The sequence below is a fragment of the Platalea leucorodia genome, assembly GCF_965183815.1.
Source record: "Platalea leucorodia genome assembly, chromosome: 4".
NCBI lineage: Eukaryota > Metazoa > Chordata > Aves > Pelecaniformes > Threskiornithidae > Platalea > Platalea leucorodia.
Genome location: NC_138826.1, coordinates 99753566 through 99825654, shown reverse-complemented (window position 1 = coordinate 99825654; position 72089 = coordinate 99753566). Strand labels below are relative to the sequence as shown.

At 40.5% G+C, this 72089-nt stretch overlaps 1 protein-coding gene across 1 annotated transcript; it reads right to left on the bottom strand.

The window, feature by feature from the left end:
* Positions 1-33983: 33983 nt before the first annotated feature.
* TES (testin LIM domain protein) lies at positions 33984-63197 on the bottom strand. Its single transcript, XM_082311076.1, has 7 exons — positions 63146-63197; positions 51023-51108; positions 42467-42719; positions 40991-41326; positions 37349-37564; positions 36621-36779; positions 33984-35425 (listed from the first exon to the last, which is right to left on the bottom strand). The coding sequence occupies exons 1-7, from the start codon at positions 63170-63172 to the stop codon at positions 35234-35236; spliced, it is 1269 nt and encodes a 422-aa protein (XP_082167202.1). The 5' UTR covers positions 63173-63197; the 3' UTR covers positions 33984-35233.
* Positions 63198-72089: the final 8892 nt, after the last annotated feature.

Genomic DNA, 72089 nt, shown 5'->3' with positions numbered 1-72089 from the left:
CACTGAAGCACTGATGTCAGGAGCAATCACCCATTTCCAGTTTGTTAGGACTCAGTTTGGATTGACTTTCCCAGCGGCAAGCTATGATGGAGAACAAATTACTACTTCTGTACTGCCACTCCTGCAGCAAGGGGATAGAATCCTTTCTATTTGAAGTTGCAACCTGCAGAAATCAAGTGGAAAGAGATAATTGCCACTTACTACAACAAGTAAAAGTCAAACGATAAAGGAAAAACTGTGTGAAAGTTAGGGGATAAGAAAAATGCTTTTTTGTCACATATATCTGCCATATTACCAATCCTAAGAATCACAAGCATGAAGCAAATAAATTACTCTATTCATAAAGTCAAAAGAGGTGAGACGTTAGTTTATATTTTTACGTGGTTACATTTAAGTGGGGTGTTCTATTTATTTCTTGTGCAATATTGTTTATAAGTGATGGCTGGTACCTGAAGTTTCGGATAAGCACCTTTTTGATTAAAAATTCACAATATGAAAATAAAAGAGTAAATAGATTTAAAAAAAAATATACCCACATGGTTTTTTGGGACAGAAGAGACCCTCAGATTACCCTACCTCTCCTCTATAACACAAGCCAAAATGTTTCATCTGATTGATTATTTTGTAACTGATCCAACAACTTGCCTTTGGTTGAAGTATGTATTCCAGAAAGGCATCTGAGCAGACTGATAATCCACCAGTTTATGTGACAATTTGTTTAGATAATTACGTATCCTGATTTTTCTTTAAAGTTATATTTTTGTTTGAATTTGTCTGTCCTTCTGCTGGTTCTTGTTATGTTTGTTTGGCATCTTAGTACCTGGGAATGTCTTCCAGTAAGATGTTTATACTCATGTGTGGCAAAAACACACAATGATTTTTCAAGGCTAGTGTTTTTCTTGGGGAAAAAATAGAAAATAAGTAATTTTGTATTAGATTGAACTCACCTGCTATGAGGAGCCTTCTGTGTCATGGGTATGAATTATCCATGGGACCCACATCTTTCTGCTGCTTTCAGTTCTAGAAAATCTAAGCCCTAAATCAATATGTCACAGAAGATGTGAATGGTTATCATTTAAGTCAGTGGCTGTATCATTCAGAACCTGTGTCACCATGGAGTGAAAATTTAGGAATAGGGCAAAACAGATTAAATGCTTTCTTGAGGATACAGAGATCAGTTGACCAAACTGCCTGGTTGTCAGATATACAGAGAGCAGAAGCATGGCATGGCAGTGGAAGGGATCTCCAGGATCCCTCCCCAGGCAGGCTGAGGAGGTCCTGCTCCAGCAGCTCCTGGGCAGGCTCCCTGCAGCCTCCTCCTTTTCAGGGCAGAGAAGGAGTTTGAGGGATGCCAGTTTGGGTTTGGCCAGACCCCTTGAAGGTATTCAGCCCCACTGAAGAAGCACGTGAGGCAGATAGCAAGCGGCTACATCGGGCTGCTCTTACACAGGCTATGCTCGGTGGTGTTACCAAAATGCAAGGCCCTCACAAATAAATGCAATTAGTCACTGAAAAAATGTAAGGGGATACCCAGAGAGGCTTAAGGAGAAGCATGACCTTTCTCCTTATGGATGTCTTTATTCAATATTTGAAAAGGCTTAGGTCATTATTCTGGTGAATTATAATTTTACAAAATCTGTTGTGTTTAAGTAGACAGGTTTTTCATACTGTTTCTGTGATTCAACCAAGGTTCTCAAATTGAATGTTGCATGGACCCTTGTTATTCTGTGTGTAGGTGTTTAACAACCCAGTGTCAAGTAGTCCTGCAGATCTGAAAAGGTGTTAGAAGTCAGCTAAAAGGAGTGAAATAATGTTTCTTTGTATCAACAATTGCAATGAGGATGTCACGTGAACTTAAAGAGAAACAGTCCATGTCACGGCACAGAGAAGCTTCAGTGAGCTTTAAGACAGACCTGCTGCTTAGCACCATAAGATGCAGCAGTACAAGTACAAACTTTACGTATAGGTTAAGTTTAAGTATTGTAGAAGAAAGGCTGAGAAAATGGTGATTTGATTATATCCTGTTGCCCTTGCACTTACAAAAATGCTATCATCTGACACAAGACAACTGTAATACAGATCCAGAGGTTAGAAACTGATTCCAACAAAATTCAGCAACAAGGAATACTTATCAGCCAAAAAATTGTGATAATCTGGTAAGATACATATGTCAAATGGTTAGAGTTTTTTTGTGAAAGTCAATTGTAATTGTAGTGTTATGGACTGGAGGAGTCATTTCAACGCATATGTTTCAACAGCACTTTCACCTCCCAGCTTCAAGTGCTTGGATTAGGTCAGAAAGCCAGGGTGCCGGGCTTGTGGGAAATGATGTGAGAAGCCTCCAAAGTCAAACTGAATAAATGAGAGTGGTGGCAGTAGGCTTTGCAGCTATGTCCCTGTTCTAGCTGTGCCTTGCAGCTCTGTGCCAGGGCTACTCTGGCAGTATTTGTGCGTAACACCATGCGTCCATAAGATGCGATGTTCAGAGAAGGTGCTGGAGTCATACAACAACGTGAGGACCATCACTAAACCAGCTCCAGGACCCTGTGCTGAGGCACCACACTTCTGGAGTGAAGTAGCCTTCTAACTGATACTTTGAGAATTCAGAATTCAGAATTTGCATCAGCCAAACACTGACTTCCCAATAAACATATTTGCAACTAAGCAGGCTTTTGCTCTGTCAGCAGAGTATCACAGGTTCAAGGTCCCAGAGCACACATACCTGAAATGCAAGTTTTTAGAATGGGGCATGAACTCTAAGCATTTTCTGCTTTCAAATAGGACGTTAAAGTGTTGAGACAATGAGCACCATAAAAAAATTCACAAAACATATTTTACAAAAGGAAAAAACTGAACTGCCAAAAAACAGGAAGTTCTTGAAAATGCTTGAATTTGTAGCTGCTATTCAAATTTAACAATAGACTCTGTGAGAAAGACGTGCCCAGTATAATAGTTATTAGGAGTATCAGATACAGAAAGGAAAATCCGCTGCTGAATGAGAGATCTATCGTAATAATTTTCAGCATGTCAGAGAATTTATTTTAGTGTTCAGTTTTGATCACCATCTGCAAAAATCACCTCCTATCTTCCAGCCTAAAAACCAATGAACATAGTTTTCTTGTTGCTCACAACTGTGTCGTATAGGAATATGCCCACTCGAAGTCATTTGAGAGACACCAGTGTCAAGAAAGGACAAACAAGGCCAGTATGTTTGTGGCTGTAACCAGAATGTATTTATTGGCTTAATGCTGAGAACTCTTATAGTCTCACTGTCATAATTTGTAATCTGCTTGCTTTCTGTGTGTTTAAGCTGTGAATGCTTTTGCTATGGTACTTTCACTTATTGTGTTTTCACAGCACTTTGCAAAATCTTCAGTTTCTTGATGTTTTACTACCACAGAAAGAAGAAAAATAAATATTGCATAAAGCTGCAGAAAACTCCACATTGCTTAAAATTTATTTAGTTTGGTATTTGTAGAAGTTAATTTTCCAATTTTGAGCCTGTGTTCCTGGATTCACAGGTTCCGCATGTCATTCTGCTGTTGCATCCTGTGTTATCATGGGCACTTGGACCCGGACCCATCCTCCCTGTGCTAGCCACTGGGCAGAGATGGGGAGTAGACTTGCCCTGAGATCCTTGTACAATGGAGAGGGGTGAAGAGATCTCATGCCTGTCTCAAGTCATGGACTAAATGAACTCAACAAACATTTTAGAGGGATAGCCTATAGACTAAGGAAATTATATCTATGTGTGTGTGTGTGTGTATATATATATATATATATATATGAAAAGACTGGAAAAGTGGTAGTGATTAATTGGAATGTATTGGAAAGTGTAAGACCTTGGCATGACATATATGGTATGGAATAAGGGGTGGATACTGTCCTGGTTTCAGCTGGGATAGAGTTGATTTTTTCTTCCTGGTAGCTGGTATAGTGCTGTGGTTTGGATTTAGGATGAGAATAATGCTGGTAACACACTGATGTTTTGGTTTTTGCTAAGTAGTGCTTACACTAGCAAGGACTTTCCAGCTTCCCATGCTCTGCCTGGTGCACAAGAAGCTGGGAGGGGGCACAGCCAGGACAGCTGACCCAGACTGGCCAAAGGGCTATGCCATACCATGTGGTGTCATGGCCAGTATATAAACTGGGGAGAGTTGGCCAAGGGGCAGCGACTGCTGCTCGGGGATGTGCTGGGCATTGGCCAGCGGGTGGTGAGCAATTTATAGTGTATCAATCACTTGCTTTGTATATTATTATTGTATTATATTATTATTATTATTGTTACTACTGCTACTATTCTATTTCATTTTACTTCAATTATTAAATTGTTCTTATCTCAACCCACGAGTTTTTCTGACTTTCACACTTCCAATTCTCTCCCCCAACCCAATGGGGTGGGGGAAGTGAGCGAGCGGCTGTGTGGTGCTTAGTTGCCGGCTGGGGTTAAACCACGACAGCCTGTTCCATCTAGAAGATTATGGTTTATGCTATAAGCAGGGAAGAAAACCATGTCAGAGCCACTCTGATAAATTCATGCTACTGTACCTAAATTTCAATCCATGGGAAAGATAATATGTTGGGAAAGGATGTAAAGGAATCCAAAACCACAACTCTAATATCAACACTTCAGTGTCTGTATGTTACACTGTTTTGCTAGGTCAAACTAGTCTGTGTAGCTCGGACTGTATATCACCAGGGCCTCTCTGGCTTGCCTTCTATCTGTTGACAGAAGGATATCAAACACTTCTCCAGAAAGCTAAGAGATTGCATCTACGAGCCTATAACCTTCTGCCAGATTAATTTATTTTGGGTGGTTTATTTGAAAGCAACGGATGTGTTTCCTGGGGCCAAAGCCATATTTCCAAACCTAGGAGGCACAAATGGGCTTGGTGGCACTTGTAAGTAGGACCACAGGCCTGAGAGAAATCATAGGGTTTTGCCAGTATTTGGGCTCATGCACCTGATGAGGATGGGGTTCCCAGCTCAGTGAGTCTGAAAATGACTGGTCCGGCTAAGGCATCATGAGAGGCATTGCCACTGCCTAGCTTTACACATTTACTATTAGGAAGCTACTTCTCCAGTTGTCCTGATATTCAAGGTAACAGGAACATCCACAAAGCAAACTAGAAAAAAAAGTCTAATGTTTTGAGGGATATGCTACTTTCTGTTACTTTTTTTCTTTTCTGAAAGTAAAACAGTGAGATAAAGCTCAAGGACTACACTCCTTTGATAATACCCACATTTCTTCAGTGCAAAATATTTCATTGAAAAAATCCTAATCAGCCCTAGTGAAAATTCACAAAAGGTCAGGATAAATAAACTGTAGAACAAATTTCTGGGGCAGGCTTCTCATCATTTGTTGCCTTTAAATCAAGAAAACATTTCTTGCTAAAAGATATATGATCTTTTGTCTTCAGTTTATGGGATTCGGTGCAAGAATTACTGGGTAAAATTTGATGGCCTGTGCTATGCAGGTCAGATTAAATGATCACAATGGCCCTTGACCTTTGCAGCTATGAATCTTTCATGAGAGCAAAGCCATAAAAGACAGATGAACTGTAATAAAAAGGAACTGCAGTCTCTAGAGGACTATTTAAAGGATCTCTTGAATTAGCTAATGCAAGAAAAAGACCTTTTCTGATAGAAAAGCTTTAAAACCCCTGAAGTTACACAGATTATTTTTCATTTTGACAAGAGGAGAAATTGCATTTTGGTTAAAAAAAATTGTTTGTTAATATCCTTCTTGTTTCCCTCCACCTGGGGTGTGGTCAGAAAGGGGAGGAGTTGTAATGAAAAATGGGAACATGAAAATGTTGCAGGATTTGCCCTTTCACAGGTTTAGAAAATATTTATCACTCAAAAAGCCAATTCCTTTGGGGAGAAAAGCAGAAACATAGTGTCACCCTGGTGTGATCAGGATTTATAGCCCCGATTAGGCCAGAGACAGTCCCTTTGGCTTCCCTACCTCCATCCAGCATGCTCAAGGTGGAGCTTGGGCAGGAGGTGCTCAGGGAAGGCTCAGTCAGGAGGCGGTCAGGTCTTTTGTCCTGATCACAGTGAGCTGAAGGGGCTGATGGAAACCTGAGGTGTCCCAGAGCCCTGTAAGCCGTTTTCTGAGGAAGAAAGGGGCCTGACCTCAGGGACTGGGCCCAGGAAGTGGAAAGACTTTCTAGAGATGCCTATGACTTACTATGGGAGGAATCTGGGTGTGGGAGGACTAAAGAAGCTTCCTTCTATTTAAGCAAAGTCTCAGCCAGCAGGGCCGTGTACCCATATCCAAGATGGACTGAGGAAGGCGATGATGGCACTGAGGCAAATAGGAGACGTGTGAGATGTCTTTCTAACAGGCCAGAAGTGCTTAGAAAGTGCTGGGAGTCAAAACTGCTAAGGACTGAAGTATCAGAAAATGAAAGGTGTGTGCAACTCGGAGACCCTCTGGGGAAGCAACACTGCTTGTAAATACTCTGCTGTATATGAGCTCCAGGGAAACCCACCCGGGAAACTGATACGGGGCTTGCAGTGCAACTGTAATATGGTTGGGATAAGTCCGGCAAGAGAGTAAGGATGTGCAGAATGCAAAAATGAGACCCTGAAATCATTCACTCTCATGCGATGGGGAGGGCTGGTGGAACAGAAAATGAGAAGAGAGCACAGGGAAAATCAACACTTGCAATTTCATGTATTTTAAGAGTACAGGGAAATAATATGAAAAAGTAATTCCGTTTCTCCACCAAATGAAAGCAACTCAAAAAGATTGAAAGGTAATGTGATAGTCTCTTCTTGTGATTGTTTTCACAGAAAAGATATAGCATTATGTGTATTTAACAACATACATTAGTGCTGACAGAATGAATTGCTGCTTAGGGCTGAGAAAAGTTGGGAAGATGAAAATGAATTAATCAGGGAAAGCTAGACCAATGGAGAAAGGAAAAATGGAAATAAATCAAACCGTTTAGTTGCCAGAATACACAGGATATCTATCACTAACTGTTAGGAAGTTTCAGCTCTCAAAAATTTTCCTGGTACCTGCAATTAGGGTCTTACTAATTCAGTTGCTGCCGTTACTACTTGTCCCTCTTAATTGTTTTTCTCTACCATGAACTACCATATAATTTTAATACATATATTGCAATCTAGTAGAGGGCGTAGTATGCTATGGCACCTGGAGAGAAACAATACATCTCTCCCTAAAAAGTATCTAATAACACCTGGCTCTTGAGATTAATTTCCATCATTTCATGGAACTTTTATAACTCTATTGAAACTCCTTCTGGGGCGATAATTAAAAATCCTGGATGTACTGGTACCTTGCAAATGAGTGCTATATCCCGAGGTGGTGCAAGTGGCAGCAGTGAAACTGCAGCAGCTGGTTCTCACTGAGGATCTGATCTGACTAATACACAATTTGCCAAATAACCATGGTCAGAGATGAGTGCCGGGAATGCAGGTCACCAGCTCTGAGCTCTCTTTCTGACAGCTGAGATAGAGCTGGAAGGAATTTTCTTTCTCACCGTCCCACCACTGGCCAGAGAGCAGAAGGGGCCAGCTCATGATGCAGTCCCACCGCCGGCAGCTCAGGCCCTGACAAATCCCACGGCTGGATCTGCCAGCTCCTGGCTTGTAACCCATACATTGGTTAGGAGAACACAACCGTTCTTCCTCTTCCAGCCCTTCTTGTGGTCCCCAACCACATAATTCCCACCGTCATTCTTATTATATACATGAAGGGATCTGATGGTTTTTCTAATATCTGTGTGTATTTTTCAGTTATTACATAAATAGAGCTTCTCCAGTTGACTGTGGTTAAGGTGTTCTGCTGGCTCACTGGTTGAGCTTTTCCCGCAGGGGTGTTTAAATCAGGTGAAATTAGAAGATGATGTTGGGTGAACAGCTTTTCTTTTCTGCCTGGTTTCAGTTCAGCCCTGGCTACCAGTGCACTCTGGTAAGTGCTCAGCTTCTCACTGGGCTTGCATTCCTGCTCGTTGGGTCGCTGACTCACACTCACCAGCTGAGTCAAGGTGTAGGAACGGTTAGTGAAGGCTGCCAGCTGGACTAGTAGGAAAAACACTTGGGCTTGAGTTTTACAACAAATGGCAAAGCAGTTGAGCTCAGATGGCCTGGTTTATTTCTTGTCCTCGAATAAAAGTTTTCATTGTAGTCTCAGCTGCTGCACTTTCCTTTTGTATGTATATTTGTCGGGGTTTGAGTCGCTGTTGTTTTGAAACAGGACTTGGGCAAGCACACAGTAGACTGGTGAAAGTCTCCCTCCACCAAAAATCAAATAATAACTTGAGGGTGAAGGGAAAGAAGAAAAACTATTGCTGGGATTGTAGTGCCCTTTCCTGGCAGAATATTTTCTTCCACTGTCCATGTTGCCTCCTTTTGATCAGCACCTCATTCTGCTCTTCCCCACAAAATATGCAGGGATGAGGATGGGACTGTATGCCTCAGACTGCCTGTCCGTGGTTTTATTCCCATTTAGATGTTATTGAAATAAAGCACATAAAGAAAAAAGTTGTTCAAAGAGTGGCAAAAGATTGTCAGTGTCATTTTTCAGCTGGGCGGGATTTTCTATGAAGCACTTGTGACAGGGCTCATTCCTCAGAATACTCTTCATAACAGGGTGAAGGCTCTGGCATTTCATACATAATCCAGCTCCAGTGATTAGTCTTTCTCCTCTGCGAAGAGAACAATTCTTTCAGACAGGCCTGTATGAATCTTATCTTGGTTAGCATCAGCAAATAAACCCATGGCTTTTTCAGCTAAAACACAGAAGTCTTTATCCCTTATGCTGAAGAGCTGATGAATTCATAATTTTTCCAGGCTCACATCCTCTGTTCTTTGGGAGCAGGTACACGCACATATACTAGTGGCTTACACAAATGAAACAAAATTGTTGAACCATGATTCCCGTTCATCAGAAATTCTAGATTATTTCCCTGATTTTGGTGTAGGAGCATGGTTTATAGTGGGCAGAGGCTGAGTACTCATAACAGAATTTATAAACTGTACATTAATCTTCAAGACTGGCATGATGCTGTTAAAACTAGACACATAATACAGCCAAAAGATGTTCCTTTACCTTGCAGAGTATAAACTACACGTAGATGGTCTTCTCGTGTTTATACAATGTTTTGCATATGGAGCATTTGGGCCGATAAATTATATTGCTCCAAAGCTGACACAAGTATTTAGAGATCTTGCTGGGTTACTGCCTTTGGAAAGTCAGGTACTTCCCAATGGCAATCTGGTTTGGTTGCAAAGAATGTGTGAAAAATCCTGTTATCCTGAAGTCAGTAAGGAACAAGAGGGGCCAGCTTTCACTCTTTACAGAGAACAGCTGCTCTAAAAGAAGCCTCTTCTGGCCTTTTCCTCCATGCCACACTCTCATTCCTTGTCTGCCGTTCTGATCCTGGCTATTTCTACTGTATAGACATGGTGTTTGAACATACACAGCTCCAGCAGCCGATGCCAATGCTTGCCCTGCAGAAGCCTATAAGCAAGCTGCTTCCCCCAGCAGTAGTTTGCACTTGTTGTGAGCTTGTTTTCATTCTGACAGGTGCTTCTCAGAGTGAAAAGCAGAAATATGCTCAGGATCTGATCGATGTCATCAGATAGTAAAAAAAATATTGTTGGATAAGTAAAGTAGCTCTTTTATCCATGCTGTTATAATCTGTAGATGGATACATATGCTTGAAAATTATATTAAGGATCAAATCTGCAGGAAAACAATATCAAGTAGAAAAATCATTTGGCACGAGTCAGCCCAACAATAAATAGCAATAACAACAGTAATAAATAACCTTATCTTATTCTATTAGTAATTGACATTGTCATCATATTATTCAAAGTTGGCTTTAATTAGCTGCACTTTCTCTTCTCTTGCATATTGCTCAAGGCAAATTGGTAGTATTTCATATCTGCTGTTGCTGCTCCTTCTGTTTGCTTTATGATTTCCTTTTTCTTTCTGTGCCACTGCCTTCTCTTTGTGCCAGGCCCTAATCTGAACTTTATTAATAATTTTTTTTCCTGCCATATAATACAACAGTATTGAACTTGGAAAATTCAGCTTGTAAACCTCTGCTGCTTTTTTCAATGTGGTCAGTTCTCTCCTTTGCTTTTTAGCATTAGGTCTTTGGTAGTGTCCTTTCAAACAAACCCCTGAGATACATTTCCTGTTTTCCTATTTCCTCACACGTAGACTTTCCTTTGAATTCTTCATATTCCTTTCCACTGGCTTTGTCTAAATCTACAGCTCTATTACTCCAAATGTACTTCAACTCTGATCCCACTACTGTTATGGTACAACAAAATTAATCACATATGATGGTTGCATAAATCAGTAGTTTGATTCAGTTTGGCATCATGCTGATCTCTAGGTTCTTTGCAACATTTGTAAAAACCTGCTTTTCTGATAAAACATTCTTTGTAGTTAATTTTTTTAAGAACACCTTAAGGACATACGGCTTTCCTCTGCTGCTGGAGCCTGCAGTGAAGATGTGACAACACTTTATTCTGTTACCTTTCTTTTCAATTTCATTGCAATGTCACATTTTTGTGATCTAGAGCATATTCAGAAAGCTAATGTTACCCTGTTTCCATTTAATTTGCTCAAGCCGGGAATCTGATATGCCACGCTGTATTTTTCCCTTTCTGTCCTATTTTCATTTGCCAAGCATCCCAAAGGGGTTAAACCAGCTTGTCTCGACATACTGCTCAAAAGCAAGTAAGAAACAAAAGCACCAAGAGTAAGAAACTTCAAGGCTTTATGCTGGCTTTATCCTTCTCCTAAGTGAGGCCAGACCGTAGGAAGAGCTGGTAACTTTGTGGGAGATAATCATGCAACACTAAGACAGCACTTTGCTCATTGACTTAGGCTGTTACATCCACAATAGCAGTACTGTTGCTGCCTCTGTGCACCTTGCCCTCTCTCAAAGAACACATCTTGAAGGTAGTTCTCAAGGTCTCTACACCAGCACTGCATAAAGCTTGAAGAACATAAAAGCTTGTCACCTTTACAACCTCTCTTGGCTTGGAGAAAACCATGCACCATCAAGCAATCATTTCACTGCTAGCAGTAGATTTTATACTGTTACCACTTCCATTGTGAACGATACTCCAAACTCTCCTCTCTGATCAATCTGTTTTATTAAGGTTTCTGGGGCTTTGCTACGTCTCATACACAGAGATGCAATTTACAGTTCTGCAGAAAGAAGACTGCTAAATTTTGTTTAGCAGAATTACAGCTTTTTTTTTTTTTTTCTTTTATATCTTTTGCAGTAACCTTCTTAAGCTTGTTGGAAAGAAACCATCAGGCTGCTTGTATTAACCTTTACGCTGCTTGTCTTTGGGCCTCGTAAACTGAGCTCACTCTTCGGTTTCCCTTGATCCACAGTGCTCTCCTGCTCTTTTCATTTAGAGACTGGTTGTGTGCATTGCTTTGAGTTTGCTTCTTCTTGGTGGAAGCTGGAGGCCTTTCAACCACAGAAACCCAACAGTAATAAGGTGCCAAATTCATGCATATGGCTTGAAGCCCTCCGGCCTTGTGTGTTATCTGGGTTTACAGTGCACCTCTTTAGAGGCTTACAATAGCTGAAACAAATAGTAGCCTAAAAATTTCTAAACCCTATACTTTATTCCTCACTCTAGATATAACATAAAAGTATGTCACCATTCACACAAAGTTATAAGACTGGACACAACTTTCTCTGTTACTGGCATTTTGGGTTCTGTCTCTTCACACTCCTAGGTCTTTTCTAAGTTCAAGTCAGATTCCTCTACATGTTGATCATCTTTCCTCTGCAAACATATCCCTCTGCCAGGCCCTGGGTCTCTCTGTCTCTCACAGACCTGTCTCTGTTGATTGAGTTTGGGGCACGGCCCCACTCCTTCAAAGGCTCACAGCCTTGTCATAGAATCATAAAATCATCATAGAATCATAGAATCATCAAGGTTGGAAAAGACCCTTAAGATCATCGAGTCCAACCGTTAACCTGTCACTGCCAAGTCCATCTATACCATGTCTTCGAGCACCGTATCTATCCATTCTTTAAATACCTCCAGGGATGGAGACTCAACCACTTCCCTGGGCAGCCTCTTCCAGTGCCTGACTACCCTTTTGGTGAAGAAGTTTTTCCTAATATCCAACCTAAACCTCCCCTGGCGCAGCTTGAGGCCGTTTCCTCTCATCCTGTCACTCGTTACTAGGGAGAAGAGGCCGACCCTCACCTCGCTACAACCTCCTTTCAGGTAGTTGTAGAGTGTGATAAGGTCTCCCCTCAGCCTCCTCTTCTCCAGGCTAGACAATCCCAGCTCCCTCAGCCGCTCCTCATAAGACTTGTGCTCTAGACCCTTCACCAACTACGTTGCCCTCCTCTGGACACGCTCCAGCACCTCGATGTCCTTCTTGTAGTGAGGGGCCCAAAACTGAACACAGTATTCGAGGTGCGGCCTCACCAGTGCCGAGTACAGGGGCACTATCACCTCCCTGGTCCTGCTGGCCACACTATTCCTGATACAAGCCAGGATGCCATTGGCCCTCTTGGCCACCCGAGCACACTGCTGGCTCATGTTCAGGTGGCTGTCGACCAACACCCCCAGGTCCTTTTCTGCCAGGCAGCTCTCCAGCCACTCCTCCCCCAGCCTGTAGTGTTGCATGGGGTTGTTGTGACCCAAGTGCAGGACTTGGCACTCGGCCTTGTTGAATCTCATGCAGTTGGCCCCGGCCCATTGATCCAGCCTGTCCAGGTCCCTCTGCGGGGCCTTCCTACCCTCCAGCAGATCAACACTTCCACCCAACTTGGTGTCATCTGCAAACTTACTGAGGGTGCACTCGATCCCCTCATCCAGATCATCAATGAAGATATTGAACAGGACTGGCCCCAACACTGAGCCCTGGGGAACACCACTCGTGACCGGCCGCCAACTGGATTTGACTCCATTCACCACCACTCTCTGGGCTCGGCCGTCCAGCCAGTTTTTAACCCAGCGTAGAGTGCACCCATCCAAGCCGTGTGCAGCCAGCTTCTCCAGGAGAATGCTGTGGGAGACAGTGTCAAAGGCGTTACTAAAGTCCAAGTAGACAACATCCACAGCCTTCCCCTCATTCACTAAGCGTCATGCACTAAGTCATGCTCCAGCCTGCTCTGTCAACGAGCTCTCCTGAGCAGCCCAAGCCCACACTTGTGTCCAGACATTTAGTTTGGGAGGGGTGGATGGGGTGGAAACAATTCTGAAATTTCCAAAGAGACATGGAAAAATTGAGTGCAAGAGGTTGAAATATAGAAAGAAAGAAGAACAAAATAATGAAAACCAGAAGAAGATTTCAGTTATTTCTCTGCAGGTCAGCTCCTCAGCCGTAAAGCCATGGTTTATTTCCCATGCCAAAGGTCTCTATATACAGCCAAGAAGATGAAATTTGAAATTAATTTAACTAGCATCATTTTATTTCAGCCAGTGAATCACTTTTATCTGCCTACTTATTTTTATGGTTCCCTTCACCATTGTATATGTAAACCTCTCAAGTAATTATGGGTTTATCATCGCAACAATTCTCCAAGGTAGAGAATTATTATGAGCTTATTGTAACTGGAAAACTGAGGTGCAGAAAAATTAGCTACTTGCTCAAGGCCAGGTAAGGAGTTTCAAACAGAGACTCAGTCCCAGTTCACTGGCTTCCCTCCCCCATTTGTGCAGGTTTTTATATATATATATGCTTTTGTGCTTTTGAGAGTTTTATAACTGTTAAATGACTGATTAATAGCATTTGATTAATTTATTAAAAAAAATTAGAACATTTAGCACTGCTGACAGACACATTGAATTGAGATTCTTGGCATATGAGTCACAAATTACATGTATTATTCAGAGGTTTCATAGACAGCATTATGACTGCAGTTTATAACCCTGCTTTCCCAAGGGACATACACTAATTTGTTCTGATGGAATCACCAGGGAAAAAAAGTAGGTATTTATATCCAAACTAATGCTGGGAAGACAGGTGGTTTTGGTATCTGAACTTCCTCTACCTGTTTGTGACTATATAGGCCAAATATCTTACTACACTTCTCTGCATATTTCTTTATATTTCATTAGATATCCAATTGTCATTGTTGTGACAATAAATGAATGTGAAACGTTGCAATTCTAATAAAAAAGCTGAATGACCTACTTTGTAACCCTGTGGTTTTCCATTCCACTACAGACCAAAACATTAAAAACATATAAAGTAGTTTTAATATGGAGTTTCTGCGTTCTCTAGAAAGATGACTCAAGCCAAACTTAGCAAATGTATGAAGCTGTGCATATTTTTTTTGTTCAAAGGCTGAATTACAAAATTTAATGAAAAAAACCCGCTATCCTTAACATATTCATTTTTAAAATGGAAATAAAAATAAAATTAATTTAAAATATTTGAATCAAAGTAAACACTTTGCTTGATCAGAAAAATGAATAATTTATAGCATTTTAAATAAAACCAAATAAAATTCCATAAAACAGAGGATACTATTTTCCAGTTCAGCACCGGCAGCCTTAGCCTCCAAAGGTTACAGCATTCAATTACAGTGCAGCAGAGAACAGAGAAGTACCTTCTCCAACCAGTTTTAAGTAGCAGCTGCAACTGTTTCAGTGTGAAACAGGTCAAAGCTGTTCTGCTTTTTCGATCCATGTAGGATCTAAAAAGGTCTGCAGGTATTCACATTCTTCCCTGTTCATTATTAAGTGTTTGAGTACAAAGTCATTCTCTTTCTTTCTTTTTCTGACTGGGACATCCTCACCAAAATTATTTCTAATCAGGTAACTGGAGATATGGTGATGTTCTAGTTTTTATTTTTAATAAATAAACCCTAAATTTAAGGGCTCAGCTCCATGCTCAGTTATGCTGCAGAGGGTCCCAGATGCAGCAAGGTGCCTGCCAGGCTGACAACATGGATGCTTATCTGTGGATTGACAACTACTTTCATCCATAGGCAACTGTTATTTTTTCCTCATTTCATTTTAGTTCACTTTAGATGACTCTTCTTCTGTGTAATTTCTGAGTATTATCCAGGGACCCGGAGCATGTATGGAGATGCAGGAGAGTTAATTCTAGGAATTAAACACAGCATTGCTGAATTAAGGAATGACAAAGATCCTCCTTATCTCTCTAAAGACAATTTCTGTTGGGTTGTGGTGGCAAGAACTGTACTTAAAAACTAAAGTCTTAGAGCATTAGATAGTTTTGATGAGTTACTAAAATATGCAGTTAGGGGATGAGTACATTCGGTGAAAACCTGGCCCAGAACCATCACCAGGAATTTTCTCAGTGACTGTAATGGACTAGCAAATGCACACATTTAAAGAAAGGAAATGAACAAACAACCCCCTTTTTTTATTGTTGTAACACATTTTTCTCACATAATTTTTGAAATACTAAGCGACCATTTCATTTCATGCAGCTTTCATGAGCCTCTTGGAGTGTACGTTTCCCAAGAAGACCCAAATTCAAACCCTAATCTTTCTTTATCTCAAAGCCCCTGGCTTTCTCTGAACTGGCCTCCTCAGGTTTTCCTGTTGAAAAGCCTCCGTCGTCATCGAAGCGCACGTCACCGGGGCTCCGGGAGGAACCTCTGGTTACGGCATGTTCTGAAGGCAGCTCACCCAGAGCAGCGGGGAGGGAGGAGAGGGGGTGTTTATTTCCATAGTGGCTAATTTCCCGAACGAAGAACCTAATTATTCAACTCCCACACTGAGTTTACGCCTGTGAATACAGCAAATGTATGTGACTAGCTGCGGTAGAGAGGGCTCGTGGTTCTGGAGAGCAGATGCTGGGGTGCTCCCTGCTCCCCAGCAGCACCTGTTGGACCGGGGTCTGCCGTTGAGTAACCCTCCTATAGTACAAAGGGAGGTTATATTACTGGGTACATTTTAATTCTTGCTGGTATTAGTCATAGCCTCGGTGACTCATCAATCTGGCTCACGAAGTAAAAGCAGATTTACCCTTTATAGGGTTTGGCAGTTGGCAGATGATTGTTTCCCCTCTGTGAATCAGACTTTTATTTATTTAGTGTAATCAAGAAGGAACTGTCTGTTTTGTGACCTTCTAGGTTAGTGAAAGGGAACAAAGGATTTCTCTTTATTATTATTATTTTTTGGCATCACGCAGTTAGCAGAACAATGCAAAACTATGATAAAGGTTCATACTCTGGTTGGCTGGCTGCTTGGGCTGTAGCTGCATGTCGCATTATTATTCCAGTTGGTCTGAAGAACTCTTTTACATGAGCAGAAATAACCATTTTATTACAAATAAAGTAGAGTCCATACTGTTTAGAATCAGTCGGGAAAAATTGCTCCGTTCCAGTAGATACTAGATAACTATTTACTGTGTAAGGCACTAAAAGTTCCTCGAATAATTTTGCTAAGCTGGACAAAAATAATAAGAGAGTTTTGCAACATGCCTGGCTGCTGGACAGAGTACATCCTGCCTACAGACATATCTCATGCAAATTATGGAAAAAAAAAAAAATCAGATGGCAGGGACTGTGGTAAGGAGCTCAAGGACAGCAATCTGGGTAACAGACCTAAAATACATGCAGAGATTGCTCAATGACAGTGGAGCTGAAAGAAATTATAAAAAGCTAAGAATAACTAACCAGAAATAATTAATTGGTTACTGCTTCTTATCCAGATAAGGGGAAAATGCCATTTGGAAAGTTCATGCAGTTCCTAAACTTTGTATTTTGTTTAAAGAAAATGGCTTCACCAGCGTGAAGCACACTAATTCACTCCCTGGTCCTGGCACTCTGTAGGCATTTTGCTGAGACCTGTAAATGATCTGCAATATGTTCAGGGAATGCCAACAAACGTTATTAATCGCTACAGCTGCATTTGTTACATAGTTTTTGAAGCTGGTTATTTCTGAATGTTTTTCCCTTCTGCGTTTAGCTAGCGAAAGGTTTCAAATGCAGTGAAAAACCTTGGTGATCAGCGAAGCTAAGCTAGATTGAACTATGTGGAATGAAACATCACCAAGTGACGTAAAAAAAAGGGCCTTTTTTCAAGAAATTTTCATTAGTGTCCCCTGTGGTAAGCTGCAGTGGGGCTCCGTGTCCCGGCGGGGTGGGCTGGCTGCATGTGGGGTGCAGCTGCCATGGGGGGGCCACGGGCCTCCCTGGTGGTGGTGTGGGGGCTCTGAACATTGCACCCCTGAGGGGAAGGCTTCTTGTCCTCCTCGCTGCACTTCTGTGCTGCCACAGTGTGAAGGTCATAAATGTGCTGTTTTACCAAGAGCCTCGGTTGAGGAAGAGTATGTTTGGAAGAAAAATTAGAAAAACTCTAATCCATCAAGCTACGTACTTGAAAGGGTACACTGCAGAGTTATCCAGTCGTCTTTAAAATCAGCGCTTTCTAGGATATTAAAAGGCTTCACCCTTGAGATGAGGAAAAATCTGTGTTACGTATAAATACAACATGACTGCCTAAAGAGTTAAGCAGAGATGGAGGCATTACGATGAAAGCTCCCATGAACAATTTCTTTATTAAGCAGATCTTACTAAGATTAAATTACCAAATTGAAAGTGTTTTCCAGCAAATAGTATGCTACGCTTAGCAGTGTATGGTCAATGAGTTACATCAAATGATGAAGGGATACTGCAGGTTATTCTTCATTGGGATCTATAAGGACAGGATAAACAATGATCTGTGGGGAATGGTTTCAGTGGAAGGTGAGTTAGTGATATCCTGAGATCTCTTTCACCCCTCTATCTTTATCTATTAAGGGAAAGATAAAATGATGGAAACCATGTCTGTTGATGTGAATTCAGAGATGCATAATTTGACCTGAAAGAAGATTGATTCCATTTGTGTTGAAGACAGTGGGTCTCTGAATAGACCCCAATTCATGCTCAAAGCTATAGTGTTTTTGACTTAAAAGAAGACTTAAAGAAGTGCTTATCTTGAAGAATGTACTTAAAGCACATTCCCAAATTCTTTACTCTGACCCTAATAATGCTGTGACACACCACTGTGATCACAATTTTAGTGTGGCTTCACCTGAAATACTCCCAAAGCAAGTGTTCTTGAATTTCATAATGTGAGCTATGAGATAACCTCCTGCAAGTAAAATGACCATGAATACAACTAGACCAAGGAGGAAATCACCTGCAAGACACACAAGCGTGCTTTGTTCTTCCACTTTCTTTTCCTCGGAAGCAGAATGCTCCTGAGATCAGCAGCTGTCAACAGTATGAGAGTAAAAATAATACACAGTATTAGTTGCCTCTTGTTCTAGGCACTGTGTAAAGATAAAGTAATTGAAGTCAGTAATATTCATGATTGTATTATGGCTGTCAAGATTTTTAGTGGTGTTCTTCAAGTCTTTTTTCCCATTTTCTTGTGCTATGTAAGAGTCTCAAGTATTGCTTAATAAAAAAAACAAACACCCTAATTCACATAACTGTGCAGGAAAACCTTAAGAGTTCAGAACTAGACACAGAATAGAAAGAAGACAATTTTTTTTTTCTTTTTCATTTCTTAAGCATCACAATTTTAAAGGCAATCTCAAAGTTTATTTGTGCTTGCTCTGTAGTTGGGGGACTACCAATACCAAGAAAAAAACAGACCCTCTGCCAGACAAACCATTCTGTCTACATGTATACAAGATAAGCAAAGAACGGGGGAAATTAACTATTATTAAGAATGCAGAAATTCAGCAGTAGGAGATTAAACTACCAGCACTTTCAACAGTTGGTTATACAGATAAAGTCAGTGCCCAAGAGAGTGCAGAGGCAGCCTATGGCAGAACTGGGAACCGACCCTGGCTGCTCCTTGCAAAGGGAGATAAGCAGCATCAGGTGTAAATGAAGCAGCACTCACCAGTGCAAAAGTTGAATCAGCTGCAAAGCTTAGTACTTTCTTAATGAGCGTCACTGTGAAAAATCTTAATGAACTGCCATGAGTGTCCATATTCTTGTTTCTAGGTTAAGAGAGGTAGGTGTGAAACGAAGAAGAGCACAACTATTGTTCTTCACAAAATACTTTGCCTTGGGAACTGCTTGTCACAGGGTGCTATGAATGCTGAAGGTTTACACGCCATTACGGGGGAACTGGACAAGCCCATGGGTAAGAAATCAGTAAATATTACCAAATAAAAACCAAATCAAACCCAACAACCCACCAGTACTGATCTCAGGAAAATTAGTTTAATTTTATCCGAAAATGACTCAAGGGTGAAATTAATTTCAGTGAAATATCTTGTTTTCCTTGTTCTCACGCTCTTCCTTAGACATTGACTTGTGGTGGCTGCTGGAGACAGGATGTTGGTCTAAATGGGGTTTTGATGCGACCTACTGCAACTGTCCTAAGGCTATAACATAATGAGGGACACTTATTGACCACAGCTGAAGATCTAACCCATCAGCTGTTGGAAGTTCTCTTAGATGCTACGTGGTTTTTGTGACACCAAGTAGTTTCCAGAGATGCCTTTTCTCAGAATCTCTTAGCCCTCTGAATAAAGCAATTCTGCATGGTTCTAGCCACTTTAGACTGTCTGTGAGTCACTTGTTGGGATTGCAGCTTATGGAAGGGGTCAAATGCTTTGTTAATAAGGGTAGGCTGCACCACACTGGAAAATCTTTTTTCCTCAGTATACCCTTGATAGTTCTAAAATTTAAGAAATGGGTTTCTACAAATAAACAACATCTGTGTGTTATCAGTATTATCCATCTTCAGGATGGAACACATTCATCTGGGTAGAGCCTGAAAGCCCTCCCAGGAATATTTCACATCCATTTCCTAGGTAAAGCAGTTACTTACGCCCCAGCCCTACATCCCACACTGACTCCTGCAGTCACAAGGAATCCCAGTGACCTCTCTGGGTCTATACAGGCTAACTGTACTGCAGGACAGTGCATTACCTTTTATAATTAGTACAGTATGGTTTTTTGATGGGTATGCTTCAATTTTGTCACTTCTTCCTAATGAAAAAATTCAATTTAAATTGACATCCAGGAATGAATTAAAATGTACAAAGGGTCTTAAATGAGAAAGTATTAAGTATCCATGTAAGCTCAAATCAGATATCTAAATTGTCAGATGAGAAATGGAGCTCTTGAAAACAAAGGTGCACCAGTAGATTTATTTCAAAAAAATACGTTTCTGTGTGATTAAAAGAAAGGCCTGGAGCTGATGTAAATAGTTTGGAAACAAAATAAACCACACTGTAATCATATATTAAGAAGAAATATGTGTGAATCTCAATGATTTGTAGAAATATAGTCCAAATTTGTGAAAAAAAATCATCACAATTTTACCACAAATGAAAACTTTATTTTAAATATCGCCATGTTTAGGGAAAACACAAGAAAGAAAAGGTAGGTGGCACTTCAATTTTCAGTCTTGATTCAACAAAGGGAAGTCTATGATTAAAAAAAAGCTGGAGGATGCAAATCAATTGCTTTCCTGGAGCCTTTTTACTCAGGTAGGAGTTACTCTTCCTAGTAACTAACCACTAACTAATTCACTAACTGCGTGAATTATTCCTTCAGCAGACTGATTTGTGGATTCACACAATTTAATCAAACTGTGGCTCATACTTACACTGTAATATAATGATTTGCCAGCTAAAAAAGAGAAATGTAGTAAATGGGAATATCTTACCTTTTTTCCCCCCAAAATCCACTGGTGAAAGAGTCAGCAGTTCTTCAGGTTCCCATTTCTAATTCCCTTTGCCTTCTGGACTGCAAGATGTTACTGGCTTTCAATTAACTGGTAGTGACTGACTGCTCCAAGCACACTCCTAGCCTGTTGCAAATGCAAAGTAAAATGGGTTTGTAAAAAGTCACCCATGAAGATTGGTTAAGCTGCCTGTTTGACTGCATGTTTGCAATGGGCTAGGACCATGTGCACTACCAGTTGCTGTGATTTGATTGACAGGCAATTAAGATGTGCTAACTTGTGCTTGTGGGAACATATCATTAAAGTATCTTATCCGGTACTTCACCACATTAAAAAATATATTGTGTCAAGGTCATGATGGAAGTTTTATTTTATTGATACTACATGCAAATTAAAACTGTAGCCATGTACCAAACGAAATTTTACATCTTCTATCCACATTTTACTCATCCTAGTTTCTTATGATTAAGCTTTCTGTGTCTTCCTTCCAGTACCAAGTGTACTTCCAGAGAAAAAGACATTAGATATTAATACTTTTTTTAGGATTTTTATTAGCATTCAGAGGATCTCATGACCACACAAGGAGATCTTTGGCAAATGTCAAATACAGAGTTTTCCACAATTCTGGGTGGCTGCCTTTTTGAGAATCTTTAGCTTCAGTTATGATCAACTGGTTGCGGAAATACTTTTATGTTAGAACTGAAGTGCTGTGCTTTTCTGTCTCAACAAGTCATTAATTCATTTTTAGCTGAGACTCCACGTCTAGATAAGAGCTCCACTCCTAACATGCAGCTACCTCTCCCTGCCTGAATTCTTTCCATCAGAGAACTTCACCTTCTTTTTTATTACCGTGGGTGTGACAGCAATCTGCAGATTCAGTAATAGATAGGAAAAAAAGAAATTATTCCTCTCTGACAATTTGGTGGCCAAGTGATTTCACCCCTTGTGTAATATTAAAAAAAAAAGTGTTTAAGAGGCTGATAGCATTGATTTTCTCTTTCTGCTTACATGTGATAACAGAGATGCAGGCCTTAACTTTGTATGTAAATTATATAAATATTTTGAGCTGATAAGGTTTAATGTCTTAAATGTAATCTGTAAAATATGTGGCTATAATGTGAAATCAGTACAAATTCTGCACAAATTAATAATTAACCTGAATTACTTTGACTCTCTGAAAGTCAGGTGTCTAGCCTAAGCTAAAGAGCTACTATCAAGAGAGAGTGAGAAGAGGAACGTGTGGGTACGATTCAATCCATTCAGAAATAAATGTCTGAAATAGAATCACCCTCTGGAGATGCTTACCTCCTCTCATTAGTAACAGGCTGCACTTTGATGATTAGCTTCAGTCTGACACCTTACTTTTAAATGGCTGAAATTAGTTGACATAAACCTTATCTTGCCATTATCTATTTCCACTCAATACAGCAAAGCATTTAATAGCAAGCTTATACTTAAATGTAAGACCAGTGCCATAAATCTTTCTAAGTGTTTTGCTGGAGCATGTCCAGAGTGCTCATCAGTTTGCAGGACCAAACACTGTATCTTTAATGGTGTTTAGCACTTGAAATTCCTATCGATATCATTGCTCTAATGTGCAGTAACAGCTTCAAAATGTGAAGGCCAGACTTGAAAGGATTTGTTTATCACTCATCTATGCTGCTGTCTTTACCAGAGGGAAGTGAAGGTGTAGAAAAAGAGCTTGCACATCTCACATCTGGCTCAATACTGAGAATTTAAAAGTTATTTTCACTGGGGATCTTCTTAAAAAGGCAGGAATGTTTAGAGCACAGATACTGAAGTGGGAATAGATTTCACATACTAATTATTAAATTTACTTAATGATCTACTGAGCTTACTTTAAGCATCTACCATGGGTGCAATTCAGGGCACACAAGTTAAGAAATCCAGATTTCTTTTACAGTCCATGGGAAGAGACAGTCAGAGCGCCAGTGGGAACATCAGAGTTAGCTGCTCGTAATCTCTGGTGTTACCCATTTTTCTGTTTAATTGCAACATTAATGCCTGGTTGTTTCCTGGCAAGGTATAAAGTACACATGGAAAAAAAAAGATATTGCAAGAACACAGAGCACCTTTTTGAGCCCATTTAACTCCCCTGTAAATTGGCAAGCAAACCCTGCTTTCACTGAAGTCTTGTGTCTAAGCAGCACAAAAGTGTTTTTCACATGGTATTTACCATATTTTACAGTACTATTTCACAGCAATCTAGATAAGTGTCCTGCATAAACTGTGCTGAAGTTTGAGTATGAGAGGCTAAGCTCTATTTGTGTACATATCACAAAGATAAAATAGAAGTGACTTAATGTTATGTCTTGGCTTTGAACCTGGTGAGTATAATACATTCTCATCCTGCCAATACAAACACATTGAATTTGTGACAAATTTCCAGAAAAACAGATTTTGACTCACTTAGCCACGCAGTTTAGTTTCTAAAATGACCTGAATGAGTAAAATACTTCTCTTGCCTACATTACTGTTGTTTTAGGCCAAGGAGAAGATTGGCTTAAGCACCTCTGCTCTGACTTTCATTATACTGTTTGACTTCTTACAAATCTAGTCAAAACAAAGGAAAGAAAACATTTCAGATTTTGAAGTCTACATACTGACTTATTTACAGCCTATATAAAACAGAACTTTGCATTTGCTTCTCTGACTCCAGTTGCCACAATAGGTGTTTGGCAGTGCTGCTCATCCAAGATGACTCACATTTTTTGTGAGGCTCCACTGCAAATAGCTTTATTCTGAGAAAAGTCTTCTCCAAGATAGTGGCCTAAATCTTTACTCTCCCACCTATGATGGGAAGTGAAATATCTGCTTAAGTTGGCAGATGTTGACTGGTCAGTGTGCTAAAGAAATGCACCAGCAGAAAAGAAATTTCATGTAGGATGGAGCAATTTCTACACTTGTATCACTTCCTTGCACAAAGGGGAAGGGAAATAACCACCTTGATCTATTTGTCGATGTAAAGCACTGTTTATTAGTTTAAAGAAGAGACCTTATCCTGACATGCTTATTAAGGTAAAACGTGGATGTCACTATTTCTAATAACTCTCAGACTTGCTAGTTTTACAGACCACTTTGGTATTGAGAGCTGAACTCTGAAATCAAACAGATATCTAACAAACAGCCACCACCACTGTTCTGAATGAAAGAGTGGGAGCAAAGGAGACTTGCTGCAGTTGTCTGCAGGACCCTTCCACCACCTCAGGTATGGCATTAGTAGCAAATGTGTAATAAAGGACATGTCAAAGAGAACCTGTTTGTGATATACTGTTCTCAACGAGCCCTGCATACAGCTCTGGCCTTGCAGAGGAGCACAAGATGGTGCACAAGAGAGAAAGAAGCTCTTGCTGTGGTACGAGGGTTACAGTCCAGTCTCAAAACTGAATTCAATGGTTTGGATTTTCACATGCCTTCTGATGCCAGAGCCATCGGACTACAGCATCCCATAAATCTGAGCCTTTGAATCAGAGTGAAACACGGATCTTTAGATGTTTGCTTCCATGCCTACATATCAGAACAGATGATATAAAGTATGACCTCAGAAACTTGCAGAAAAGTTCAGAGATTTCCTCTTCAGTAGGCCATCATCTGTATGTGATTGTGCTGACATTGCTGAGAGGCTATGAAGTCAAACTAATGTCAGGTCATGTCTAGGCTGCTAAATAAAAAAGACCAGAGGCAGAAGTAAAGCACTTGTCTCCTCATCATCCACACTGTTCAACAGTTTTTTCCTTGCTCTGTTTTGACCATCTTCTGATAGCTCCTTCTAAGTCAACACCTAGTGCAGTCTGGTGGACTAAGAGATAGTTCATTTTGGGCACCCAAAAGCAACGTTTTCCAAAGGAAACCACTTTTGGCTTCTTCCCAACACAGTTCTCTACTATTATTTGCCAGACTTTACATCATCCCTTATCTCGAAATGGTCTCATGCTACTTTTCCAGGCATACAGTGCATACAGCCTCAATGTCATGCTCTAAGTAAGCTGCTGCACAGTCCTGATAGTAAGAGCATCTAGCAAGCTTTGTTTTAACATGAGAGAAACTGTCAGCTGCACGCAGACATTCTGGAAAATGGGCTTTTTGGCCTTTTGTCCTTAGTAAAGCAAATTCTTCCCCCAAGACGTTTTCTGATTTAAGCCCAAAAGAAGGAAGTCCCTCCTAAACCTGAGAATTGTCAGGCAGTTAAGTTGGCTGCAGACTGGTGGGTGTGTGCAGCTGGCCAGGTCTCATTTCTGTGTCTCCCCTTCTGACAGTTGTTCTTGTAGGGCTCAGTGTTAGCAGTAGCAGAGGTGATGGCATTGGCTGGGTGTAAAAGAGCTGTGCTTAAACAAAAATTATACCTTCCTATTTCTTGTCCACTTTATGTGAAGTGGAGAATCCTGTGAAAATAATTTGCTAGATTAGATTAGTCAGATCTACTGTTGATTCGTTTATGGATGACAGCTCTATCCTTATGAATGTAAAAGCGAAGGATATGGGCTAGCTAATGGGGTGGGGCTTTGACATTCCTGAGATGCTTCGACATCCCTCAGAGGCTTCTAATTCCTGTCCTGTTACAGGAGTCTCTAGGGAACCCTTCCCAAAGAGTTCCCTCTTCGTATTACCTCCACTAATGGGACTGAGCCCTGTGTACCACCACGTATGATGAATGCTGGCAGGCTCCTTCGAGATGGGAGTCTTATATTCCACATGCTATTCCGTTCCCACAGACTTCTGTCAGTGGGAACCTGTTCTTATCAATTCGAAAGATGAAGAACTTGCAGATAGATACAACCTCTTCCTGCACTAACGAGATCTTCCACCCCGTAGATGTTCTCTGAATGATTAGCAGTAATAGTGCTGCAATAGCAAGCAATACTTAGAATCAGGCAATCTTAATGAGACCATTTTGGATTAAAGGATGTTGGGGGTTTTTAAATTTTATTTTATTTTTTATTTATTTAAAATGTTGTCTTATGGTAAGTAAATGAATAGCTGGAGTTAACTCAGTGTACAAGTTCAATTGGCTGAACCAAGTAGTGAAAGTTACCTGCAGTAACAGCATCAGGTTATTTCTGAAATACAAGCAGCTGCACCTTGAGCCAAGATTCAGAGCACGGGAGCTGAGAGGCAGGATACAATGAGAGCCTCAAGGCCCATGTGTAATGGCCAAGTAATTCTGGCCAAGAAAACCTCCATACTGAGTTCGGTGAAACTGGAATGTTGAGAACACAGGTGGAGTAGAACATTGACCACGTTCCACCTTCAAATTATTTTACAGTTATTAATTGGCTCCAGAAGATTCCAGAAGCATTAGTGCTGCCATCCTCATTTAAAAAAATGAGACCACGGAATTAGAAAAGGTAATGGCTTTCTGTAAGTGGTTAGCAGTGAAAGGAAGAAAAGCCAGCCCCCAAATGATACTTCAGGAGTTCTTGTCTGGCATGAACACCATTAATTTTGTAACTACCAGTGAAAGTAAGCGTAGTAATATTATCTTTCCCCAGAAGCACATTACTGTAATTCCAATGAAACTAATTAATTAATGAACTGATTAACTAACATAAGCATGCTTGAAATTCAGAATTTCCTACCCTCTGTGGGCTTCACACTTTATACTACAAAATTGCTTTTCTGACATAATCAAAGCTGGCAAAAATGTTACTGAATTTGATCCTACAATTTTGTTTTTCCCTCTACATCTTCCACCATAAGTAGTTTCCAGTAAAAAAACAGTCTTTCCTCCAAACCACTCACAATATAGCCGATACTGCACCTTTTCTTGTTAAGCAGAAACAAATCCTCAGTTTAGGGTATCAAATTTGGGTCAGGTTTGGACGCAGCACAGCCCCGTCCTGCTCTGGAACAGTGCGTGCCTTCCAAGTCTGGTCAGATGCACGTTGTACAAATGTGCCTGAAGGCAAGTGGCAGCGGTTTACATTAAGAGCAGAACTGGGCTTGGGACAGTGAGTTCAACACGCATGAGAATAATGCGTCTCTCTTTAGCCATCTCCAGGCTCCACCCCGTTTCTCAAAATTGCTGAACTGTTTACAAATGTTAAAGAGAACCTCTGTGTTATTAGAAGAATGTTTACACTGCCATACATTTCAGATGCAAGCAGAGCTACACAATCAAGGCCCACCCCAAAGACAAGAGCAGTGCTGTATTACCAAAATATGTACTGATTCCACTCTCCACTACCATACAAGGCAGCTCTGCATTCCTGCTGATAACCTTTTCTTACCTCCTAAGTTGTCCAGATCACTGCCAGATTTCTTGAACTTCATGGAATGATTACAGGCTTCATAAATATAAACCTCAGATTCTGTTTGGCAGTTTTGCATGGGAATGCCAAAATGAAGAAAATGAAAAGTATTTCAGAAAAGACTATTAAGACCTTTTGCCTGGTAACGCCTGCAGTTGTACAGTTTACAGTTTCAATAAACTTCACGAGTTAGAGTGACCCAAGCCTCAAAATATCACTGTGATGTTGCTATTACACCCATCTTACATAGGATGTTAGCTGAGGAACAGAATGCCCAAGGAATTCAGACAACGTCCCGGTGCATTCAGCAGAGGACTGGAATTAGATGTCAGATGTTTCTGTTTTGCAGTCATAGTCTGCAGTCTACTAAACCATGGCGACTCCTTCTGCCTTTAGACAGGAAGAAAGTATTACATAAAAAGGATTCCAAACAGCTTACATTAATACTCTCAATGCATTATGGCTAAATTAGAAGGGGCCAAGAGTCCATTTATTTGCTGTAAATAGGAAATTTGTAGAGGAATATTCAGTTTTAGAGATATTTCCCCAGCATATTAAAAAAAAAGAAAAGAAAAAAAAAGAAAGACACGATGGAATAGATGCAAGCTCACAAAAACAGGCTGAAAAGCTTCTGAATGCATATCATATAGAGAGTTTTCAAATTGACAAACGTGCATTGAATTCCTGGAATGAGAGAGATACTGTTTGTATTCTGCCCACAATGTTCTGGCTTCTTATTCTGGAAGGTCATTAAAATGTTTTCTAAGAACTGACGAACTGTTTACTGATTTTATTCTTACTGATTATTCCTGATTCCTGTCCTGAATACGCTTTCAAAGTTATTCATTAAAAATGCCTCCCAGCTTGTTTCAACTGGAACTTTAAGGCTATGTTGTTGTTTTTTTCCATGTTTTCTTTGATGAAGATCTGTGTCCAACTGAGACAAGTTAAGCCCCAATAGCTTCCATTGAGTCAAACTCCTACACAATCTAACTCTTTTCTTTGCACCCGGAGACCACATAAAGGTGTAGGTACCTAAAACTTAGCTGTCAGAACGTGTCATTTTTAGGCCTGGGATTTGAAATGTGGAAAAGCTTGGTGCCAAAATAACCAGCATGCTGAACAGAGAGTCAGCCCACCAAAACACACCAGTAGGAAATGCTGAAAATGCTGAACATGGATTTTTCAGCCTCTTCTGAAGCTTATTAGTGTCAGATAGAAATGGGTGCAGACCACACTAAAGTGCTCTTCAGACTGAGTCATCTGTGGATGCATTTTCTGGGGGGCTGGTGTGAGAGAGAGAGAGAGACTGCAAGACAGGGAGGCAGGGGAGTCTCTTCTCCTGTAACCTCAGCCAGACTTGGCAGAGGGATGGAGATCTAACATGTATTAAGTTCCTACAAGTTTTGGGAAACTTGCAAAACAAGTTTTGTCTGGTAATGCTGAGCCTCTGCTGAGGCTCAGCCTCTAAAAGATGAGAGAAAATTCACATGGGCAAATGAGATCTAATGAATTCTCTAACCATGGGAAATGCTTTAGTCAGAGTTTATGTATTAAACAGCAGAAAAACCTCAGACTGGAGTTCTTGCCTGTATGGAGTCTCTGCTGCCTAATAAAATGCAGACAAGGATAGAAGTCATAAATACATTTATAAGTATGGTTTCCCAATTAGATCCTCTGAAGTCTGTAAGGGATAAACTCCTGCTGCAGCTTAATATAATACAGTTAGGTTGTCAATTAATCACAAAACCACTGGGAGCTAAGCTGCTTTGGTTCAAATACTTGGGAATGCTTGTTCTGAGTCCCAGGATGCAGCTGCACCGCTTTACTGGGGACTTTGGGCTTAATTAAGGAAGACACAACAGGGCAATGAGCTCAGCTAGAAGGAGAAACAGCACCTGCTGGGTACCTTTTTGTGATGTGCGATGGCGAGAACCAGAGCAGGCCATGAGATGCAAACAACTAAGTTGCACCCGTTGTTGGAATAGGCAGGTTGGTGACTATAACTTGGCTGGACAAGGCCCTGAGCAACCTTATATGCCTGCGAAGTTGCCCTGCAGGGGACTGGACTAGACGACCCCCAGAGGCCTCTTCAATTTACATTTTTCTGTGATGTTAAGAGCCCTCAAACCCTGAATTCACAGTTAAAGTAAATGTAATTGTCTTGCCATTATTTTGCTGGAATAAAGTGTTACGACTGCATGAACATTTGGCTTGGATGCCTTTAGCTTTTGGAAAATTTAAACAGACATTCGTGTCCTGCTTGTTTGGGAACACAGGGATCGACTCAGACTTTTCTAAATGCCTTCTATCACAATCCCTGTGTTTCACTCCTGATCTGATTCCTCAGAATCAGATCCACTTCCTAGGAAGTGTCATAAAGTTAACCTCAGACAGCAGATTTCAGCATAGAACATCAGCCCATTATCACACAAAAAATGTTCTGCTTTTTTATGTGAATGGGGCATGCCTATTAATCAATGTACAGGCGTAACTGATTAGATTTTAGATATATCATAAGCATGTGGCATGAGGAGCACGGATTACCGCTGAAGAACAACCTTTCCTCACCATCTGTCCTCTTGATGTCCTCTTCTCCTTATCTCACAACCTTGATTATTGCAGGCTTTTCCCTAAGCTCATGGTCCATTTTCTACCCATAGCAATTAAACAGCATCATCAACTTTCCTTGTTTAGAGAAATTGCCCTTCGCCACCTTAAGTTTTCTACCTTTTCATAGTAAGCCAAAATTATTCCAGAGTGCCTCCATGATTCAGCATTATGTCCTCTGGCTTATTTCACTTTCCCCCCGCCCTTTTCCCACTCTACTTACGTTCATCCTAAAATACCTCCCCTGTGCCTCCTCCTATCCAAAATCATGATCATGCTGTTTTCCGCTCCCGCACAGCTTCCTGGACTTACAGCCCCCTCCTCAGCTTATTCCTTTCTTAAAACCTTCAGAACATCTCTTTCAGCTCAAAACTCCTTTTTTTCTGCCGAGTATTTCCCAGGGTCTTGCCCCGTGGTTGCAGGACATGCGCTCAGCGTAGCACAGACGGCATCTGCTGGGTAACTGGAGAACGTCATGTGGCTGCTGTGAATATTTCAGTTACTGCGAACGTAAAAACCAAGTCTTGATTTGTGTAAACGACTCATCCAGGGCAATCGATAAATACTCTTGATATTTTATTGTGACGCTACATTTTTTTAACATATGAAAAGTTATGTGAATATATGAAGCTTGACTAGTTTCTCATCAACTGGGTGCAAAAGTTTTCTACAACAATGCTAGGCTTGAAGCCAAATCTGAACAATGCTGGGCTTAATCTGTAGCAGAAACATCCTCTTATTTGGGTCATTTTTCACTTGTTTAGCAGGGGCGCAGTGGGGGGAACTCTGATCTGTTGCATTCTGCTGTGATTGCTCATAGCAACCACAAAACCGAGCATTGCTGCTCGGGTGGGGGCACAGCAAAGCAGGTACTGCCTAGGTTCTCACCAGAGTGCAAGGTAAATAGTACCTGGCTCATTTTTAGTGATTTAAGCAGTGAACACAGGGTGGCAATCTACAATCTGAGCCTAGTCCTGTCTCGGTGGTTTTGGATTTTTGTTTCCTGAGGTTCCTTTATCCATCGTTTTGTTAATAAAGACATGGAAAAAATGAACATGGTCACTTCAGTGCTTTGGTTAAATTTTTTTCTCTCCACTTCTACTGGATTGTTAATGATGTTTAGATGATCTGTTTTCCATTTAACACCTACTTCTGGGAACCTCTTTGGCAGTACAATCAATTTTATTAAGTACCATTCGTAAGCCTTATACTTAATTAATAAATGCAATTTACCTCTTTACTGAAGGAGTGAGTAAAGACAGACTCAGAAAGTCCTGGGCTACAGGCTTTTTTGGGCTCAGCGCTTAGAAGCAATAGAGTAATAAATGTGATATGTGAAAGCGGATGATCAGTTACAGCCTTTGTAAGCGTGGAGAGTCTCCAGCTATTTTATACCATTAGGAAGTAGCTATTTGCAAGACTGAAAATCACTGAACCCAGCTCTGTATGATCCTACTCACTGCTGACTGCTAATGACACAGTGATACAATTTCAATAGCTTAAGAGAATTTCAGCTAACATTCAAAACCAGATATTGGCTGCCTCGTGTAGCTTAGGTTGACTATGACATTCTTAATTGCTGTGGCCTACCTCCAACAGCCGGTGTGAAGAGCACCTGCCCAGAGGTGACACACCACAGCTCAGTGGTTGTGATGTTCTCCCAAAAGGTGCGAGGCAGAATTTGGTGCCGAAATGCTTGAGGACAGCCTCACATCCAGACTTCCCACTTCTGGAAGCAAACGCGTCACTCGTCCAGAGTTACAAGAGAAGGTGAACACACCCTCCCTGTGTTTGTATATGAAATATAACAAACACTGTGTTTGTGCTCAGTGGAGTATGGCAGGTATGTGGGCAGCAAGCCTTACACCAGCAGCTGGACTGGGTTCCTGCCAGTTCTAGGATAAAACAGGGGACTCTATGGTCCTGACACGTGAAGAGGTGTGAAGGCCTAGCAGAAGATTTTCTGTTGGCCTGTCACATCTTTTTCCACACACAAAAGCATTCATATATATTGATGCGAATCAGACTGGAATGTTCTCTGATAGTGCTTTGCTTGGGCTGGGAAAGGAGAAGACTACATTTGCCCCAGTGACCCAGCGGACTGCTCTTGGGGAGGTGATTTTTATGATGGCTTTCCACTGAGATGCCACAGGTGGCAGGGGAGCACACCCAGGACCTGAGGACATCATACAGGAATTCTCAAATTTCTGGAGCAAGTCCTGCCCTTGAACTGCTGCATCCTCATACTAGCTCCCTTCATCCTGTTCTTACAGGACAGCCACTGTGCCCCTGCTCTCTTGGACAGTCTGCTGCTAGTTGAATTGTTGACCCTTTCCTGGACTGCCAATCTCCTCTTCACCACACTGCAATGGCTTAAGCTACACCCCACTTTTGTTTAATCTCTATTTTAAAAGTTGTTGTTCTACTGCACAGTTGTACTTGCTCTCCATAGCTAGTTGCTAAAGACATTACTCTAAAAACTCAAACTTGGAGTCTAACAATCTACATTGTCACAGTAGCCACATAACATCAAAAACACAGAACATAAAGCTAAGACAAGCAGAAAGTTACATCCTGGAGGTAAATTTGGGCTTTTCCTTCTCACAGATGCTGATAGCGACAAGGCCAAACATGTCTTCTGCTGTGAATCTGTCTTTATGTGGTGCTCAACACGTGAAGAGTTAAAATCAAATATGTCACTCTGGCAGTGGCATGATAAATAGAGTTGGCTAAGTGCCTCTTCAGGCTGTGTCTTGCAGCCAATTAACTATTTCTGAAAAGAAGAGTATGTTGGTATAACAAGTGCTTATAAGGCTTAAGGGTAGAACTTCAACTTTCATACTTTGAGTTCCAAATTTCATCTGCCAAGTATGTACTTCCAGCTTCTATTCTTAGCTTATAAGATAAATAGATCCAAAGGGACCTCCATGATAAAATAGCCAAAAAATACAAGAGAACAAAAAAAATCCACTTAACTGCTAATATTTTTATTATGGCAGTGACAGAATGCAATCTCCTTAATGCTTGTATTCAAGCTGCAGTATGTTGACATACCTTTCAGCTAACACTAAAAGCATTATCTTCAGGGACATAAATTCCTTCCTACCTCATTACAAGAGCTGTTTAGCACTTCTAATCATCTCCTGATCTATTGTGTAGTCACATAGCAGTATCTTTTTCTCCCCTCTGTATCATCTACACATTACACTTGACCTTCCTGTGACATGACCCTTTCCAGTTACTGCATGGACAGAGATTAAACTTTGGCTACCCCATAGCAGAAATACCTAGATGCATCAGGTTCCAGGGAAGACAGCCGGAAGGGAGCAAGCAGGCAACGGAAGATTAAGCTTCTCAAGAAGAGAGCTAGGCTAAAGACAGCAAGCCAGCATGCTTCAGAAGAGGCATGGAAAATCCAGTCCCAGTAGACAATGGACTATTGAGATGTTTGGTTTGACATGAATTTCCTTCGCAATTCTGTCTTGATGGAATGAGTAAGTCCTGAGGTAGTGCCTGCTCATCCTTTTAAATGAAGGTTATATGATAAAGTTTAATAAATAAAACTGCACAGAACAAGATTTAAAGTGAAAAGTAAGACTGCCATCAGTGCAAGGCATCACATCAAGGAGAAACAGAGCTGTTACATGGGGTGGCAAGAGAGGGGCAGGAAAAGTTGCACAACAGCTTTTCACAAAGAGTTCTTTATAAAGATCAGCTGCATCTTCTAGAATGGATATTAGGCGAGGACAGACACACTCAAGACAAGTAAAAGCCAGACACTATTAAGCCATCCTTATAGATAATCATTAAATAAGACCTTATCCCCACCCCTCAAATGGCATTCTCACAGAATGTCCCACTACAGATTAAGGAGCACTTAAATGGAAAAACCTTCTCTTACCCAGGCATCCTGGTTTTCCTTTTTTTAAAAACTGCAGATCTGGCAAGAATACAGCCTCATTGGTATGAGCTGAAAGGCATACACTTTCTATACATCCTGAGGATCCCTGAGAAAAGCTGTACAGGCTTCCAGAACACAGACCTAACCTGTACATCTCAATTTAGACTACAAAATATGTATCTCACACCAGTGTCTTATTTTTGCAGTACTGAAAGGATCACACTGCACTTTATTTTCTCAGCATATTAGCTCACCTGTGAATTTAAAGCTTCCTGTATTATGCCTTAAAATATAATTAAGGCCATAGTTTTTGAACAAAAAGTAAACTTATACTAAGTTTTGAAGTTGTGTATTTGCTCGAACAAGACCATTTGGTTTGCACCTATCAGGTCATCAACAATATTACACAAGAGAGTAAGCACTTTACAGTAGTACACGCCTTAAGTTTTTTGGGAAATAATGCCAAAGCTAAGTATGGAAACATTTCCTCTCCTCTTCGCCTCACCTAAAGGGGATGCAACAAGAACAGAATTAGTAGACAACTCAAGTGAACAACACTAATTTTTATTTGTAAAGTGTTACAATACAGCCACCATAAAACTTAAAAAAAAGAGCTGAACATAAGACTTGCATAGATTTTTTTTTTTTTTTTTTCCTAGGTCAAAGACTCTCCATTCACGGTTTGGCACAAAGTTAGCTATCAAGTTTCACTGTAGATCTGTAATTCTTAAGAAAAAGAAAGGACCACACATTTGGTTTATCTAGTAAGCAAAGCTAATACACAGCTGTGTTTTTTTTTTTCCCCACTCAAATACTGGAAGTCTTCTGGGAAAGACTTCTTTATGCTTTGGTTAAGAACTTATAAATCAAAAGCCTAAGTATGATCCTTTTGCAGAATTACATTCTTGGAAATGCATACAGTATCATGTGCCACATCCCTCTGATAGAAGGCACAATTTATGAAAAGAACATTCATGAAAAAAACAGTAGCCAGTTCTGAAAGGATAAGAGTGACACCCACTAATGTCTGTAGATTTTTTTTTTTTTTTTAAATCTGGGCAAGACCTCTTCTTATATTTCCCCCCCCATCTGTAAAGTAACTTCAACATTCATAAAATGAAAACTTTTCCAGGCATGAACAGTTTTAAGAAAGAGAAACATGAGCCACAGTTTTCTATTGGTGCAGTTACTTTACAAACTTGATGTGAGAGTAGTCACTATCCCTCAAGAACCCTGTGTCAACAACAAGCAAATGATTACAGGCAACTTTTTTTTTTTTAAGCTTCATTCTCCCTGCATACTTGAGGTCTAGTGAACAAAACTGTATGTGGTGGTAAAGCTGATCATTTTGTCTAAAGTGCTTGATGAAAGCAGGGAAACTATAAAAATGATAAATTAGTGAAACTAAAAGTTTAAGAGTTGTATTTATCATACAAAACAAGAAAAATTGGAGCATTATCACGTTTTCTTCTTCCCTTAGACAAGATACAGCAAAAAGATCCTTCATGGTGAAGAGCTCTCTTAAAAGTGTATATAGTTCATAATACATTTTTTCTTACATTTCTGGGATACGAAATCATTTGACATAAGATTCAGGAATAATATTCCAAAAAAAGAAAGTATTATTACAGCTAAGAAATGAAGATTACATAGCAAGTTTTAGTCACTCAAAAAAATCTTTGGGAAAATGCTATTTAATACTTTCAATAACTTTAAATGCCCCGATACTATATATTTTACAGTAGAAATGCAAGAGCCTTTGGAACACAGCAATGCTTGGTTCTGTACATGTCTTCTCTTAAGACATCATCTTTTTCTTACATTCCACCGAGCAAAAGACCATCCCTTCCACCGGCATGAACTTCTGGCCAATTAGGCACTTGCTGCAACAGGAACACAAGAAGCACTCCTGTGTAGCATGCCAGTTGAAGTTGTTGTATGTCACACGCTGAACTTCTGGATCTATAGCATTATGACAGCCTTGGCAGACCTGTTTAGAAACAAAACGATGCTTAAATGAAGCGTACACATCCTCTCTACAAGTCCAATAGAAACTGGAATTCTTAAGTGTTTTTGGAGAAGAGAGACTGGTATTAAAAGAAGCCTTGGAAATAAGTCTCCAGCTTTTGGTTTTCCTTCATTTTTAAAGCAGAGTTTCCAATCAAAATGCAGCTGAGGACACAAAACAAAATAATGAAATGCACACAAGAAGTTAGCTCCTGCTGGGACTAAACTTAGACAGTTATGATGGTTAGGATTTCCCAATGCCCAAACAATGATAAAGACTTGTCATGCCAAACAGCACAGATCTTCATGTATTAACCCATACATTTCAAGATATTAGTTACAAATCTTCCTGTGCATTGACAGCTGTAAAGCAATGCCAAAGAATTAAAGGTTAAAGTCTTGGATATAATTAATCTTAAAATCTGGTTGCCAAAAATTATCATTTAGATCTCAAAGAAGTTAATGTTTTAAGAGAAAAAAAGCCTCTGCAGAAGATAATTCCTCACACCTACCTCAGATTAACTGCCAGCTAGAGATAATAGTTTTTCCCTCCATTAACTATGGAAACAGCCTAGATGCACATTAGACTAACTCCCAACTAATAGGTAGTTAATTGGTAGATATGAATGGACCATGATCTCAGATTAGAGTTCCTAGCATAACTAGGAATTGAGAACTACCATCCTTTCCTAAACTTCTAGCTTTATCCCATCAGTCACTCTCCTTTGTAACTCATGTGGTTAGAAATACAGGAAACAATAAGTACCTAGACTGCAGTTGCCGCTACAGGCTTTTAGCAGACCAGCTGAAGCTGACTCCTGCTGGTCACAATGAGCTATGATTGACATGAACTAAATGTTTAGCAGCATTACTCATCTTCACCTTTCTTCGTCCTGTTACAAAATCCTGCTTCACCGCTGGCAAAGTTAAAGGTATTTTCAGAACAGCCTTCCCTCCCCACCCCAGTGGCTTTTGTTTAAGTTTAGGAATTGACAAAATACTTGTCTGCTTAAGTTTTTTTTTCAAAGGGGAAAAAGATGATTGACTTGAGCCTAAACTTGCATTCAATTTATACTCTTCAGATACTTTCTCACAGTGTGGGAGTAAGAGTTTCAAGTTCCACAGCTGTATGTACATTCCCTTCCTTCACAGCACCAATGCATGTGGAAGGATCTTACCGCAGCATGGTTCTTCACATAGCAGGGTTTGCAGACTGGCTTGTCATTTACCATCACATAGATCTCTCCAGCCAAAACGCAATCACAGTCAAAACAGCAGAAGTGTTTCAGATGCCAATTTTGACCTTCCGCTTGAGTATATTCATTGCTGAATATTAGCTATGAGGAAGATACAAACAAATATTAATATATGCATTTGAATAGTATTTCTTTCAATAAAGCTAGTCTCAGGATGTTTTGTAATTTCAAGGAACTCCTGGTGATTCCACTGTTTCAAATTATTTCAACAAAAACAAATGCGTTCACTTGTTTGACAGTTTTCCAAAAGCCTCCATTTCATTTATTAAGAGCCCATAGATGCCAAAGACACCAGGCAGGCTGTTCTCTGTATGCTGCACAAAATGTAATTTAGTAAGGTGCTCCCCCTAGTGCCCTTCATGAGGAAACAGCTGCATAATTGGGACTACATAGAAGAATTTGCACTCATCTATTAATTACATCCTATGTCTTTGTGGACCACACAAAATCCCCACCAAATCCAAAACAAACTATGGATTCTTCCTGAATGTGCAGTGTCCACATCAGTTTCAGTTCCTTACAACTACAATCAGCTAAAACTGGTGAAGACACATCATCTCCCTGCACCAAAATACTTTACTAAAAATCATATTCACTTCTCAGGGGAGCAAACTTGCATGCTAGAAGAGAGGACTAGGAATATTTCCTACCTCATCACACCCAGCACAGCGAGGTTTTTCGCTATCGCAATAATGTCTTCCACAGTACAGGTTACCATTCTTCCAGAAATAGATCATGTCTACTAGAAGTTCACTGCAGGTGCAACAGACAAAACAAGCTGGGTGCCACAATTTGTCATAGCCAGCACGTTCTGCGTAGACAGCTGGGTCACCTTCTTTCATGTTCAGTTTGCAGCGATAGCAGGACTGGAAAGAAGTTATTACCAAGTTAAATAAAGTCTTTGAAGAGCTACATTTATAGCAATTACATATTACTAACATATTTAATAAATCCCACCTTCCCAGACTGAAATTAAAGCATTAGCTTACTCCCACAATCGGATAGTAGTGTGACATGATGCCACAGTATAGGTTTAAGTAAGCAATTCAAGATGATGTACATTCTACTGACATAGCACTAGTGCTACCAAAATGAATTATTGTATTTTGCCATATTCATGTTCTTGCAACTACAGTCCAGTTCTTAAAAAAAACCAACAACGTTCAACTAAAATTCATGTTATGTTCTATGAGCCTTGCGTACTCAAGAACAGGGAGAGAATCATAAGAAGCCTCCAAAGCTAACTGACTAGACTATGACTAGAACACATGTCAAGAAAATGGCTGTACTTATCAGCCATGAGAAGATCAAGCCATATCTGCATCACCAATGAGAAAAAAATTGTGAATATTTCAAACTCATTCTATTTAAAGCTGTTTTCTAGGGATGCTAGTCACTCATGGCTGTTGTCCAATACTCTGTGATTAACGATCTTAGGATGGGGAGAGTGATTATGGAAAAGGGACTACAAAGTTTATGAACATAGCTACACTACAAATAGTTCCAAAACATTCATAGTCAGTCTTCTGCCCTATACCTGCTTACAGAGAGGGTTTTGTCATCAAGTCAAAAAAACACAGGTGGTTTATGTTACTGAAAGAAAAATTTTAATCTACACTTTAATCACCAGTTTGGCATTTCCTGCACTCCAGTTGGTCTGTGGACCGAGCTGAACATCCTGGGAAGGTTTTCCTCTATGATTCACATCACTACAAGCCCAGTCACAAATGGCCTCAGTTTTCAATTGAGCACATGTGTATGTGCGTATATATGTATTTTTATTTATTTATTTTTTTTTTTAAAGTGTCTCAGCTGCAAGGCATATTGATCAGATCCCCACACTTGTTTCACACAAGCAATTTCAAAATATACATAGAAAGACATCAGAAGGGGAGGAAGAACAGATTGGAACAGAATGAAAGAGGATATGTAAATATGTATGCACATAAAGCTTTTTGACTCTTCTCTTGGAGTATGAGGCCTAAAGTAGAAAGGAGTCAATTGGAAGGTTCAGTAGTTGTATGGTCCCAGATCAGGTCAAGACAGTTTACCTACCATTTGCAACATCCCCAGTCTAGGTGGTTAAAAGGTACATAAAGAGATTTGCTTCTTTACAAGATGAAAATATGCCGAATATCCATTTTTCTGTTATTCAGCTTTTAATCATGGTGAAATAGATTTTTTTTTTTTTAAAACACAGAGGCAATTATTATTGGTATATTTGCATTAATAGTGGAGACCTGGTTGTTTTTTTTTTTTTTTTTTTTTTTTTTTTTTTTTTTTTTAATCAATCATGTTTAAAAGAATTGCAATCCATTCCTATAACAAAAAATAATTTTTCAAGAGATTCTATTTACCACAGCTACAGGAATACATGCTTTCAGACTCAGTCTGAAAGACAACAAACAAGAAAATTCGGAGAACAAAGCACTAATGGATAGAGAAAAGTGTAGACAAGGATGGCAATTCTTCTGCAAGGTAATAAAGAGCTCTTATAGAATCATAGAATTGTTAGGGTTGGAAAGGACCTCTGGGATCATCTTCTCTGTATTGGTTTATTTTGAACTGTTAAAAAAAAGTTGAGATAATGCTACAGCATATTGCTGAGACTAAGTCACATTGCAGGAATCAGATAAAAAAATACTTCAAAAATAACATCTCTAAATCCTGGTTATTTAGCCCAGGGTAAACTCAGTACCTAACAATAGATAAGCAACTCAAATGTTCACTTATACTATTAAACACTTCTAAGCCTCTTTGTAAATCACTGCACACAGTGATGAGATATGCCTAGCCTAAACAGTAGGAGGTATACTCAGGTGCTTGAGCAAAGAAAACTTTGGAAGCGATAAATAGGCATAATCTAAAAATGAAGAAACTTTTGATACAATTACTCAAGAGGACAGAGTGCCTCCTGCCCTTGAATTAATATAGCCCAAGCCAGTTGGCCAGTGGGGTACAATCCAAAGTGTATATTTCTTTAGGTCTTTCTTGAGGAGGCAAGTGAAGAATTGCTGGGTGAAACTACAGTAACCCAGCAGGAGAGGCTGGGTTACACAAAATGACAGCAACCTAATCAAGCCACGATAAAATAAAATAACTTTCTAGTATCTTAGAACCTCCACAAGAAGATAATAGGAAAAATAACCAAATAATTAATTTTAGACAGTAGCTACAGGTAACCAAATGGCACAGTATATGACTGATTAAAGTAAGTGGGCATGTTCAAAGCTAAAACTTAAGTGTTAATTTTACATTCTATATGAATTACACCAGAAGTAATACACTGTGTCAGTTTAAAAAACAACAAAAACACACCAAAAGCAGCACACAACACCCCCCAACGACACTGAAAGCCATATTCTACAACCATGTTAACAAACTTTTATCTCCGTCTAGAACTTGTATATTCATTTTCTGTAGGTAACCTGGAGACAAATAATTTTTTGGATTCATACATATAATAACAACATTTCTGGAAATCAAGTTAGAGTGGCAAAAGCTCCTGAAGTGAAGGTCTACCTTCACTAAACTAATTTAATGTTACTTCAGTAATCCCACGTCTATTTTGCATTCATAATTGGTAGCGAGGCCATGCACAGCAGCAGTTAGCAAGTTATGTCAGAAATACTTCATTAAGGCTATAGTTTTAGAAATATCAATGAAAACTGGGCAATTTTACATACCTTATTTTTTGTTGAGCTATTACAAGGCAGAAATCAGATGCCAAACAAAACAGATAAAAGAAAAAAAAGAGATTTGAATATAAAGAGGCAGCTAGTCAAAACAGCCGTTATACAGCTTGGCTTGTTGGACATGGGAGGAGGATGTGTTACTGTATTATTTCTTAGTTTCATTTAATTTTAAACACAATTTGTCAAGTGGGTAATTCTGGTGTTCTTCCAAGAAAGAGCAGAAAACAGGCTTCTGAAATTAAACTAAACTCTTCAAGAGGAGAAAAGTGTAGCAATTAGTCCATAAGATTACAGAAGTTTCTTGATTATTATTCTGCGAAAGCTAGCCTGCTATACTATATCTCCAAGCTAACACGTTTTTGCAATGAGGATGAAAAGGTCAGTTAAGAAGTTATTTGCTGCACGGACAGAGTAAGTACGGACAAAACCCAGGATTCTGTGCAGACATTCACAATGTTTTCCAGTTCCCCTTCTTTCTTTCCCTCCCCAGATTTTCACTATTCCAAGTGAACAAACAAGTTAATTGGGTTATAATGACCAGAGAGCACTCGGATAGTAATCTACCTTCTTGCTTTATCTTTCCCTTCTTATACTTACATACTGAGATGCCTTCTGATCTGGGGACTTGTCCTCCATCGCTCCTACAGCAGCTGAGGTGCTTCTGTCACCATTGTTCACGTTATTCTTCTCAGTAGCTCTCGTTTCCACCTCACCAGGGAGCTTGACATCTCCTACGCCAAGTGCCTCATTTTTGTACTTCTTCACAAATTGTTCCATCTGCTTAACTTCACTGGGGGAGAGCTCATGGCATTTTGAAGGATCCTGATCGTGATCGGGCAGCTGCTTAGCCAACTGCTTCTTCCTGTACTGTGCGCCTTCCGAGCCAGCAACAGGCTGCTTCTCCTTGGGTAGCATCTGCATGTACTGTCTAGCCTGAATCAGGAGGAATTAGATATCAGATGCCACTTCAACTACAGACCCATCCTTTTAAGCAAACACGTGACTAAAATAATCTCTACTGTTGTTTTGTGACAGTCAAATTTGTCAAAAACAAGGTTCTTTCCATAAACATTAAGCTCCCCAAACACAGTAGATGGAGATAAAATACAGCAGATGCACTAATTGGCTTCTTCCCAGAGTAAGAGACAGGCTTCCTTTTACAGAGTAAGAGTTATTACTTCTCAGAGTAAGCAATAATTAACAATTACACAGCACCTTGTCTCTTCAAAGCTATTTAAAACTACTGATCATCAGTATAGCTTTAAAACGTAGAAGCTGAAATAGTTTGCCTGGGGCACACAGCCCATTGCAGAAATAATTCTAGCTAAATACAGAAGAAAAGCTCTAGTTTTAATAAGGCAAGAACAAGCCTAAAAATCAAAGTGGTAACTGAATGTTAAGTAACAGTCGATTTAGATGCACAAGGTTTGATTAATTCACTGAAAAAGGGTATTTTTGAGAGCTAGGTCAGAGATAACGTGATTCCTGCACAGATCACACAACACTGCAGTACAGTAAGTTAGCAATCAAAGTTTGAAAAGTGAAGCAAAATCCTCAGAAGGCTATCTACCATCTCATTTACTTCAGCTGAAAACATACTGGAAGAGAGTTGCTTTTTCAGATGTCAACACTGATCCTGTTATTACCATATACAGTAAAAGCTATATGCAAGACTGAGTGTTCCCCTTAACTTTAAACAATGACACAGATTGTTGTGGTTTTTTTTTTTTTTTTTTTTTTTCTTTTAAGCCCACACTCCATGCAAATTTTTCAAGTGTACTTAAAAAGGCAGGTTAGAGAAACTGGACTCCGAGGACTTTGCAGATAGCGTTTAATCCTATCTATTAAAAGCCACCTCATGTCCCCAGTTCCACAGACAAGCATCCATATCTGCAATATGACACAGGTAAGACTCATTAAACAGGCATCATATTTTCAGTTTTGAGGAGGAAGAAAAGAAGAGGTACACACAGAATGACTACAAGAGGCAAATTTATCCTTCCGGTAAGCTCTACTTTTCTATCTTCCATCAACTCCTGCCTTGAACATGAAGAAAAAAGGGGTCGGACTTACAAGTGTCTGATTCTGAACAGGAGGAGCCCACTCATAAGTCACAGTATTGATAGATATGTTCTTCTTGGCTGGCACTGGATTAGTCAGTATCATTACATTGCGTTTATACATGGGAATGCCATCATTCTTCAGCTTTGCAATAAGGGTTGTGTATTTTGTATCTTCAAAGAGTTTCCCCACTTTCCGATCTTCTTCATTGCTTGTGAGGACATCATGCTCTTCCTGGCCACACTTGCAGTTCCGGCATATTTTTCTGAAATTTATAGGAACAGCAACAAAGTTACAGTCTCAGCTGAAACCTACACCTCACACCAGCTGCATGCATAGTAACAACATCACTGGGAACCCAAAACCTTGTTTTCAGTGCTTTGATTAGGGAATATACAAGTTATTCTGCAATATGCCAAACACCTCTTGAAGATATTCTTTATTTCTCCTGTTGTATTATTTACAGTCTTGGTTCACAGAGATTATGATCAGCTAGATATCGGTCAACTACACTAAAGCATTTTAATATGATGCTATGTCATCCCTTCAGTTACGTCTCAGTACTGATCGCACACATGCATGTCCATTATCACCCACCTACCAGCTTCATTATGGATAGTCACCCATGAGTTAACTTAAATGCATCAACATGATCCCCTCAGCAGTCTGGGCTTTTAGTTTTTCAGGTTCTCTTTATACACTCAAAATTACACAGACTATACTATTTTCTTCAAATATCATGCATTCAGTGAAGTGCATATGATTATTGCAGGGTTGCTATCAAGTGGAAACAAATATTTCCTAGAAAGGATAAAATGCATATAGCCATATATACAGTGTAATTGCACAGAGTTCTGTTCTAAGTTCAGCACTTAAAAGAGAAGATGATAGAAAAGTGAAAGGCTTATATGGACAAAGCCTTTCAAACGGCTCTGAACCAAGTCAGAGGTACTCTAGCACAAGCTGGACAGAGAATTTTCACAGAAAACATCCTTAAAAGGTAGAAGGCTTTACTTACTTAGATACAAATGGTATTCTTTCATATACAACACATTTGAACTCCTTTGATTAAGGGGTATTAGATAGCAATTTATTACCTGAAGCATAATTAAACAATTCACTCATAATAAACAGAACCTTGGATTAGACAAACTATTTTACTATTTATTAATGACTTTCCCAGAGCTTCAGTTCAAAGCAGTCAGCCACAGCATATGGAAATTAGCAAAGCTGGATGTTAACTAAAGGTTCTTATTATAGTCTAAGAAAAACAGATCAACCTTCTAGATCTCTAGAGTTTGAAGAGGAATGAGTAATATTTTACCCCATTGTTTATTCTTCACATAGCGAATAGCATAGAACTACTACCTATAAAATGCTTCTCAACCCTGCTTGCCAAAACCCATCAAACTCTAGCATTGTTCTGCATCTTGCCTTCTAAATTCTTGAAGGCAAGATACATACGTTATCTTAAGGCATCTAACAGGTACATGACAAGTACACGCCATGACTATAACAGGCCCATTAGGTGATGGGAGAGGAAGGAAGAAGGACCTGCATATAATTAGTCACATGAAGTGATGCACAGCCAGCCCCAAAGATATGCACTACACATGTACACCCGTTTATGATGTGGGGTACTATCATTTCAGTATGTGACTGATGCTGCCCTGGTCATGTGATTATACAGTAATGATAATTTATGGTAACCTAAGTTATAAAGCCCACTCCAAATAAAAATAGCTAACTCTGCAATAGAAATAAGTCACTCCACTCTAAAAGCAACTAGCAAAAGAGTGTTAAGCAGAACAGACTCCACTTTGCAAGACAAGATACCTAAAGATAGCAATAAAGTAAAAGAATAGATAGTCTGATGGCTTGTATGGTTTCCAGCTCATTTCCACAACAGGAAAGATGCAAAAGAATATCAAAGTTGATATTTATCTGGATACCTAGTAAACACCAAGCGCTTTGCAATCTCCCAGATTACCAGAACATTCAAGCATGAACTAGTATTGCCCATTAAGCCTAAACGCTGTAGTGCACGTCTCGAGCACTTGCAACATGAAATTGTTTAAGATCTTCAGCAACAGTCCGAGTCCTTTACCTAGCTGATACTTAGAGACTATTAATATATTAAATACAGCAATTTATAGTTAGCTCATCTTTTAAAGTATAATCATATGTACACCTTGTTACCAACTCTCAATTGTGTCTTTTTTGAAATCTACTACCAGGTGACAGTACCAGACCTTATTTTTTTGCAGGTTTAGTTCATTATAACACCAAGGACTAAAGTGCAGCTATATGCCTCACAGCACACATGTAACTGGAATTCAAGCAGTTAGTCCATTTGAACAACAGTTTATCAGATATTTTCTTCACTTTTTCAATTTGGCAATAGTAAGCCCCAGTTTTAGTCTCACCTCTGGACGGGATGTGATCTAATAACGTTGGTGAATGAACAGAGACATTCTAGGTAACCTGCACAGACTCATGAAAATATAGTCTTGCTGTCCAGAACTGCTCTGCTTGCAAAACAGAACTCAGTAAGAACAATTCATATCGTCGTACTGCCTGTGTGGTCACAACAACAGTGTGACGGTTTGTGCAGCTCTCTCCACTCCATACAGCATCCAACTACAGTGAAGCAGCATGACAGCCTGCAGAGACCAGACCATCCCCAACAAGCTGTGGTGTAATTCTTCCCCTGAGACTTTCACACGTGCTGGAAAAGCCACAAGGGCACCTTATTTTTGTTCATGATACAACATGAAATTGCATATCTATTTTCTAGTAGAGACTTCTCTCAGAATGCAGAACAGCTTTGAGATCCTGTTTGTTTCCAACTAGGAAAGCACCCTGATTCAATTGCTTTTATCCTCAGTCCTACCTTGAATGCTTAACATGTTTCATGAATTTCAGTACTGGTGAGAGATTTTCTGTTGTCCTGAGAAACACATGAACAGATACTTGCAAAGAAGTGAAAGCATACAACTTGTCCTCAGGTCCTTCCTGGGTCCCACTGTGAAAACTGGCATAAAGCTACTGTGCTTTATACTTGCATTGACAAGAATGAGATACTAACTCAGACTTATTTAAATTAATAATTTGACTGTGTACATTTCAGTCTAATGTTATCTCCTTGCTCTTTCAAGATTAAGTGAATGACTCTTTGCCTACATGCAGTTTGCAAGAAGCTGTTACAGGGGCTACATTACAAAATTACAATTGTGGTGGCCCTGGCATTAGAACTTGTGGATAATTAAGTCTCCAAATGCAGGAGAAAACAACCCAGAAAGAATGTGGAGAATGCCGAGTCACAACTGATGTCAACATATCTCAGTAAGTCACAGGAAAATCCCTGAAGCTGTTGCCATTTCCCCTGCTCCTCAGGGCTCCCTTGGATCTCAGCCACATGAAGATGTCCGTATACTGCTAACAGCCAAAAAAAAAAAAAAAAAAAAGTTTCCTCTTCTGATTTATAATCCCTTTTCTTGAATAATTTCCAGTCCTAAAAGATATCCAATTGACAGTCACACACATAACTCTTCCTGCAGAGTACTGTTTAGAATTTAGTCATACCTTCTTCCACGAAGTAGCACATCAGAGCACGTTCATTAGTCACTGTCCCCTTCTGCAGAAGGGATATGGCCAATTACTTCTATTTGTAATAGATCAGCTGGTCATTTCTTTGGCTCCGATACGGCTATCTTACTGAAGTGACCCTGTACCATTACCTCAAACTTACACTTCACAAGTCTGTATGATAACTGATGCTTAATTTTTATTTTTGGTGTTAAAGCAAACACCTCACATGCTAGGAAAACCAGTTGCTATTATATACATGTCTGTATATATATGTGTGTATATGCACCGACTTAGATTTATCTCTTTGGGTTTTATCTAGAAGACAGGCAGTGAGAATTTCTTCTCTCCATCTGCATTGTCGAAAAGATTTTCCCTTCACTTGAGGACATTCAGCAAAGATCCGTACTGAAGGAGGTATGAGAGACTCCTGCTTATGTGTTCACAGCTCTCAGGACTTCAACAAAGAAGAGAAAGTGTTCCTCCAGTCAAATCTCAGCACTTTGGGAAGCTTTTCCCATTCAAAACATGGAAGATAGGGAGGAAGCTTCACAGTTTGTGGAATTAGAAGTTGCATATCACTGTAAAAGACAGATTTAGTAGATTGTGTCTTCCTTCCAGGCCTTGGGTGGGTAGAAAGAGGAAGAAGGAAGGTAAGCAGATTCCATCCTCTTTCCCAAGCTGGCAAATTCCCACATCCTGGATTTCTACTGACAGCAAGGATCAAAGACTTATAGTTCCTTCTCCAAAACCAAATGTCATCAATCCTCCTACTTTTCTATGTTTTGGTGTATGGAGAGGAAGAATAACTTAGCTCATGGCTCTTCCTACACTAGCTTTGCAGTGGCTCCTAGTGACAGGAGGAGCAGCTGCAAGCACAGAGGAGCCCTCAATAAATATCTGGCAAGTCCTGAGACTTGCGTCCTCCACACAAGAAGACTAACCTCTTCCCACAATTCTGTTATGTTTTCTTGCTATTAATGCAGCTATAGTAATTGCAAATGCTTTGAACTGTGCCTCAGTACTTGCCTGACAGTCTTAGTACCAGAAAGCGTTAAAGCCAACTTAAAGCGCTCTCTGCTTTACAGGGATTGTATCTGTGCAAAGAAGCCAGATGCTGAAAATGGTTGCTCCTAAGCTTAAGATTCTTGTCTCGAACAGCTTTTTCATATCTTAGCAAGCTGCACCGGAGACAATTACCAATAGTGGAAGTATATACACGACCAAGATAAATCAGAACCTTCCCTCCTGCTTTTAGCAACTTCTGACTCCTGTCCCACACCTCCCTCTAGTGGGAAACACATTCCCTAAGAGCGAACATTTACCCCAGTAGCAGTCTCTTATAGCCAGCCTGCCCCGCTAATTTTGCAGAGGCAGACTTCTTTCAGACTGCAAACTAACACCTGAACTAAGAGCCTGCCCACTGCTGCTGCCGCCACACTTGGACGGAAGCATGATTTGAGGACAATTTTAAAAGCAAAAGCTATTAACACACTAAGATAAAGCAGGTAATTGTTCACTGTTCAGCTACCATTGTAGACCATGGTTCTCCTTGTAGTCGTTTTGTGTTCAGCTCATAACACTGAAGCTTTCAGAACTTCAAAGTTTAGGAACAAATTTTACTAAGGGCTTTGTCTACCACCATTTCTGTACTAGCCCAAATTAACGATTCTGCACCTATATAACCATCCCACACACTGTGCCAAGAATTATAGCACAAAGAATTTAAAGAGCACTTGCCACCCCAAAACAGCTATCTTCCAAATGCTCCCAGTATAAAGAGTGATTAGCAACTCTGTGTAAAACTCTGCTAACAGACAGCCATACTTGGATTTTTTCATGCACTTTCCAATCTGACTCCTCAAAGAGAGAATGGAGGCTCTCTTGTGCAGAAACACAGAGAGAAATTACACCTAGCTCTTTGAGGTACACCAGTGTTCATGTATCAGACCAGGGAACAAGAATTACGTGATCTGCTGAAGCTCCTCAGCTCCACCCAGGAGAGGGCAGTGTCACCCTTACACAGATCACAGCAAGGACCGCAGCCTGCCCATGCTGCAAATAGCAATACTGCCTCACTCACTTCACTGGGTCCAGCTTGCATGCAGGTACTGTTCTTCATAGTGCCTGTATGGTGCTCTGTCTTCAATTTGTGGCTAAAACAGCGTTGATAGCACTTGCTGTTGCTGAGCAGTGCTTCCACAGTGTCAGGGCTTTCTCTTTTTTGGACTCTATCCCCACCTCAGCAAGTAAGCTAGGGGTGGCCAAGAAGCTGGGAGGGGGCACAGCTGGCTCAAACTGGCCACAGGGATACTCCATACCATGTAATGTCATGCTCAGCAATAAGATGGGGGTAGAGGATGAAGGAGGCAGGGTTTCTGACTTCCAAAGTGGCCACTGCTTGGAGACTGGCTAGGCATCAGTCTGCTGGCAGGAGGTAGCGAGTGACTGCCTTTGCAACACTTGGGTTTTATCTCCTCTTTCCTTCACCTGTTAAACTGACTTTACTTCAACCCATGAGTTTTCTCACTTTTATTCTTCCTTTTCTCTCTCCCACCCTGCTGTGAGGGGACAGGGAGCAAGTGGGTGCGTAGCTGCTGGCTGGAGTCAACCCACCAGTTATTCTTCCCAACTTATAACAGTTTCTCTAACTACTATCCTTACTTCAACACCTATCTTTTACAGCAACACAATAGTGAAATTAGTGATTAAGCTTGAACTGCTCCTGATCATTCACGTTATAAGACTATATTCTGTCCACTTCTGCTACAGTTTGCTTCTACTTAAAATAGTTTCAGATTTTAAGGCCAACATGAGTAAGTGAACAGGTATTAGGGATCCATCCCTTTCCATTCAAGTGGTGGAATCCTGAAATCTCTATATCATGGAAAGCATTATTAATCTATTTTTTCCTTTGAAAACTGTTTACACAAGGCTGATTTCAGACTTCAGATTCACACCCTTCCTGTCCCCAGTAGCAGCTCTGCTGGAGAAACAGCTATTTTCTAACCCATTCTTGAATTGCCTCAAGGGCTAACTTTTCAACTGTTTCAGAGGTATGTGCCACATTTGTCTGACACCTAGAAGATGCTTCTCAGAATACTTCCAGCCACCTTATTTACCTGGTCTATCGTATATCGGTTAGATTTCCAAATTAAACCTTCATCTTAACTAAACAGCCACTGTTTTTATGTCTTTTTCTTTCCTGCTTCTTAATCCGCTGCTGTCTAGAGGCTCTTGGCTTTCTAGGATAGACAGTGCTCTGACAAGCTATGTATTCAGGACCTGGCACAGTGAGCCCTAACCACATGAGCGTAGTGAAACATGTATAAAGAAAAACACACACAAAAACCTCCAAATACACAGAAGCAGACATGTTCTAGCTCAGTAAACATGCTATTACATGACTAAGTAACTTCAGACATGTTATATCTTTTTATCCCAAATTCTTCCCTGTTCAAGGATAAGCTAGGAATTACAAGGTCCCTTAATAACAGAACTAAGAAAAGGAGGACAAAAAGGAAGAGTGGAGAAAAAGTTAACTGGCCTAGTCTTTTTTTTCTCCCTGCCTTGTGATTTTCCCACACTGGCTCTAAACAAAGATCTTTCTCTCAAGTAGGAAGTGACATAATTTCTCATCTAAACATAGATAAACAACACTATTTACTCCTGCAAAAATTTTTATTCTGTTTCATTGAAATACCTACACACATTAACTTTGTTCTATTTTTCTAGTGCCCCTACACGAGTCCCCTCGGTGACTGAGTGTGTATTGAAAAAGAGTCATTCCATAAATTAATAATTTCTTCTATCTTTAGATGATCATGTTTATTTATTAGTGTATTACCATTTCTTGCTCCACATCATTATTTGTAAGTTGTTTCTGTAGTTATATATTACAGATCCATAACTGAGAAGCTATATCCTCATGAACTTAGACTAAGTTTTTGCTGTGGTCTGCTTCTCTGGTTATTTTCCAAATTGAGTTTCAGCTACAGTCAAATACTTAAATAAAGATGTAAAATCTCCTAGGCCTTATCTGCACCTGATGCCACTCTGGCTGGGATGTAAAGACTACCTTAAAAAAACCCACAAAATAAAACCCTACTGCAGATACAGTTATGACTGCAGCTATATAGCACTGCTGAAATGTAATCATTGTTACTGCCAGCATGTGTTAGTGCTACTAAAAATTATTTATTCTTTATGTGCTTTGCAGGCTGTTTCCTTTAAGAGGGATATTTTTTTTTTTTTTAATAAATCAGAATCACTAAGTTGAATCTTAAAGCACACCCAGTGTAATCAGTGATCTGAGCTAGCCAGACATGTACTTTAACGTTTCAGCAGGACAAGAAAAGTCTTGATGGAATACAAAATTTCTGCCGAAGTAATGGCATAGACTACAGCATAGCCTACTTACTGCAACTGTCATCAGCTCTTATTGGTTTAGGAACAGTGCATCATCCAAGGCCAAATACTATCTAACTTACTTGAATTATGACACCTCTTCCCCCTCTAAGTCACTTGTAGATGTATACAAAGTTTCAACATCTTTTCAACATAGATAAGATCATTTTACGTAAAATCTCAGATCAAAGATTATGTATTTGGTCAGGAGCTCAGAAAGCATTTTATTACTGAAATAAAGCACACTTCTTCCCTACCATCTCTCTTACTGTAGGGATAGAGATGTTTTTACAAACCTGCTTCAACTGTTAAAGCTAAAGCAAATGCTTCAGTAGAAGTACTACCATTGACTTCAGTGCAGATGAAATGCATGTTTGTAAGTGATTACATACTTAAACACTCTGTTGTAATGCAGCTGAGAAGCCCTGGCCCTGAACCTAGACACAGCTTCTTTAAAGCATCTGAATAGTTTAATTGAAAGAGATAACAAAAGCAGTTACTTACACATTTGCATACATGTGCCAAGATCTGCAGTGCTGAGTCACAGCTTAAGAAACATCTAGTGTCACTTACCTCCAGAAATGAAGCTCAAATCCTTCACACTTATCCTTGCATTTTAAGCAGGGGGCACCAAATCCTTGCTCGTGGCCCAAACCCATCTGTATACAGAGCAAGAAGACTACAGTCAGCTTCAGGAAATATCCTGCATGATTAATCTTACTGCTGCCTTTATAATCTACAATCCACAACTAAAGCAAAAGATGAAGCATTTGACTAAGACAACATCAGGACAGTATTTTGGGGTCCACTCACCTTCCTATTGTACCTACATAAGTGACAGTGCTCACACAAGCCTGTTCATAGGGTTGAGCTAGCAGGCAGAAAGTTAGCCTTAGCCAAAACCAAGTATTTTTCTGGTGACTTGTCTCCCCAGCCCAGCTTGCTCTGCAAGCTTCACACAAGGGAAGAAGCAGATTCTTTGCAGCCCTTCCTTAGGTCTGTGGCTGTGAAACCACAGCGAGTGAGGCTGTAAGACCTCAAGTCAAAAGACATTTAATCCAGCTATCAAGCCAAAGGGATTTGCAGTATATGATTCGGCAAAATATAGGAGATCAAGAAATAAACAGATCCCACATTTATATGCACTAACTGGGGCATCTGATAGGAATAAAGAAAACATCTGATTAGTCTAATATTCCCAAGTATATTTAAGACTACTCTGACAGTGATTGAGAGCAGAACATACACTATACAATTACGTTTCAGCTGGACTAATACCAGCTTACTTTCCGAGGACAAAGAAAAACAGCAGTTAGCGAAAGCAATGACCATAAATGATATGCAAAGAGTTTCACTGTGAAAAGATTAAAAGAACAGATAACCAATTCATAATGCAGAGGAAATATGAGAGAATATAAAAGACAGCACTGAGTAAAGGCCAGGTATTCACACAATGTATCAACACATCAGCAAATTTAACAGTAACAGCCACTGGAAGTTTGAGGTGAAAAATAGACACCAAGCACCATAACTTATGCATTTGTATAACATAGTAAATTTAAAATGCCTCACTCCAGCTCTTTAAACCTTTGGGGAATGTCACTCTTAAATCATATGGATGAAGGACCAGGGAACTGTGTCCACGGTTGGGTATACAGGCTCATGCTCAACATGCAGAGGGGAACCCATCCCCACACTCCCACCCACCGCTGCAGCAGCGTGAGGGGCCCTCCCAGTTAGCTGTGGGTAGACGCAGTGGGAGCAATGGTCAGCGTGAAGGAGACAGCTCACCTCCAGTTTGGCTTTTACCATGAATGGAAAGTGAGCTAGAGCTGACAAGTTCTGGTACTAATTTTAGTTCTGGCAACAATAACACAATGCCAGGGTTAATCAGATGTGGTGATACAGTTTTATTATTAAGAAGTTTGTGATTTACTCCGAGAAGTCATACTGCTATTGTTGTACATACAAGGATATAAACAGCTCAACTTTCAACTTGTTTCTGTCCAAAATGAAGAAACAGATTATTCACAAACCACTTGCTCAACACAGAACACATGATAAGATGCCGGGAGGACCATGTTTTCAGTTATTTTATTATTTGAAGGGTCACTTCAAGTCAATGCCTCCACAGTCATTAGGCATCTCCAAGGAAATTACAAAGCTTTCCTGCAGATTATGGTCTATTTCGGGAGAAAAGATACTTTGGCAGCAATTAAGCTACTGCTTGCAACTGCAGGGATGGACAGAGGAACATGAAATTGTTTCTTCCTTTCTTATCTGGAGGAAGAGACACAAGCCTACCGTGATCATCGTGACATCTTTATCAGCCTAAGGGCTCAAGAAGTTCACATGCTATAGGCACTAACCTGAAGCCAGACCACTAGACATCTAAAATAAACATAATGTAATCTTTAAAGTTCTCTTTCATGAACTACATGTTTGCCTTTGTTGGATATATAAAGCTAACAGGTTAATAAAAGTTTGTCTGCATTGAAGATGGGTGTTTACAGGGGTCCTCTCATCTGGAATCCAGAGCCCCGCCATACACACACTGTACCTCATGCACACACACCATACATCAGAAAACAACTGAGCACTCTTGTCAAGTCACACACTAAGAGAACAACATGTTGGCCAGGATGTTTTCTAAAGAGAAAGAGGAAGCTAAAACAACACAAAACAATTGCTTTTTTTTTTTTCCAGGATAGGTTGGTTTTTGTTTGGGGTTGGTTGTTTGGGTTTTTTTGGTTGGTTTTTAAAATCATCCTCCCTAAAAAGCTGTTAAACTTAAAATGTGCTTGCACTGCCCTAAAAAAAACAACAATTCCTCCACCAAGAAAAGAGCAAAGGCAACATTAACTCATTCTCTCTAGCTGCTACTTCAGCTACAAACTGACATTACTTTTTTGTGCTTGGGCTCTGCCCTCCTTTAAAAAGAGGAGATGGGGGAGAAAGGGGAACAATGATACTTTTATTAGTGTTGTAATTAGAAGACTTAGAAACCCAGGATCACTTGTGTATAGAGTGCTATTGTACAGGACACAGAGAAATAGCCTTGACATTTCAAGAATTCCCAAAACAGAATCTGAAATGGAAGTAAGAAAATGAAAATGTTTTTTGCAATTTTTATACATCTTTTCCAAGCCTCCTAACATTTAAGGGTTTTTTAAGCTAAAAATACCTCTCCAGAAGCAAATTAAGAAAAGGAAATACGTGCTGTCTAAATGCTCCACCCAAAACATACTCCCTCACCAGACTAAACAGACAACAACCAGCCAGCCCACTTGCATCTTCACAACCAGCAGTCTCGGCACAGATTTCCTCAGAAATACAGGCTTCCACATTGCCTCCCCAGTAATAAAGAACACATCATTAAGTAAATGCTTATGCAGCTTGAGACAAATAAACTGAATTAGCAAACGAGATAGACTTGTTTTGAAATGTATTTCTCAGTTTGCTGCAAAAGAGGAAGAAGAGGATGACTTTTCTATATGCAATGTCTGGTCACCTTATGGAAAAGGTTTAGCTCAAAGCTAAGGGGCACACTGAGAACCGAATTAGATGCGATTCCAGATGCACGCACAGCCTCTGCCTTTGTTGTGACAGAAAAAGTATGTGGCTGCTTGCCAAAAATAAAGATATAAAATAACAATAGCACATCATGCTTTTGAGTTTGACTATCTTAACAGTCAGTGCATGTCAAATATTCCTCCACAGTGGTGTAGTAGGACCTGTTACAGTGGTAAGGAAGCCTCAGAAGTGACTGTTTCCTGTTCAGCACCCAATGCTGCTGCAATTTGGGAAATTCAGAGAGCCTAAAGCCGCAGTGTACTTCTTCACTGCTGTCGCCTATGTTTAATACCCATGCCTCCTGAAGGACATAGCTGGCTCCGTGCTGGAGCACCCAGAGATACAGGGCAGGCTGAGCACACACTGGAGCAGGAATGCATGCCCGAGAACAGGAGGGAATCCATTTTCCCCATAAATGGAGTTATGGGAGAAATGGCACAGATAGGTCAGCTGAAATACTGCCAGAAGAAGGTTCCTGCCTGTCTATTGCCATTAATTTTCATTTTACAGCACAAGCTATCTAAAACCATCTGGTATTACTAACATACCCAATGCAGATTTAAATAGTCTGAGTACAGAAGATGATATAAATATGATTGAGATCATCCATTGCGTGCTGCTTTCAAGATTAAATAGTCCTCAAGGGCAAAGAATTTTAAATGGTTACAGCTAAGTGAGAATTAGTGAAAGACTGCCCCATTCAGTTCTGACTGGAATCCACTGTAAAAAGTTGGCTATCTTTATGTTAGAGAGCCATGTGTAGAAGCTTACTGTCATCTTAAAAACCCAAATCATCCAATTCAAGTGTCTAATAGTTTGTTCAGATGGGCAGGAGAAACACAGCAGTTGCTATGAAATAGTTTGAAGCTGGTTTATTAGAAGGGTTTATTGTTAAATTTATTGAACATGACTGAGAATGAAAGTCCAACAAATCCTGTTTTGCCCTCCTATTAATTTAAACCCACCAGCAAATGCTGAAGTCCTGCTTTGTTGCAATTTTAGAATACTAATTTCAGAGTTTGTATTCCTGTAAATACAGCAGATTTCACAGACCATCAGACAACAAAACATTTCCCCACATGGGAAGCTAGATGGCCAGTTTAGTCTGCAGGCCGATACAAACGCAATTACATTTTGTCAGCTACAGTTTCCTCTTATGTGGTAAAACATGGACAAGTTTGTTAACAAGTTTGTTCCTATGTGGAACAAACTGTACCACAGCTCACAGTGCTGGTAAAAAAAAAAAATAGTATGATTAATGAAGGATTAGCTTTTTAATTGTTAAAAAAGTGTTATGTCACAGAACTCAATATTATTGTTGACAGTTACAGGAAAAACAAAGATAAACCCTAAGAAATCTTAGATTAATTAAAACATAAGACAGAGCAGTAGTTTTTGAAGCTTGCCTATACTTGCTTTTAATGAGCATAGATTATTTTAAGTTGAAAGGGCTCTCCGGAGGTCACTGAATTGCCCACAAAGAGCAGGTGCAATGAAATCAGATTTGCCCAGGGCCTTGTCCAGATGCAGATTCAACAGCAACCACAGGGGAAAGAAAATCTATATGTTTAATCAGAATTTCTCATCTTGCAGCTTCTGCCCACTGTCTCTCATATATCACTGTACAACGACTACAATCTGATTCTGTCTTTTCTATTCCCTCCCGCTAAGCAGCTGGGCACAAATGATACAAAGAGTATCCTGACAGAGTTCCACTGGAAGTCTTTAATTATTTTTATAGTTACCATTTAATAGTCATCACACCCAGCACAAATATAGCCCTCGAATAAAGCTAGCTGCTCTGACCTTCCTGGTCCTTTACAAAGGAGCCCCTGGGGTGCAGCAGTAAGAAGTTAAAAGAGGAACCTGTAACAAAATGCAGAAGCTCCACTTGGCATTTCTAGGTCTCCCTCCCACAAGATTTCTTTTACCTCCTGTCCCACCAAAAGACCAGAGCTAACTCGGGTCTTGGCTCCTTTTCCTTCCTCCCCCCAAGGGGACTCCTGTACCACCAGACAGGTGAGCTGTATTAATCTTTCACCTTGCCACAGACAGTAAGACACAAAACCAGTACTTAGTCTCTGCAGAAGATCAGAAGTCCTTCCACTGTTTGAGGCCCTCCGCAGAATTTCAAAAGTTGTGACTATGCAGTGAGAAAGTTGTCACTAGTAGACTGTGATAATGAACAGTGAGCCCCAGAATAGACTTAAATCCTCTTGCTGTCCTTCTTGTAGATCTTTCTCCTGCGCCCTTGAGTGCTCCGAGGGCAGAAGTGAAGAGATGCACGGTACAGCTATTCTTGGATTTAGCATAAAACCCCAAGGATCTTCCGGTTTGACAGTTACCTAACTACCAATCCATCTGGATGTTTCAGGGGCCACATCAAGTCATAGTTTCCCATTTCCAATGTAGGCTTGAGAAAAACACCTGTATAGCACAACAGGATGGCTTTCTAGAATATCCTAATGTACCTTAGGAACTTCCAAAGAAGTCAAGGCAAAGCCAAGTATGCAAAAAAAAAAAAAAAAAACAACCACCAAAAAGGTGAGAACAAGACACATCATAAATCTCATGTGCTGTGCAGGCTTTATTGCCGAGACCTGATCTTGCATCACTACTTTCTGTACCAGAAGTCTTCTCTAGTAGGGAAACACAAAAAACTGGAAATTAAAGTAGGTTACAGCATTTAAACTTTAAAAACAGAAGAGCTACATTATTTCTTATGATTCCAGAATGAAAAAAAACCCCAAAGACAAAAGACATGATTATATCTGGACAATGCTCTTATAGACTTCTACAGACACTATATGAGAAGAGAGAAGAAAGTTTCATCTGTAGTGAAGAGCAGTATCCCACAGACCACTCTATATTTATTATTATTTAACATGTCTATTAAAATTGATGGCAAGTCTGTCCTAGCTATTTTTAAATATGCATTTAGGCTTAGGGAAAAGTTGACTGGGATTAAGATGTAGAAGCTTGGGTAAGGAAGTCCATTTGCACAGAAATAAGGATGCCAAAAAGTGGTTGCATCCAAGAAAAAGATTTGAAAGATGATCCGGGCAGGAAGGGCAGAAGAATAAATCAAGGAGCTGCAGCAGCCTATAACAGTACACAAGTACTAAGAATTTATTGTGATGTCTTCAACTAACTATCAAACAGTTCAGAATATAAATATTTAAGACACTGCTACACAGTCTGCTGTCAAAAGACTAACAGCTATTAAAGATATCTCAGATAGATAGAAAACAAGCAGTGTTTATTAACAAAGTCTAGTATTACACTAGCTAAGTTTGAATGTAGTTGACATACACTATAACACTGTCTATAAACCTCCAGTACAGCACTATCCATCACCCAATGCTGCAGAGGCATTTTCACAATACTTGTATATTTTGTTTTGACATCAGCACTCTTGCCCAGTTGCATCTTCTAATATTAGGTTTTCAGAAGCAGATGTGGAAATCTACCTATTCACTCATTAGGATCTTAAGTCATGCAGGAAAGTGCATGCTTTTTCCAGCTTTTTTCATGCTTTTAGAAGCTGCAGCTAGACAACCTCAGACAGAAAACAAGGTACAAAGGGAGGGTTAGGCAGACTTTAAAAAACCAAGGACCAGAAATACACGTACAACAGTATCAGAGCATAGTTACATCTGATTTAATCTGGAATTGTCATGACAGAAGCCTCCTCACTTCCTTGACACTTGACCCTATTCATTTGACAAAGCCTAAGACCCTAGATAACAGGCATGACAAGCTCTGATCTTTGCAGCCCTACTCTTCCTGCAGGTCTCCAGCACCTAGAAGAACCTCACCAACTCTTCATGTTAGTGGAAACTATATATTAGGTTTTTTACATATACACCCTATATAAAACAAATATATATATGTGTGTGTGTGTATATATTATACACACACTCCCCAAACTAGAGCACACTATATATATTTATATCCACCCCATTACATCTGTAAACTCTGTATTTGCTAGGAAGAAACCATTGATTTGCAAGAAGAGTTCCATATACTTCCTTGAGCTAGAAGAAATGTATTTTTAAGCAACTTTTACCAATAAAATATCATTCACACTTGCTGCTCACCATTATTATTTTACTTAGATGAAAGGAAAAACATTTCTTTTTTCCAGGAACACTTGCAGAAACAGATCTTTGTGCCTTTAATGACAGAATACTTTTAAGTTAAAGTTCACTAGTTTTCCATCTCACTATTTAATACTTGACTTATAATTATTTACATCAAAGAAAGTTGCACCTGATCTTAGAAGTCATGCAGCCCTGCATCCAAGGAGTTTCTTGGCTTGCTATTCAGGCATTTAATGATATTTTAGTGGTCAAACACCTGGAGAGTACTTTCACAAAAAAAAAAAAAAAAAAGTCGAAAAAGTTTAATTTAGCCTTATCATCTTTGTCAAGCTGATATCCAGGAATGACAGACAAAAAGTAACTAGGGGTGTGTCTTCAGACAAGCTTTCTAGAAAACAATTCACATCAATATTTTGAGGGGAAAAATCCCACTGCAACATGCACAGGAAGCAGTTACTCAGTTTCCTTGTTAACAAAACTGAAGTAGTTCCTCTCACATCTCCACACTTGTTTTCATACTTCTCCTTGCAGGCAAAACTCACCCATGAATAGATTTGCATTTCCTTGATCTTACTATACATAAGGAACAGCAAACAAGCTCTACTATCATGGGTTTCCATGGCAGTAACACCAAAACAAACAGTGACATCAACAGGAGGCATAGCCCAGCAGATATTACTAAATCATGCTTCGCAAAACACAAAAAAGTTGACTTTGCTCCTATACATACTTCATTCACCATTCATTTATCAGAGAGCATTACAGTTGTTGACTTAACAATGTCTAAAGCACTCTGTGTTTGGTTTTCCACCATAACAGAACAAACCAAGTCTCACGCCCATAGAAAAACTACGCAGACGTTCCACATTCAAGAAGTTGCACCTATTCCCCCAAAAAACTCCTCTGCCCCTTTGCCACTGCAATCAAAGGTCCTTTTATAAAGCAAGTATTATACTGTGAAAGCTTGCGCAGATCTGACTCGCTGCCAGATTCTTATTTTCTCTACTGAAGCACGAGACCATGCTGCCAGCAGGACTGCACAGCAGGACCATGACCTACTGATTCATTTTACCAAGTTCAGGGAGGTGACAGACAGGGCAGGAATCCAGAATAGCAGAACTTTGTTCTAATAAGGTCTTCAACAAAAAGCACTAAATCTTCACTTTTCCTATACCCTCAAAGCAAGATTTCAGAACACAGCATATATTGTATTTGGGAGAAATAGTGGTCTGTTTGTTACACAAGTACTTTTCAAGCTGGAGCTACTGTTTTTAGGCTTCAGCTCTGTTGTGCAATCTCTTTTTGTACACAAAGCTATCTTCATGATCCTCAAATGCAACAGCAAATGCAATTCCTCCTAAGAAAAAGGAGAAAACTGTACAGTCAGCCTTAAACTCCCCATCCCCCTTAACTGGAAAGTGTAACAGCCAGTAAGGAATTGGACTTAGGATTTACACTGTAGCTGAAAAAACTGTCTTGGAACTAGATTTTCTCCTACTATTCACTGCCAGATATATGCCAGAGTTGTTATATGTCTTTAAGAAGCATGGTGACCTTACTACAAAAAAGTTACACATTATTCCACATACATGTACATGTTCTGCATATATTCTCAGTGCTGAAAATTCAATGTGAAATTTGTGTTTCTTGCAGGCTGTGGTTTTCTCTTACAAGACAGCAAATATATAAACTATTTCCTGCTAAAAGGATGCGTTTGAAATTGTGGCAGGTGGGGCAGTAGCTCTTCCTGCCGAAGGACACATAGGCTGTTTCAGCCCTAGTGGGCTTGTACTGGATGGGGAGCAATTCCTGTCATATGAACTGTGCTAGAACTGTTAACTTTTTTGGGGAAAAAATAATAAGATATCAACACTGAAAACAGACTTTCCTGAGCCAGTTCAGAAGTGTCTTTTCATACAAACCCAGATATATAGATATAAATGCACTATTCACATACATGTGCATGTTTTTCTCCAGTACAGTACGAGCCCCTTGAAATCCAACAGCAGCTTTCCAAGAGACAATGCAGAAGCTCACAAATGGAGAACAGACTCATGAACTACAGACACTTGGAGAAATATTAGAAATGTCACCTTGGAAACTTCATCTCTTGAGTTTTCTAGAAGCAGAAAACAGCCCCATTATATTACCCTGTGCGGTTATACATTAGAAGTTGTGGGTGGGGGAAGAAATTGTTCTTTTCCAGTATCAGCTGGGTACCTGAGCCCCCACACCACACCCTGCTCCACTGGGCATTCATTTCCCTCTGCTCTGCTGAACACCAGGGTTACAGAACAGCCAACTCAGACTTTGAGTTCAGAAGAGCAAGGGAAGGCAACTTATTTGGGGACAATGTGGCAATTCCTGCTTTCTTCTGCTCAGTCTTCTTGGAACTTCCCACCCAACAGCCAGGTCAGCCACTCATTAGTCCCTAACATTTACCTTCATTTGCCAGGCGGCAAATAGGTACAAGTCGCTATAAAATGAAAAGTTAACATACGGTAGCAAGCAGATTTTGTGAAAGGACTCGTTATTTTGGCCCAGGGTACAGGACATAAAGACAGGGGTGAGAACCACAACGAGTGGTTAAGTAACCCATTACTGTTGATGGACTAAACATCTGACAGGGCCATTTCCACCTCAAGACAAGTTTCTCTTAAAGGCCAAGTGGTTTATGGGTTTTGATAAACTTGACTGGAAACTTCCCAGAATGTTCTTCCACCTTTCAAGAAAGAGGGAAGTTTGGAAAAAAAAAAAAAAAAAAAAAAAGAGAGAGAGAGAGAGAAGTAAAAGATAAGGACACAAACAGGTTGAGAATAGGAATTAAAGGATTGAGAGATTGAAGACATGCAGCTTTTGCAGAGTTGACATGAACTCTTATTCATTCTAGTGTACAAAATCTGAAGTTTTGATTAAGTAAATATTGGTAGTCAAAAAAGAAAAGGATTTAGTACTGAACACATGAGTATATAGCAAAGCTTCCCAGTTCTCTGTGCATTGACCTGTCACAGATCCTTGTCTGTTCTCTTGGGAAATGAGCTTCAACCAAGTTATAAAGAGAAAGAAGGTGATGAGGAGATGTGAACAAGGGAGGGGAGACAGAGGAAGAACTGAAGTAGTTTTCTGAACATATGTATAGTAGAAACAGAGAAAATGTAAAGTTCTTCACATCATAAACATCTCTTAGCAGTATTAATACTAACGCTGAACAGAACGGAAAATACAAAGTACTTTCTACAAACAGAGCATTGCTGGTTTCTTTTGTGGCACCAGCTTCTGCATCTGTCTGAGCAGGTTCAGAAAAGTCTTCAGGAATGTTTGAAGTTGATGAAGAAGAGTAAAAGATGACCAAAGGAAAATATGACAAAAACAGTCAAGTAAACTTACAACACACACAAGCATGCAATAATTACAGTGCAATTTAAAGCATATGTTCAGCAACTACAAGTTCACTCAAACCAAGACTCCACTAGCAGCAGAATTTTATCAGTATTTCACAACAAATGTTTATTTTCTGTTTAGATAGAGAAATTCTGAATAGGAATACTCCCCTACTGGGGTTCAAAAAACTTCTAGTGAACACACTCCATGACGCCATCAAGTTTAAGTTTTAAAATATGCTTAGAACATATAAGCAAACCTACTCAAGAAGCTTGTTTTCATTACATACAAGCAGTCATGCAAAGGGGACAAACGTGTGCACGCAACTAGCATCTGAAGACAGAGACAGTACTTAGCTACACCCATCTATACATTGATAGCCTAATGTTGACTGGGAGATGAAATAAGTAGTTTCTCCAAACCATGACCCTCATCCAGGTGACATCATCACATGGTGACATCACTTGGAGAAAGCTGTAACTCAAGGCTAACCTGCTTCAATAGGATTCAGCCTTGACTTAAAAGGTAGCCTTCCATGCTGTGCAACTACTTCTGTATTTGGGTCAGTTTCTAGCCTGCAAGTTGGAAAAGCACACAGGTATACAAAAAAGCTCATATGCATACTTTAAAACAAGTTACTACCCTTAAACACAACAATTCAGGAATACAAACCACACATGTCCATATAACATGCATTTCAAAAGACTAGTGTTGATATATCAATGAGGGTTATGTACAGATTCAACCCATGTTCATATACAAAGCTCCTTCTGCCTTTATCAAAGTCCGCTAACAAATACTATAAGGAAGTTCTTAATAAAAGAAGTCATTGCTCAAGTGCTGCACTTAATTTGCAAAAGCACTAGAAGCAAAGATTCAGAGGTGTGTCCCACATGAAATCAGCTTTACAGACAAAGTTTTAAATAGCGAGTTCTGGAACGAGATCGAGTACAATTGGATTACTTATCACGTACTGTTACTTATCCTGCACTGCTTGCCAGTTTGACTCCAGTAGTCAATATGCCTTTAAAAAAAAAACCACCTAAGTTTCTGTCTCAGGAGGGTAATCCATACAAACGCCGACACATCTGTAATGGGCTAGTCACATCAAAGGTCAGAAATCAATCTTCAGCATACCCGTGAACGGCATTCTGGTTGCATGTAATTTCAGTTTCACACACATACTTACCTACACAGAGCACACACCTGAACGCAACTATTAGGTCACAGCTTTTTTGGGGGACACGTGTTTTTACTTAAAAGACGGCCACGCGCGCCCGCAGGGCGGGGTACCCCCTCGGCGGCCCGGGGGGCAAACGGCGGCGGCTCACCCGCCGCCGGGAGCAGAGCAGCGGGTTGTTCCGCTCGAGGGCGAGGCGGCAGGGGCAGCAGCAGGTCGCTCCGCAGGCAGCCCCCCCGCCTCTCACCTTCCCCCTCACCCTCGGAGACGGGGTGATGGATCCCGAGCGGGGCGCCGGGAGGGGCGCACGGCTCCGCGCCCGACCCCAGCGCTCGGGGGGCGACCCCAGCCGAGCCCCCGCCGCGGGCGGCAGCGGCGAGGAGGGGCGGGTCCGAAGCCGCCACTCCCTGAGGAGGGGGACGCCGGGGCAGGTAACTCGGCGGGCAGCCCCCACCTTACCTTTTTCACTTTACTCTCCAGGTCCATGCTTGCTGCTTCTTCTTCTTCTTCTTCTTCTTCTTCTTCTTCTGCTGCTGCTGCAGCCGCCGCCGCGCCGTGCTCCGGGGCGGGGCGGGGCGTGAGGCGCCTCCCGCCTGGCGACGCCGCGCTGAGGCGCGCGGAGGACGAGCTGCCGCTGCCCTGCGGCAGTGGCTGCAGCCGAACAAAGGCAGGGCGGCAGCCAATCCCCGCCCGGCGCCCGCCGGCCCGACAGCCAATCACCCGCTCCTCCGCCCCGCCCGGCCCGGCCCCGCCCGGCCCGGTGCCGGCCCGGGAGGAGCGGGGCCGGGCCGGGGCGGGCCGGGCCGGGGTCCCGCCGGCGGGCAGGGCCCTTGAGTATCGCTGCCGGGCCGATACGGTCATGGGGAAGGCATTCGCTGGGTCAGCGCTTTACCTTCGAGTACAGGCGGCTGGAAACGCGGTGCCTCCCGAAGCAGGGGGAAAAAAAAGCAGTCTCGGACTGTGACGATTTATTGACCTGAGTAGGAGGGGGAGGCGAGAGCGGGCGAGTCCGTGCCTTGCCGAGCCTGCTCGCGCAGCGGCTAGGCAGCGCCATGCCCGCAGGGGCCGCGTCCCAGCCTCCAGCTCCCCGCTGGCGGCCCGGGAGGCTGCCTGGGGCTGGGGCTGGGGCTGTGCTGGGGAGAGGCTGGGCACAGCGCTGTAAAGACAGCTAAGATATCACCCTGCTGGGGCTGGGCTCTCCTTGAGAGGAGCCTTGGTGGTGCCCATCTGCGAAGGGGGTGGTGGGGAGAGGGGCGGCTGCGCCGGCGGCAGCAGGGGCAGGGGGTGCGGCGGCGGGGGCAGGACCCCGCTGCCCGCCTTGCCCGGCTCGGCCCGGCCCGGCCCGGCCCCCCGGGGCCGGGTAGAGCTGCTCCTCGGTGCAGGCGCTGCGCCCTCGTTCTGCTCCCTCCCAGCCCCACTACCCCGGCAGGCAATTCCTAGTTTTGCCCAGGTGGATTTGCTTCCACCTGAATCCGCTCAAGAGGTTTTGACACTCCAGAACCTGATCTCTTCGTGTGTTATACCGCGCGTTTCACAGCAGTGATTTTTGTCTATTCATTGAACCGAACAAAAATTTTTTTGTCCTGTTGACACTGGATGAATGTTGTAAAAAAAATTTAGACTTAGATCCCAGTCTTCAAGCTCATATGCACGTGATCAGTCCTGGGATGTCACTGATAATATCAAATATATTTCATATATAATGTATACGTAATATAAAATGACAGAATAATTAAACATTTGCAAGATTGAATACTTCCGTAAATATTTTCTTCTTTCGTACTTCTTTTGATCTTTGGAAAAAGTAACAGACATTCATACAGACTTTATAACTACCCTAGGCAGTGGTGGTGAATAATTTGGTAGATTATTTTGTCATTCATCTGCAGGATCTAATCTTTTCTCTCCACACAGACCAACTTTTCTCGAGTAAGTCTTAGGTCATTTTGTTTCTTCCCTGGAGGCCAAATATACTTCTCTTTCAGTGTTTAATTTTTTTGTCTGCCATCACTTGTTGAAAGATGTTTGCAACAGAGCGAAAATGAGACTGGGCCTGTTTGTTGTCTGTTAACGGGTGAAAGCAAAATTCTGTTTGACTTTTCTGCTGGAACAGGCATCACGGGCCAACTGCTCCTACCAAGGAATCTATGCAGCAAACCTTGACCAAGAAGTTCAATACAAAACTAAGAGAGCATGCTCTCAAGCAGAAACATTAGAAAAAATGAGAGAACATAGACCATCAGGTGATGCTGCTATTCTCAGTGTGTGCCTGTTCTGAAGAGAGGTGAATAATAGAGGCTGTTGCATGAATTTTGTTTTTTTGATTTTGAAATTTTGTTTTTTATTTCTTTTTCTCAGTTTGTTTTGTTTGGTTTAGTGGTTCCTTCCTGCTGGTTTTGGGGGTGAAAGACAAGGGGAAGTTAGAGGCCCTGAAATGTTGGTATGCCTGGGACCGATACAGTTTGAATACCATCCATGCTCATAACTTCCTCAGACTAAGATCAAAGGACTAAGTGGGAGATTTTTCCTGTTCAGTGAATGCGCTGTCGACTGATATAATGTAATAGTGAAAAATGCCAGCAATTACAAAGACTTGCTAGGTACCTTTGACTGTGCTAAGCACAGAAATGAAAGTATCGTAGTCCTCATTATATGCTTTTCATATGGGAATGGATGTAGAAGTGTGTTTTCATTTTAGGAAGCTAAAAAATGTAAAGCAAAATCTTGTATGATTTAAGTGTGTTTTGCTTATTCTTATCTCCCTGAGAATAACAGCATAATCATAGTTTTGATCATGATGTCCCCCCCCGCCCCCCAAGCTATGACACTTCTGGGTTAATAATAATTTCTTTTGCTTATATTTTTCTCGAACCTCTTGAGTTGGAAATGCTGTGGTTGTGATCTGTACATCTTTCAATTGTGTAATTTAGTGCCAAAATGCAGTAAACTTTTAACAGCCTTCCTACATATGAATTTGCATATGAGGCCTACAAATTCATATATGTAATGGAAAATGCAGACAGTAATGTAAGACTTCTGTTTTGCAAACCAGCAGATTGCTGTTGGAACACACTTCCTCTGAGACCGGATCAATAAAGAATGCATTTTAAGATTCTCTCTTCTGTGTTTTCTATGACTTTAATTAGTCTGGCAGAAATAACTTCCTATTCTGTGAATGGGATCCTGTATAGCTCTTCCCCTTAAGGATTCTGAAGTTGCCAGGCACACAGCATTGAAATGTGCCAGGGCACAGAGCAGGGCTTTCTCATGACTGTCTAGGAAATATCAAATGCCTCTCTTAAATACTACTATTTTTTGAAGAAAGAGCAAGGCACGTCCCAGCATTAACTTTCCCACAGTAACCTCCATGGAGACAACAGGCAGAAGATGGGAAAAAGCTAATACTTCTACCATACACACTTCTGGGAACATAGACGACGGAGAGTGGACAATCTGTCTGATTGTCTTTCTGGTTTTACAATTTGCTTTGTGCTCAGATACCATAATGATGAATGCATTTGGAGTAACTATATATCTCCAAACATTAGATATGTAGATTATACAGATGATTTATAAGTCCATCCTTGAATGAGAGAAAGGGTAGCATCATAATGACTTAGCAATGCTGAAAATTTATTTCAAGTAAAGTTGTTATTTAGTAAACAGCTCTTTCATTTAAACTTTGAAGCAAATACTTCAGGCTAGCTTCCAGCTAAATTCTTCTAGTTGCACTGTTTACTCAGTGCTTCATATGTTATAACTAATGACACTGTGTGCTTTTAAGATTTTTTTTTGTAAGTATAGTCTTAAGTGTAATATAAATATAGGAGTCTGTCTTGCCTCAAAGTGGCTTAATACACTAATTTAGTCTTGAAAAAATATTTCAGTTTGAGAAAGAAATAACATTTGCCTTTTTGTGTCCATTTGAATAAAACAAGGGAACGTTACATGGAATGTCTTGGGGTAGGTCCAATTAAAAAAAAAAAAAAAAACAAAAAAAACCAGAAGGGAACTTGAGTGCCTAAATCAAAAGCTGCAAATTTTACTGCATTACTGATTAGCTGCTTCCCAGCTAACCATATACTTAGTTCTCCATTGTATGTTAGTTGTTTTACTTTTTGCTTACTTAGATTTGAGATTGTCTGAATGTTAGTACTGATAAAATAATTTGATACCTGTCTCATGCTTGGTCCATTCAAGATCTAGAGACTAAATTTCATTGTATTTAACTCTTCAGAGAGGCTTAATGTGTTAGGAAGTTTCAGACCATGCATGAAATAGAGACAGATTTAAGATCCTGCCAAAATTCAGTACTGGCTATTGCTTTTTGAAAAGAATATACTGAGAAGGGGCTCTGCCCCACTTTTTCTGTAATGCCCTAGTAGTGCCACTGTACAGAAGAGAAAAAGAGGTCTACTGAAATAGCGAGAGAGTAGTATGTCTATCTAAGTTAGTGGGCGTGCAGTCCTAAGACCTACACTAACCAGATATTGGGTAAACCTACAGTTTTACAAGTGAGGAGGACTTGTTATCCTAAGAACCTTTAACCCAGGCTACAGTCATGCTCTTTCTTGTTCTCCCTGTCTGTCCCTGTGAGTCTTCAGTTCTTGAAACAGTGGCAAAGCAAAATGGTGGACAAATGTGCTCTAGCTTCATGATTATGGCACTTGCTGGGAAAATCAAAGCTTCCTTCGATCAGAAGAGGAACTTGAACCTGTATCTTCCACCTTGTGGACAGTATTAGAGGCAGAAACAGAAGGGGAGGGGAGAAAACAATAAAAGAAAAACCTCCTCTAAAAGGAAAGAATGAGCTGTGCTTTGTTCTTTGAAAGAACTGGGATAAGAGGAGGCTCTGTTTCCCAACAGGCAGAGATGTTTTCTATCAAGTATGGGTGGTTCAGATACGTTGGGAGGCAGCTGCTTACTGACTGTGGTTCCTTTCTTGCTCAGTGTGCTTCATGGCTTGGAGTCGGTTCTGGATTATGGAACTGCTCCATGAACTCTGTGTGCTTTAGGTGCCCTAGCATAGAAACCAAGCATTGTGGTGCGTAGCTTTTAAGCTTTTAAGTAAGTCTGGATATAACTCAGAAATTATATAGTGGAGAATGGAGCTAATTCTTTAATTAATCTCTGCTTTTTAGTCCCAGTCACAAAATCAGTAGTTAGAAACACGCCGACATGAAGAAGGTTCTTGCATTATTAAGTCTCTAATTGAGGTAAATTTACTTAGACCAGAAAAACCCCAACACTTACTCAAAATGTATCATAAATTATATGATAAAAAAAATTGTAAATATGGTATCAGAAAAATACTAAGTAAGGCCAGAGATACACTTCTTGTTCTTTGAAAAGCTTATTGTATAGTAAGTTTCCATAAATATTTCATTCATGGATGAACAAGGAGCTTCTGGCAAAACTCAAACATAAAAAGGATGCGTACAGAAGGTGGAAGCAGGGTCAGGTAACCTGGGAGGAATATGGAAGCACTGTCCGAGCATGCACTGTCCGAGCATGCAAAGACATGTTTATGAAAGCCAAAGCCCACCTGGAGTTGAACCTGACAAATGATGTCAAAAGCAACATGAAGGGGTTCTTAAATACACAAGTAGCAAAAGGAAGAGTAGGGAAAATGTAGGCCTACTGCTGAGTGGGGCATGGGCCCTGGTGACACAGGACATGCAAAAGGCTGATGTACTTAAAGCCGTCTTCACCTCAGTCTTTACTAATAAGACTGGCCTTCAGAAATCCCAGAGACCGGGGGAAAGACTGGAACAAGGAAGATGTACCTTTGGTGGAAGAAAATCAGGTCAGGGCATACACAACCAAACTGGACATACGTAAGTCTGTGGGCCTTGATGGGAGGTACCCATGCCTGCCAAGGAAGCTGGATGATGCCATTGTGAGGCCAACTGATAATTTTTGATTGAACATGGTGACTGGGAGAAGTGCCTGAAGACTGGAGAAAAGCAAATGTCACTCCTCTCTTCAGAAAAAGCAAGGAGGAGGACCAAGGGAACTACAGGCCAGTCAGCCTCACTGATCCCTGAGAAGGTGATGGAGCAGCTAATCCTGGAAACCACCTCCAGGTACATAAAGGACAAAAAGATAGTCAGCATGGATTCACCAAGGGGAAGTCATGCTTGACCAATCTGATAATGTTTTATGATGAGATTACTGGCTTGGTAGATGAGAGCAGCATCTTCATTAATGGATGATGGGGCAGAGTGTATTCACAGCAAGCTTGCTGATGACACAAAACTGGGAGGTGTGACTGATAGATTAGAGGGTCATGCTGCCATCCAGAGGGAACTTAACAGGCTGGAGAAATGGGCTGACAGGAACCTCATGAAGTTCAACAAGGGGAACTGCAAAGTCCTGCACCTGGGGAGAAGCAACCCCATGTACCAGTACATACTGAGGGCTGACCAGCTGGAAAGCAGCTTTGCAGAAAAGGACCTGCGGGTCTTGGTGGACGCCAGGTTGACCATGAGCCAGCAATGTGCCCTTGCAGCAAAGAAGGCGAATGGTATCCTGAGCTGCATTAGGAGGTTGCCAGCAGGTCGAGGGAGGTCATCCTTCCCCTCTACCCAGCATTGGTAAGGCCATACATGGAGTGCTGTGTCCAGTTCTGGGCTCCCTCGTACAGAGACACAGGTATACCGGAGAGAGTCCAGTGAAGGCCAGGATGTATGATTAAGGAACTGGACCATCTCTTACATGAGAAAAGGCTGAGAGAGCTGGGACTGTTTAGCCTGGAGAAGAGGAGGCTCGGAGGGGGATCTCATCAATGTTTGTAAATATCTGAAGGGAGGGTGCAAAGAGGATGGAGTCAGGCTCTTTTTGGTGGTGCCCAGTGACAGGACCAGAGGCGATGGGCACAAACTGAAACACAGGAGGCTCCATCTGAACATTGGGAAACACTGTTTTGCTGTGAGGGTGGCTGAGCATTTGCACAAGTTGTCCAGGGAGTTTGTGGAGTCTCCCTCCTTGGAGATACTCAAACGCCATCTGGACATGGTCCTGTGCAGCGTGCTGTAGGTGGCCCTGCTTGAGTAGGGGGCTTGAACAAGATGACCTCTGGAGGTCCCTGCCAACCTCAGCCATTCTGTGATTTTGTGATTTGATTTTTGACAGTACTGAGAGGTGCTGTCTCACCTAAAGATGTGAAAAAACAGCAAAAGGCTAACATTACTATTTTTTTTTTTAGGAATTCTGTTGTGGCAGTTTTTCCTTATTATAATTTCTGTTGCATTCTAATATTTTACTTTGATTTGGAACAGCTATCTAGGCACTTGTATTTTCCATCTAAAGAGAGATCAAAAAAAATTGATGTTTATTTGTTAGCTGCATTGACTTTATCTAAGTCAATGAGTTTAACCCTTTTTTGTTGTTAAAAATTATGTCAGAGGTCTCTCAATGTCCATTAGCAACATTTTGAAACATTATTTGGAAATTTTTTCCCAAACAGTTTTTATTTTATCATGAGAACAGGCCAGTTGTTCGAAATCAAAACTTTCTGCAGGAATTCAAACACTAGAAGTGGAATTTCTGACCACAGTGAGAGAACACAGGAAAAAGATTTCCATCTCACCTAGGATTAAGGTATTTACATGAGTTACAGAAAACCAATATCTAATCCTGCTCTGTCTGCCACAGACTATAAAAATGTAACCATGGTGAATGCTTTCGCTGTGGGGATAGTTAGTTTAGTAAAGGGCACTCTTGGTTTCAATCCAATGCAATGAAAGATAATTTTTGATCTCTCAAAAAACTATGGGATGGGAAATAATTTCCTATACAGCTCTGCTAACAATGTAATATTATGAACACTTGTTTGGCTTCTTTCCCATGCAAGAAAGCTCCAGCAAATGTTCTGCAGTTCTCAGATTTTCCATTAGTAATAATTTACATAAAGATTGTATATAATGTCTAAAAAGGGATAACATAAGTACCAGCTGGATAGAAACATAGCAAATCTTTTGCTGTAATGTATATTTAATAATTTCAGCCTAGGCTTGCAGAGATGATGTCTAACACTATTGAAAGAAAGTAGTTACAGTATATGAGATCATGCTTTTATGACTACAAATGCCAAGAAACATTAATAGGTAATTGAATTCTTTATGTGTCCATTCATAATTACAGACTCTTACGATACTTGCCACCCACATCTGAGAAAAGCAAGCCTGTTAAGTCTTAGGAAACAGGCATTGATCATCAGCTTTCCTGCATACCAGACTCCTTTTATAGCCATCGAAAAATCTTCTGGCTTAGCTTTGCAAGCAGAAATTTTTCTCTCAAGTGGACTGAGGCTGTCATTAGGGTCATACATCTCCAAGCTGCCACTTCGATAGATCTGACATTCTTGCTTTTTCTGTCACTGATCAAACCCACTCTTAGCCCAACAAAAAAGGTACCCGTTTGAGATCTTACCCAGTAACTTACAGTTTGTCAAAGGACTAGACTCAGTGGGAATGATTTATAGTTTCTGGCGTTATGTATGGTATATAGTAAGAAAAATTAAAATAAGGACAATTATCTAAACTACAGTAAATAAACTCCCTGCTTGAGCTTGCTACTTCTCTTTTTTTCAGTCCTGGAAGATTTTCTACTGCACTCTAATCCTTCTTCAGACTAAGTGGTATCATATAATAATATGACTTTTCTATGAGTCTAACACTTGCTTCCTCTATTTAAGTACAAGTTCAGGCCCTAATCCAGCAGATGGAAATGCTAGTTGAGATTCATAAGTCATCCAGGGAAAGCATTTCCCTACATTTGTGCCTTCATTTAAATTGAAAAAGTATAATTTACTTTTGTGGCAGCTGTGGAGTCTGTCACATGCAATTCACTTTGGCTGTTGTATTCTGATGTTTGACTTGGAGGCCTTTGGTGTAGAGATTTTCTAGCTCTGAAACAGATGAAAAGCATGGCTCAAGAGGACTGATCTGCAGGAGTGGTATTCACTACAAAAAAGGTTACATTGTCTCAAGAACAGATCAAGAATCAGAGCAAACTGCATTTTCAGCAAATGAAAAGGAATTTTCAAAAGCTTTCAGGAAACTTGACTTCTTGTCCTGTGACAAAGAGCCTACAAAGGCATGAGTTCAGCCACAGGTTGATGCTTACATACACTTACTGCATTTGGCCTTTGTTAAGCTTTGTCCTACAAGTAGTTTGCCTATGTGTTTAGCTTTACAGAGCCACATAGTACCAGTGCCTTCAAATGGTTTATTGGCTTGCATACAATTAACAAGTGTGTTTTGGGGAGAAATAAAAGGACTTTCACATGCTTAAAAAAATAATTCAGTAAAGGTACCTATGTAGCTGAGGAGCAATTAGAGAAGGCAACTGATCATATCTAACAGGCATTTCTGACTAAAGCCGCAGTTCTGTTTCTTCT

What these genes read in the sequence shown, in the direction of transcription:
- TES (XM_082311076.1), bottom strand. Translation starts at nt 63,172, where the DNA reads ATGGACCTGGAGAGTAAAGTGAAAAAG. An exon ending in TGGAGAGTAAAGTGAAAAAG is followed by an intron (nt 51,109 to 63,145) that starts GTAAGGTGGGGG and finishes CTCTGTATACAG; the next exon opens with ATGGGTTTGGGCCACGAGCA. An exon ending in TTTGAGCTTCATTTCTGGAG is followed by an intron (nt 42,720 to 51,022) that starts GTAAGTGACACT and finishes TATAAATTTCAG; the next exon opens with AAAAATATGCCGGAACTGCA.